This window comes from Neolamprologus multifasciatus, chromosome 14 (genome assembly GCF_963576455.1).
Source record: "Neolamprologus multifasciatus chromosome 14, fNeoMul1.2, whole genome shotgun sequence".
NCBI lineage: Eukaryota > Metazoa > Chordata > Actinopteri > Cichliformes > Cichlidae > Neolamprologus > Neolamprologus multifasciatus.
The window spans coordinates 24,887,847-24,959,935 of NC_140452.1; the positions used below are offsets into that span (position 1 = coordinate 24,887,847).

At 37.9% G+C, this 72,089-nt stretch overlaps 1 protein-coding gene across 1 annotated transcript; it reads right to left on the minus strand.

Moving 5' to 3' along the window:
- Positions 1–207: 207 nt before the first annotated feature.
- smtla (somatolactin alpha) lies at positions 208–6,045 on the minus strand. Its single transcript, XM_085131379.1, has 4 exons — positions 4,996–6,045; positions 3,614–3,727; positions 2,505–2,684; positions 208–2,132 (listed from the first exon to the last, which is right to left on the minus strand). Exons 1-4 carry the CDS (start codon positions 5,128–5,130, stop codon positions 1,938–1,940), a joined length of 624 nt encoding a protein of 207 aa, XP_084987505.1. The 5' UTR covers positions 5,131–6,045; the 3' UTR covers positions 208–1,937.
- Between the last annotated feature and the right edge of the window lie 66,044 nt (positions 6,046–72,089).

A 72,089-nucleotide genomic window follows, 5' to 3' on the forward strand; every position in this document is an offset into this window, starting at 1 on the left:
CTGTCAATGAGAATGTGATGGTCAACTGTGTCAAAAGCTGATGTGAGGTCCAACATGAGTAGAACAGAGCATTTTCCTGCATCATTATTCATCAAGATATTGATGACTCATCAAGACTTGAGACCCTAAGAAGAGCTGTCTCCGTGGAGTGAAATTGACGAAAACCGGGCTGAAACTTATCGTAAGTGCCATGTTTATCTAGAGCTTCCATAAGCTGCTTTGCCACAACCTTTTCTAGAAGCTTAGCGATGAATGAAAAAAAAGGCAGTGAGTTAGTATCTGTTCTGCAATCAAGAACGGAATAAAAAACAAAAAGACTAAATGGAAAAAAGAAAGAGATCATCCAAGATTTTAAGTTAAAAGCGAAGGTAACAGGTAGAGGTAAAATAAAAAAAGGGGAAAAAAAAGTTGGTTCAAGAAAGAAAGGAAAGGATGAGGGCAACAACAAGAGGTTTATCTCCTCTGCTGCCCTCCACTGCTTCTTCTTCAAGGCTACAAGGGATGAGCACTGTCTATTTTGGGCCACACAGCTTTGGCTGGAATTGGTGGCGATCAGGAACGAGACAAAGATTCACAGATGGAAAATGGTATGCCGGCTGCGTTATTAACAGGCTGAAATAAATTTCACCAGTTCTACAGCATCACATGCAACAGTAGCTATTTAAGCCGACAATTAACAAAATGTTTTAAATAAAGAAGGGACCAAATCAATTTGTTTTATGCTCTGTATGATCTATTTTTTTTCCTCCATAAATTCTGACTTGACTTTTCCTCAATGCACACAGATGGAAATATACGAGGTACAAATCTTGAGTACCATTTTATGTGGAGGAAATGGCACGTGCAATGTATTTTTGAGTTTTGTGGTGCAGTTTTACATTTGGACCCAGCTAGAACGAGCACGCTACACTGATGCCTCATGAGTGAATGACTGAGTTTTACATGCTGAAGCGTGGCCATCGGGTTAAGACAGAAAGAGAGGCATAACAGGGAATTGACTGTAAAAACCGATGAGCCACACATCCACGTCTAATGCACTCTCTCAAAAAAATAGCACACAAACGACGACATTAAAAACAATGTTTTTTTTATGCTTTTTGTCTTGCTTTATTGGTTTCTTAAATGAACAGCAGAAAAGCTATGGCAGTACACTATCGGGTTCTTTTGTTCACAAGAGAAAGGTAATCTTTATTCTCTGGATTCATAACGTCTAAGAATATACATTTCAATGTTTTATTCCCAGAACAATAGAAGTGAATAAGGCACATTTTTTTATATATATGTTAGATCCATGTTAAATTATACACATTTAGGCACAGCATAATTCCTGTCTCCTTCAAGAGTGCCAGCTTTCAATTCGACTGTTATTTATTTTGTCTCCGTCTCATCCGCTCTTTTGGCTAATCAAAAATCTCTCTCTCTTTTTTTTAATAGTGATTGCTCTCTGTTTGACTCCCATCTTTGGTGAAAGTGTTTCATTTCTCTAATGCAGAAGTAAAACCAGCTCCATTAAAAAAACGAGAGTTTCACTCAGTACTCTAGGGGCTGTGAGAATAGTCACAACACTGCGAGACCCAGCAAGGAATAGAAACCCCAGTCAGGAACAAAGGAAATGGAAATCAATGGCAGGGTATGCAGATTTTTTTGACAACTCGACACACAAATAATCTTTTGGGAGTTTGCTCTCTCTTTCCTTTGCAAGGTTAAAATACCAACTAAGCAGGGAAAGAATATAAAATGCAGTATGTTGAAGAAAGGGCAAAGCATTACATCTACTTTTGTGTGAAGGTGTTCCAAAACAATCAATAAGGAATGCACGGCATTACAAGCAAGGTTGATTCGCCTAAGGCATGGTCATATCTTGAAGTGCACACTACCAACCTTAAGAATTAATTTAAAGCTAAGCACTGTATTATTTATTAGCTGCAGTTTATATTTTATGCACAGTTGTATTTGTCAGCTTGACGACACTTAAGAAGCTTGAGGAAAGTCTCCATCTTATGAGCATCCTTTTTAAAGCAGCTGAGTAATGTATAGTCTCTCATAACAGATTCCAGCAAATCTGGCAGAGTATCATACTGAAATAGGCCTTGTTCATTGTAGGTTGTGGTAAATGTCCCCTCATCCAACATCTGTATAGCAAGCATATAGAAATAGTCAGAAAAAAGACAAACAAAAGGGTATAAGAAAATTATTGTTTTGAAGATTGCGCTCGTCTAGAGATTGTAGGTGTCATTCCTTCTTAGCTTGGTCATTCTTACTTTGGGACTTCCAGGCACTACTCTGCATGATGTTAATGTGGATTATGCCAGCAGCTTGGCTATGGCATAACGCAATCTTGCACCCTGCTGTTATGTACTGGATTGTCTAAGGGGAATCTTTGCATAGAGCATAGACCTCAGCATATATATCTTTATTTATCTATATATTGATTAATCCCTATAGAAATTCCTCAGGGATTAAACAAATAACCTTGTGTGTGAGTGATATGTGATTTGACCCACCTTCTTAATGAGGGCAACCACCCCTTGCTCCAGACTGACCAGTTTCTCAGAAACCCATTTTGTCTTGTTGACCAGCATTTCAGGAGCATGATCGTAGCGATCCAGTGTTGTCTGCAGGTAGACCAAGGGCTCGATCCATGACTGAACCAACATCAGCACAGAGTGGAGCAACCATTTATCCTGCAGGACAGAAATGCTTTACAGTCTGCCTCAAAGAATATATGTGTGTGTGTGTGTGTGTGTGTGTGTGTGTGTGTGTGTGTGTGTGTGTGTGTGTGTGTGTCTATATATATATAGTACTTCTTTTAAGAAATGGATCATTAACTACAAACCATTCAGCAACAAAAGTAGCCTGAAATGGCATGTGAGCCTCCTTAAATCTCCCTAAGCAGAAGAGAGTCTAAAGTATGTGCAAATGACCACCATACAAATGGCCATTAAATGGCAGAGCAGGCAATATTCCAACAGAAAGAGCAGAGGATAAATTACTCATAAAATGGGAGGTTGCAGTATACGCTGTTTCAAAGATCACATTTACTGTTATGTGATGACATAACTTTTAACCAGCAGTTTCAATATTGCTAAAAATGATCCTGTGAAGAAATTGCTGCTATATACTATGGCCTTTGTTAGTTGAAGGGTGATTATTGCAGAACAGCCAATTCACCCTTCACAGGCCTGCTAAGCAGCTCAGTCTAGTTTCCACCCTACTGACCAAGCTGGTATTTGTCTTAAATAGGTAGCTAGACAGCAGTCAAAACCTCTTGTAGTGCAATTACTGCAAACATCACATAATGTATCAAACTGCAAAAGAAGGGGAGGCTTAACTGAGCTCAAGGATGTGCATGTGCAACAACACTAATAATGCATTAACAACACTCCAAATCCTCCACACGCTCACTCACATATGTGCGAGAAGCAGACAGATTGTTGAATCCATTCAAATCCACAAAAACATGCAAGCGCCTCTATAAGCACGTAATATATATGCATCAATACATAAATGCAAAGGTGTGAACAAGCAAATAAAAGCAGTTTTTACACATTATGATGTTAGCAAAGAAAAAAAAGAAAGAAACAACAGTGGTATTCAGCCATAGTGTGCTTACAGATATCTGTTCAATTTCACTTTTGGAGCTGGGGATCGGTAATGTTTTGGTGATACATGCAAAGCCAGCCTGGTTACTCTGAAGTCGCAAAGGGAGTGGGATGAACATCTCTTCCTGTAGCCCATGCAGAAATGGTGGTAAAAAAGAAAGAAAGAAAGAGAGCTACTGTTTAATTTTCACATTTAAAATGATAGGCATACACACCAGTATTACCTTCTATATTTGCTTTTGAATTCGGTTTCTTTTCAGCCAGTATGACAAAATAGTTACGGCCTAATCCTAACCCCTAAGAACTACTGTCTACAGAAGAAGGGGTAACAGATATTCAACCATTTATATAAAAAGATCAATCAGGAAGGCAATGACAAAATCTTTACCACAAGAGAAAACCCCACAGAGACATTTTGTTCTCTAGCAAACTCTTTCTCTGTAGATCCTGTGCAGCATATTTTTAGAAAAGTCTCATTTCAAAGATCATTTTGACTGTGCAGCAACAAAGTGAAGGATATTTAACAGAGTGCCAAACCTGTGCTTTTACTGTTGCAATATATCATTATCACAGACATATTACCCCATTGTAGGCCTGCTTCTTCAGTTAAATATAGGTTAAATATATCTTTTACTCAGAGGAGAGAGAAGATTGCTCTGAACACTGGCAGGTGTTCAGAGCAATGCAACAAATACTCAGTATCTAAAAGTTTCACAGGTCTGGCATTATCGTCAAACAGCCAACAAAGTTCAAAGCTTCACATTTACCAAATTATCAAAAAATGTAGATTTAAAGGACTAAGATGTTTACTGGTGAGCAATGGCTTTTTACCTCTGACATGCAAATAAATAGTATCATTCCCACCTTGATGTCTTAGTTTTATTGCACTTATCTTCTGTATAAAAAGTAATAGCAAACTTCTTTTCAAATGAAAAAAAAAAAAAAAAAACTTGCATTGCTATCACTGTGGCCTTTGCCTAGGGCTATGTTTTTATAGCACTGCTTTTCAAAGTGCTTATTTTGCATTCATCTCTCTCTCTCTCTCTCTCTCTCTCTCTCTCTCTCTCTCTCTCTATATATATATATATATATATATATATATATATATATATATATATAGAGAGAGAGAGAGAGGGGGGGGGGGCATTTTCTCAGATTACAGTCTCTTTCTAGTGACAAAATAATTCTGCATTAAGTCATCTTAGTGTGAGAAGTGACTTAGAGCAATAACTCATTCTAGGCTCCGCCAATATTCTTTTCAAGCATGTGAATACAGAAGCACTAGTGAACAATCAAAACTAGTTTGGGTTTTTTTTTTGTTTGTTTTGTTTGCTTGGTTTTTTTTTTACATTAAAAAAGTGAAAGAGCAAAGATTTATTTTGGAGTTACTCACAAATAAAGAACATGATTCTTCTGAGACACGGTAGATGAGCTCAGCATGATGGATGACTCTGTCAAGAAGTTTCTCTTGAGAGATGGAGGGGCAGCGAGTAAGGCTGCCCGGCTCTTCTTTACAGTCTAGTGGCATGCTTACAGTAAGAATATAGGGCCAGAGCAGTAGACCCCACACACCTCGCTGGATGACTGAAGACGCATATGGTATATACAGATGGAACAAACGTTAACAGGTAAAAACAAATATGAGCATTTATATATCAAATATGTTATTTATATATATTTTATACATTTCTATCAATGCAATTACAAAGAAAAGCAGAAAAGAAAATTACAAAAAATTGAGGCTTTTTTTGATACATTACCAGTCATGCCCATTCTATCTGTCGTCTTCAAGTTTTTCTTGCTATTGTGTTATGCTGACTTCTTTATAAAGCCTGATCAGGCCATGAATAAAGAAAAAGACATTTGAGTCTTGCGTAGGTTGTTGTAAAAAGATACCGGTCATCCCAAACCAAGACATTTCTTTTCTCATGCATAATACCGAGATGGGACACATTGTATTCCCAAATAGCTTTGTTCTTCATTTGAATGATGGTGGCTTATAGCTCAAGAAAAGCTGATGTCCAGAGTCTTTTTATTTGAATATTTCCTAAATTAAGTGAAAAAAGGCTCTACAACAAACAAGTAAATACAGATACATGTCTGTTGATCAATAATCTGGCAATAAAGACTGATTAGATACATCGAACAAAAGTTGAAAGAGAAGGGAGGTTAAAAAAAATCTTCCTTTTATTATATACAGTGTACGCATTAACCCATTAAATGAGTGCCAGCATAGGTAGGTGTAGAAAACTCCATTGAATGCTACATTTTTCTGTTTTCTTCTACTGCCTGAGACTTTTGCTGCACTACTTACACCTGCCCCTTAAATCACCTCATTTTAACGGTAATCAGATTGTAGGATTACTGGATATGAGTGGCAAACAATTTCTGTAAATAAATTAATCTGTGTATTTTGATTGCATGTGATATAAAATGTTTGAACACATGCGAAATAAAATTATTTATTATTATTCAGTAGATCATAATCATATTTTTAATTTAAAAAATACAGATACAATTAACACTTTAATTAAAGGAGTTTTGGTTTTCCACCACCCAAATCACAGAAATCAAGATGACATTTAAGACACTGTCCTCACATGTTTATTTCCACACAATAGCATGTTTAAGCAAAAGCTCAGGAAGAGGCTCGGGAAGTAACATCTGACGGGTGTTAAGTTACTGAATTCAGCGTCACAGACGTGGTTGCTATTCAAGATACCTGGAGCCTCCTTTTATGTATGTGAGCCTGTTTAATATAAACCTCTGTTCTTTTCTTGTCGCCCTTTGTATACACCTCCTCTTTTTCCTTCCCCATGTTTCCCCACAACATGCTTCCCCGCTTTCTTAAATGCTAGTTGTAACTATTGATAAAAGAAATTTACTACAATCTGTTGGGTACATTAGGTACATTGGGTACAAAAGATTTTAATTTATATGATACTGAATGACAGTTCAACTCATGGCTTTTTGACATCCGGGTACTTTCACTCAGTTTGACATAATTACCCAAAAGGAATTTGTGGCCATTTTGCAGAATAAACATTCACAGATTCACCTTCAATCATTGTAATGAAAAAGCTACATATTCACAAGAGACAAGCATTTTTTGTGCACCTGCACAGATGAATAAAACTGAATCTGGTTATTCATATTACCAAAAAAGTAGTGCTAACATTTTTTGCAACAGCAATAAGCAGTCTTAATTTAATTAGAAAGTAATTTTTATTTAATTCTCAATACTAGAATTTGTTTCTTATATACTGCTTTTCTACTCTATCTGAACGGTTTACACAAATTGCCTCATTCACGTATTCATACAGACACTTTTTTCTATGCTTTTTCTATCTAACATTCTCATGCATTCATACAGTCATACGTCAGATTGCACGAGGATATTAGGTCTGCTCCAGCATGCAGCTGGGTTTCTCCAGCTGCAGTAGGAACCCCGGCTTCATGTGGGATTTCGATAGGATTGATGCCACTGACTGGTCCTCATGTTATCCAGACCTGAATCCAATTGAAAAAGTCCTTATTGTTATGTATCAGTCCATTAGACATGGCCATATAGCACCATAGACTCATTGGTGCTCTTATCCAGGTCTGGGAGGAGATCCATTAGGGCAACATCCACCATCTTATTAGAAACTTGCCCTGAACACATATTGTTTGAACATGAGATACATTTTCATTTTCTTTGATTAACTTAGTGTGTTTTAATTGCTCCATGCACATGATTTTGTTCTTTGTGATTATTACTTCCTTTTTGCATTTTGCATTTATATCAGCATCATTTTTTCCAAGTCCAGCTCTTTCCTATCAAAACCACTCATCGCTTCAACACTAGCGTTTTTAATTTTGAACAATGTAAAATGAACTTGAACTAGCCTCAGCGTACACCAGAATTAATTTAACTTAATCTGTTTAGTTGCTAGTGGCTGGCAGCTTTTGGGTCTTACGAGTCATCATCTAAATGAATTGCTAACTGCTGTAAGCAGGTTTTTCGATTTCAATGCCAGACTAAAGGACACTTGCAGTCCCACAAAATGAAGGGCTTGAATGCTGTTCATCTGGCACCAAGTCACAGATTATTTCATTAACAGCTATCCTGTGCAACTTAAATTTATGTTGATTAAATTTTGACTGCGAATATATTTTATTGGTAGTCCTACATGTCAAATATATCTGAGGATGTGTGTAGTTAGCAATAGTTTGAATAGAGAAGAATAGTTCTTTATTTGGAACTCCCAAGCAAATTAAACTGATGAGTAGGGTATTGTTGCTGCAGCCAAAGTTTGTGTTGTTTGTCATTTAAAATATTCAAGGAGAAAGGTTTAATGAAAACTTAGTTTGTTAAGTGCAAGATAAGAGGAAATGCGGGTTTGCTGTTTACAGAGAGAACTCTGAAGTAGCAGTAAGTGACTGCCCTGCTCCCCTCCTGTTAAGGAGGTAGCTGTCTTATGCCATTTTTTTTTCTTCAATCACACAGTCAATATCACAACACATATTGGAAAGTGATACTTAGCATAAGTTACTTTTTATAAACATGCATGAAAAAACAGATTTTCAGCTCTGTCGGTGACTGTAAACCTCTCAAAGTTGAAAACCTTTGTGGCTGTGTAAAGCCTGTGAAGCCCCATTTCACCTGTGGTAATATTTGTAGTACAAATCACTTGTGGTGATGGCAAGGAGCAGTGGCAAAGGTGTGATCAGCTGTAATTAGCTGAATAGCTTTGACTAGAATTAGCTAGAACTGACCTCACTCCAGCACTGGATGAATCATTCAAGAAAAATAATTTTTGACAGATCAGTGGATCTGCCACCTTTGGTGATCATTATATATTATACGCCTTTGTAAACTCGTCCCCTACTTTTTTATAGTGTGGCAGGACTACTGTTGGGGATTTGTGTTGCAATCAATGGAGATGTGCTTGCCCTAGAGCAATGTTAAGCAATGTTAAATGCAACACTGTTAGATGGGAAAATAGGAAATTAGTTCAAACATAAATGGAAATGCAGCATATAATTCTAATGAGGTTGGCAGTAAAACATGAAGAAATAAGGGGTAGCTTAGGATTTTTGGGCAAACCACTTTATTCTGATCTGATCACCAAGAAATAAATGGTAGAGTGAGCATGGATGTCAACTGTGTGCCAAAAGCACAAAAAATGCCTTCTGCCATGTCCTGACATGGCACTAATACAACTCAGTATCCTGCATTCACTCAAAACTCATAGATCACACAGTTAAAGATTCTTTTGGGCAAAATGTCCACTTGCTCTCCCGGCCAATATTAAGAAGGCAGAGGACTAATCCTATTGACAGAAAAGCCATGGTGAGAAGTATGACGGGTACACTGTCCAAATCCCAACTAGGGGTCCTGCATAGCATTAGCAAAAGAGTTTGAGCAAAACATCCATGTGCCTTGGCAGACACTTCTGAGGAAGGTTGGGAAAAAGGTACAGTTTACTTTTTAGTGATTGTTAGTTAATCACAACAATAAATAGAGAGAACATAGAGACCAAGTCTCGCATACAGGTGATGACAGACTTTTCACATAAACAGTGCAAACAACGACAGCTACAACTACATGAGTACACAGTCAAAACATCTGTCAACAGGAAAGACAGTAGGGAACAGAATGAAAAATTAAATAGTGATATTTAAATCAGCTGACTGCAAAGCTGCAGGCATGGCAGATATTGACAACTGTGTGACTTTCACATACATTTACCAATAATTGTATCTGTGCCCATTTTTTAATATAAATTGATTGGAAGAAATTGGCTTCTAATGACTTACTGTGCCACATGTGTAAATGTGTACATCACTTTTTTTTCTGCATTCTGTGTGAGGTTTTTATCAAAGTTAGTGTTACGTATTGTGAGATTCTGATATCAGTCTAATACACTTGGTCTGTGCCCCTCACTGATGAGGAAAAATCACTCACAGAGGGGACAGTGTCACTTTAGCTTGTTGGTCCAGTGAATCTGACTCAAACAGGTTCTCCTTTACACAGTTCTCACTTATAAAGTGTTCTACAAACACAGCTATTACAGCCAACAGGTGGATTTCCTGTTACAATGAACGACTAGTTACTGCTAAAGAGACAGAGTGAAAGTCGACAGTATTAATTCATGTTTTTTTAAAACACAAAATTCATCAAACTGAAATCACGGCAAAACGTGTGATAGGCACGCTGGTCCACTGTGACATGGACACGCATGCAGAATGATCTGTGGTGAGCATTACAGGGTCCTTATTTACTAGTAACAATTAAGCTAGATATTTACATGTAAATATCTCCCTCTGTTGTTACTGCAAATTACTGCAACTTCAACATGCGTGTCTGTTTCAAAATTTGGGGAGGCAAAGCATGAAATCGACTCTGTGTTTAACGCATTGCTGCAGCCGGGGACAATGCAAAAGTTGACCCTGATAGACTTTTAGTTTCCTTGTTTTCCACTAAATTATCAATTCTGTCACTAGCTAGCTAACATGAACTGATGTAAGTCTATTAGCAGCAACCAACCAACCAACTCAGTGACTTCCTAATCTGTATTAGCACAAGATGGCACTGCACATACTGTTCACAGACAGTGTTAAGTATATGATCATTTTTAAGAACAGGATTCTATGGTGTAAATTTTCCTTTACATGTTTACTGTTTCATGTCCACTTTAAATATGCAGTAATACCAAATTCTCTTCATTTAAAAGTAAAAGTCAAGAAAAACACGATCCTCCCAATGGTGCCAAGAGGGATGATGTTTTGAAAGACTAACCTGATTGTCGTTGTATTTTTAAGAAAAGGTTAAGGAGTCACACTTGGAATGAGAATTGAAGATGCATCTTGGCTGTGCCTTGTGGAGCTTTCACAATTACTTTTATAAAATTGACTGCCAAGAGTGACACAAATTTATCTCACATGTTTAGTAATTAGTTTACTCAATTCAAGAAAATATATGTTTTTCCCCTCTCTGGGGTTTTAAAGAGCAAAAGAGAGGGTCTTTTTTTTTTTTTTTTTATCTTTTAAGCTACCTTGCAAACATCAATAGATTATTTGAGTAGGTGGAATTTAATTAACCTTTATTGTAATTAGATGGCAGGAGGAATTTCTTGAGGCAATTCAAGAAACCTTGTGTACGCTAACCTAACACAGAGATGAAAAACATATCTCTGATGCGTTTGTTTCTGTCTCCCAGCGACTTGTCTCACAGCTGCGCAATTCTGGAACATATCCAGTTCTACACTTTTTTGTCTTTCATCACTTTTTTGCTGTAGTAATAATAATACAAGTTGCTAAGGGGCTCTACTTCATATTTTGAAGAAGCTGTGGAAGATAAATATTTATCCATATCACTGGACATGTTGTTTATATAAAATGTAAGGGCAGGAGTTCAATTAAAGTGTGACAAGGCAAGAGACAAGGTACATTTCGCCATGGTTAGCAGTCCATCTCAGGGTGCACGCATAGCGACAGACAGCCACACTGTCTTAATAAGTCTCTGGATTTGTTAGCTCGATGATTTAAATTGAAATGCAATGTCATCCTGCTTCTGAATGAGATGCTTATCACAGTGCCTCTTTTTTCTGTGAAGATTAGTGTAATCGTAGATTGTGACATACATATCATTGCATTTATTTACATACTTGGTTTGTATTGACTTGTTTATTGTTTTCCTCTTAATGTACCCTGTGGGTATTTGCTCTAGCACTAACACGTCTTAGTTCTTGCACACTTAAACTCCCTTGACAAACCAAGGTTACTGATTCCTCCCCAAACCCCCTATCTATATAGGGCCACATTGCTAAGACACTATGGGCTTCTAGCCATTTTCTGATGCAAGCACTAATCATCCTCTGTACACCCAAAAAATGATTCTTGGCCCTCAATAAAATGAAGCAATAACTGTGAGTAAAATGCAACTGAAATATATAAAATGAAAGGCTTATTATTTAAATAATTATTCAAGAAGAAAACTATGAACTGATGTAAACTGACTGTTTACCAATCAAACTGATTTTATTTGTCTAGATTTTGCCTAAACCTCATCATCGAATTAGTAGGACAAATGTGGTGCAAACAATAAATAAATAAAAAAAAAAATCAAGTACGTTCAGTCATTTGCCACTTGTTGTGTTACTGTGCTTCAGTGTGTTACTTTGGTAGTATAATAATTTTAAAATGTTTTTGTACAGCTTAATATAATTGCTATGACCTTTATATATTTATAGGCTGGAAAATTTGCTACTACTTGGTTTTCCATGACAACGTAGCATAGCTTTGATATATTTAAAGGCCACTGTTTTGTTTTGTTTTTTTTACTAAATATGACTCTGACAAGAAAGCCTAATTTCTGCTGTTCAATACTGAAGAAATATCAGCTGTTACAAATGATGCCAAATTGCAAAACTCCTAACTATGTCTCTAATCAAACCTCTGTAACTTTGCTCTGCTTTACTTTTGCAGCATCAGTCTTTGCACATGATTTTCTTATATGCTATAAAAGACCAGGTCAGGAAAATCATATATTATTATTGTGTGAATATATTATTATATTCATATATTTTAGTTTTTTATCATCAGTTACTTTGACACAATGGCATCTGCTGTGAGGCTTGCACCTCTGATGAAGTCTCACAAGTTTCAGCTTTTTTTTATTCCTAAATAGCTTACACTATGTGCACAGAAAGTTTTTCGTTAAGATATTTTTTCAGCAAATGTGACATTAGTCTTTTTTTGTTGTTGTTTTCACGTCCTGAACTTTCCATTTTTGCCCAGTCTAGTTGTTATTGTTCATGAACACTGACCTTATCTGAGGAGAGTGAGGCCTGCAGTTCTTTAAATCTTGTTCTACATTCTTTTGTGGCTTCCTGGTGTCTGGCCTGATGTCCACATATGTGGTGCCAGGTCTTAGAAGGTTAAATCAGCATGGTTTATGATTTTATGGCTTTTTTCTCACTATTTGCACTCCACGTGTACTGCTAGTCCTTGGATGCACCTATCTATACTACTAGTCAGACACACCTTCCCATTTAATGTTTTTTTGCTTTATTTTTACTGCTTTTTACACTGTAGAAACATAGTGAAAACAACAAATGTATGAAACAAGAATTATGGAATTACAAAAGAAAATAAGAATATTATAAATTACTCTACATATGTCATATACTAGATTCCTAAAAGTAGCCACCCTTTTCTTTGTTCACAAACAAACCCTTAGCCTTCTCTCAATGAGCTTCATGATGTAGTCGCCTGAAGTGGTTTTCATTTGACAGGTGTAGCTTGTCATGATTCATTTGTGGAGTTTCTTGCCTTGATGGGGTTGGGACCATCAGTTTTGCTGTGCAGAAGTCAGGTATGCAGAAAGCTGGACAGCCATATAGCCCTATAGACAACTGTTAGAAATCATATTATGGCAAGAACCAGTCAGCTACGTAAAGAGAAACAACAGTCCAAGATTACTTTAAGAAGTGAAGCTCAGTCTGGTACGATGCAAAAAACTAGAATGGATGGTCTCCCACCATGAAGCATTGGAGGAGGAGGTGTGATGGTTCATTGCTGGTGAAACCTTTGGGGATTTATTCAAAACTGAAAGCGCATTGAACCAGCATGGCTACCACAGCATGGCAACTGCGTCCAAACTTTTGACTGGTTGTACGTATATTGCTATCTTTGTTTTTGGCCCTAAACATACCCTCCCTACCCTTTTTCATTACATCCACAAAGTTTTCCACTTCATATTTTCAAGTGGAATTCAACATATTCTTTGTCTTAACTGTTCCTCTTATTGCTTTAAGCAGACGGGTGACTGTAACTGTATAACCTTTTTTTATTCATTAAATAAACATAAAACTCAGTGTCACTTTCGGTGTCTTTCTGTCCTCTATTTACTTTTACATAGCTATATTCAGTCACTAATTCTCTGGATATTTAGTGTTACCTTCTGTTGCCTCCCCAGTGACAAAGATCCTGATATCGTCTTCGTCTAGTCACAAGGACAGACACACATTTGTCTTTCCTCTACCTTTGGTGCTGTGTCTTCCAATGTTCTTCCTTTTAATTTTGTTCCAGAGTCTAAAAGAAGGTGTACTGTCTATGAGTCCTGCTCCACTGCGCCATTAATTTCATGTTCTGTTTTGCATTTTCATATTGCAGTATGTATTACTGTTTTTCAGTATCTTCTATTATTACACTTACTCAAGTCATGAAAATGAGATTTTAATCTCAGTAGGATTTATCCGAGTAAAAAAGCTCTACACTCAGACATCAGGACTTCATAACATGCTTTACAAATATGTTTCAGTCCTCTTGGTTGCCTACATCTTTGTCCATATGGTAGCACATATGATATGGTTCACAAGGGAGCAATTATATGTAAATTTGTGAAAGGTAGTAACTTAACATTCAACTTGTGATTGCTCATGTCGATTCAAGCTCATTTTAATCCCTGGAGGTAACCACCATGACACCAAATACATCACTCAATGTTTACAGCTGACAGCAAATTAAAGTAACATGACACTAAACTGAGGGTTGTTTTTTTTTTTTTTTTTTTTACTTTTTAGTAATTAAATTTGGTAATAATTAACTCAGTTGTCCTTATTTGTCTGGTTTGATAAATTATTATTATCATCATTTATTTAGCATTAGTATTCATTTAGCAAAACTGCTGGATGATTAACCTTGAGTCTGTTCCAGGGCTATCAGATTTGTTATTGGGCCCAATGAAATGGAGATAACTGAGTAGGTGGGCTTTTCTAATGAGGTCTTTGATATACAAAAAGAGAATCAATTCTTTAGCACAATACAGTTGTTGGATAACTAACAAGATTATTATGTTATTTTATGTGTCTTTATGACATGTACCTGTGCCTGCTGTCATACATGTGGTGTGGTGTGCACATGCTAATGTGTGTATATGAATAATTAATGAATGACAGAAGAAATGTGTGGTCTTTAATAATCTGATGTCATAGCATGTCTTTGGATTGATGTATCTCCAAAAGTTGATTCTGTTCATCTGGACGTAGCGTTTCCAGCGATTGATGTATTTCACAAATAGAGAGAGAAGGAATAGTAATGAACCAATTAAATAACCTGGTCATTTTGGGTAAGCGTTTTAGGCAATAATTTCTTTTTTTTTTCAGCAGCACTGTCTACAAAAAGGACCAACAAGTCCCAGCAAGCTATTTTTACTTACAGTGAAGAGTTGAAGAGTGCACAGCCAGCATACTGAAAATAGATCTGCCGATAAGGCAAAGAAAGTCTTTAATGCTTCAGAATGCAAATGTTCTGGTTTATACCAATTTAGTCTACCGTACGAAATTGCCTGTAAGTGTGTTTGAGTGTGTGCATTTGTGTGCGTCTGTATTTGACTGAGACTTTAGGGACACATAAACAACTTTTGATTAGTAAAAGATGAAATTGCCAAAGTCTCTTCATTTGTGATATTCATATGCACAATTTAGAATTCATCCATAATTTACCTACATTCATAGTTTACGCTTTCCTAATATTGCATGCCGTGATAACTTTAGCTTCTAGGTACAGAGCTAATTTCAATATTTTTTAATTAATTATTTATTTGATGCTTTATTTTTTAAGTTTTGTTTTCTTTCTCTTTTAAACTATATTTTGACATAGTGTGCTTTCTCCCTTGTTAATATTTTGCACCACACCAGTTGCCGTTTGACTTGGGCCAAATGAATCGTTGAAGTTTTTATTCATTTTTCCCACTTTGATTTCTGTGGGTTGACAGAAAACCGTTCCATCATCAGAGGCAAGCCATAGTTACAGTTGACAGTTCTGGGCTGATCCATTACCACTTTGCCCCAGGCTTAATTACCAACTCCCTCCAGTAACACGCAACACTCTGTGTTTCAAATGCAATCTTTCTTTAACTTCTCAGTCTGGTTACAGCAATAGCAACACTTCTGTTCCTCCTGCATTTACACTCCCGCACCCATGGGATCTATGGTGAAGCACACCTGCAAGAATTAAAGAGCAACAATGATGATCACTGGTGATGAATTCATCTCCCAAGTTTGTTATTTCCCAGTGGGATTTGATGCTGCAGAAGCGCGAGCAGCTGCAGCAGCAGAAGTATGACTGCCTTGCAGTGATGCCACGTGTCATTTTTGACAAGTCTCAAGGATAAAGAAAACAGACATAAAGCTTTAAATCAAATTGGTCACACGGCCTTGTCAGTCACTGTGGACAACATATGCAGGCTCACAACCAAGGTGAGGCTTCTCTTATGCGTCTAGGCAGCAAGCGATCTCACTGTGCTCTAAAATGGAAATGAAGCTGTTACACACCCACAGCTATTGAGGAAGGGATTTGTGTGGGCTGAGGTACAACTATACTAGATCGCCACTGTGGGAGAAGCTTTAGCTTTGCCCTTCTTTAAAGTGAGATTTACAAAAAGGAAATGCTTGGGTTGGTTTATTCAAAAGAAGCTCCTGATGGTGGGAAGACAAAAGGTACTTCACACTATTCTCCCCGGGGCACATGTACACCAAAGCTCCACTTCTCTGCTTTTACTCCTTATTCTAAGTACATGTTCCCCCCTAGAGTGCACTGCACTCTCTCCTGCTCCTGCCTCATCTGCTCAATCTTTTACCTTCTCTTTTTTCTATATTTCTCCATCCTCATTACCTTCACTAAATTTCACCCATCTTCTCCCATCCCGCTGTCTCTCATGCTTTACTTGTTCTTCTTCTTCTGTTCCTCCTCATTCCTACTCTCACCTTTAAGTTTCTCTTTTTTACCTCCTGCTTTCTCCTCTCTCTGCTTCCACTCTTCCTCGTTCTCTCTCCTACAGTCTGCAACCACGTGTTGGCTAGCTCAGAGCAAAACCCCCTATTAACAGAAGCCAAGGCCAGATGGTAGCTCAGAGATGGATCATACAAATTCTGATGATTTCTTGGGATTTAAAGACATGGGTTTTTTTTTTAATCTCAAAAATAACTTGCACTTTACTATTTTACCTACAAACCCATTAGGTATAAGCTTTGTGACACACACACATACATATATGTCCTTTGCTTAGTGAGCCAGAAACAATGTAAAGAAAGTGATTTTCTCTTCTTTCAGTTTTTGGACATCTCTTTCATTACAAGATAAATTCCTCCGTCCGCCCTCACTAAAGTCTGTCAAACTGTGATGGGTCTTGTTAACACAGAGACTCAAAATCCCCATAGTGACAGAAAATATTCCCAAAAGGAATGTGTGGCTGTAGATGAGAAATGTAACATGTCTATGGATCCGAAAAGAAGAAAAACAGGTACACCTATGGGGAGAAAAATCCCGCAGTTTGTCTAATGAGGCATAGCCAGACAATATAGTTTGGTCAGTTCAGGAGATGAGCATGAAATTCCCCATTAGATAATGTGAATCTCACATTAAGAGGCCCTCCTGAGGCAAAGTGACTGTAGTAGGGATGACTAACTCAATTAATTTAACTTGCCTCTGGAAGTTTCTTTCTGAATACAGGACTTGTTTAAGGTTTTGTATGTCAAAATGCTCATTTGTCCTGTCTCCATGCATATTTTACTTATTTATGTATTTATTTGTTTTTTTTTGTTCTTTTTCTGTTGGAAACTAAAAATGAGTGCACTGGAGCAAAGATGGTTAAGGCTGACTGACAATGGCTTACCCCCGCTACCAAAACAAGTCATCAACTTCCTGTTTTGTGAATCCACATCTTTGCCTGGTGCACAGCAATGATTGTCAGGTAACATTTAGAAACCCCCGTTCCCTTTCTTTCTATTTGTTTGCCATGGTAAAGATCCACTCTTGCCATTTTTCTTCCTCCATCCTTTTCTTGCTGAAGAAAAACAAGTTCATTGTGATTCAGAATGCAGTTCCATGGCTCAATGGGTTCTGTTTGAAATGAGATTTGAAGGAGTGAGCATGAGAGAGCAAGACAGAGAACCTCCAGCCGCCTTGCGTCTTGATGAATAAAAGATGGAGGCACTAGCATCTTATAAACAACAACAGAGCATAATTAGTTCAGTTTGTTTTATTTTTAGGATCACTTTATGTGACATTTCCTTTGTTTGGCTGCTTTCATCACACACGTCCTGCCTGCTCTACATGTCTACAACTTCTCTCTTTCTCTCTCTTCCTAATCAACAGGGATGATATTTACACTGTATGCAAATGTAAATGATCATGATTCGAATTCTCCACTTCACAGTTTATGGTTGTAATCTACCCCTGTGTATACAGTCAACAGTAAACTTACACCAAGCATAAACCTTTGGGGTGCTTAAAGTATGGAACTTGCCATACACAAAGATGACATAAATGCTTCAGGGGAAAAAATAATAATAACCTCGCTGCTTGGTAGCAGTGTGACTCATATATTAATTGTTGAATAGTTTTTTGCTTCTTTTTGCTTTTGCCATTTTTTCAAGACTTCACAATGTTACATATTGTTCGTCTTAGCTGCTTTTAAAAATTATTAATTTCTTTTCCCTTCCACCAGTAATTGCACCAGTAATTTGGGCACAGATTATTTGTCCTTTTTAAACCTTCAACGGCTATCCAGTGTTGCCTTTAAAAAGTCACATTAATGGGCTATTTGTCAGATCTCTTTCAGCAGACTGCTAATTGGCTTTTAATGTAATATTACCTATCTTCAGCTGTACTCGTGATTGTAGCCAGGATACTTCAAAGTTCTTTTTCCGTGAAGTGTTTACATAATCTTTGTCAGCGTGTGTGCATTTTGATGATTGACAGCTTATTCGACATTATAGAAAGTATAGGGAGACAGCGAAGGTTCATGTGATTAACACTTTGGAACATGAAACAAGTGCTAAAGCTGAAAGATCAGTTTAGAAGTCAGGTCTGCACTGTTGTCCTTTGATGCTTTGTCTGCAGTTTCTCTACATATCATCTACTCTGCTGTTTGTATCCCAGTCTAATGGCATCTATGATATCCCTGGAGCACACTATGAGAAGCTAATGACAGTGCTTTTTTTCTCCCTCCCTTAATTTTATGTCTCCCAAAGGCACTAATAGACAAACACACACATGGTGTGCCTTCTTAATCTTCAACTCGCCTCCATTGTTGATGCTTCAGAGTCAGAGCCCTGTTAAGTCTTTAGCCTCAAGTATCGCCTCAGGGTCTGAGCAGTGGTGAGACCAGGCACAGGGATAGCAGAATCAAAGACTGATTATAGCTAACATATTTGTATTTATACGTGTTTCTCAGTTGTGCGTTTTTGTTTATACTTTTTTGCTGTTCTCACTTTCCATCCTCTTTACAAGTTTTCTCACCTCTTAGTTCCACATTTCTGCTCTTTAAAGACTAAAGAGTGCACTGAGCGGACAGCATTAGCATTTTGAAGCAAACATGCTGATCTGCACCACAATACAAATGCACACAAAGGTGACCAGATTTGCACTCGTCCACATCACAAAGGTTATCATGGATATAAAAATCTTTTATTCGATTTGAGACTCCGGTAAGATAAAAAATAAAAATGCAATTTTTTTTTTTAACCATGTACAAGAAGAGCACTTTAATGCCTTAATCACAGCTTATTCCTGCTGCAAAGATTAAAATACCAATTATCAAGCTCCACTGATGGAGCTAACAGCCTACTTTCCCCCCACTTTTTTTTCTTCTTCTGATGTTGTGATAATTGGATTAGTTTTAAACACAATTCTCAATTCAAATTTAGACTGCTTGAACACTGGAATCAATTAAAGAACACGGCCTTCACTGTTTAACAAGAAAGGCACGCTGCTTGGAGACTGTTGCTACTTTGAGAGAGAAAAATCACAAAAGAGAAACTTCACATGAGCTGCTTACATGTCACATTTTCATTTAAGCAACTCGTCACACTCGAGTTTACTTATTATTACCGTATGTTCATACAGAGGCAATGATGCAGAATTACTACATCACATGCTATATACAACCTGGGTATTTTGTGTAAACAGCCTTAAACATATCTGGAAGACCCTTCACTTTATATAAGGATGAACCAGAAAATCAGGGCTTTCTGAAATGAAGACATAAGCACACTATTACAGATTATGCAGCAGTGGTGCAGTCAGTGAGGGTTAATTGCACGTGAACCTGATGAAATACATAACTGCACAGCTTCACAAACAAGCCAGGGCAGACAATGGGAGGTACTTGCTTTGGGTTCACGGAGGTCACTGCTGATGCATTTGACACTATTTTTTTCTGCCTATGAACAACTTGTAGTAAGGTCCATGAGAGTATTTGATGACACTGATTTTCAGCAGGCTGTGGAGTATTCTAATGGTAAAAGTCTCAAAGGCAAAAAGCAGGTGGCAAAACTTTTAACACTGACTTAGTACAACTAATTTCCACAACATGCTGGCGCAGTACTGTTTCATAACAGGAGAAGCTAAGTCACTGGAAAGCAAAGGGACAATGTTGGAGGGCAGTTGTACATTAGCAGGAAAAGTTGTAAAAAGCACCAAACATCAAAATCAGACTTCTTAAAATGTGTGTGTTTATTCATGTCTAGATTTGGGGTGTTTAAGATTAGGACCATTTGAATCAAAAGTAATGTTTTTATAGTGCAACTAGAGATTAAAGAGGCAGCAACAATATTTTCCTCCCCAGCCTGTTTTTCACTGCTGTAAAGTGAAACAAACCACATCCTTCCTCATCTATGTCATGAACTTTGAGTGGTGACCGAAACAATAAGGTTATGGGTACAAGACGCTGAAAAAGGTTATTTCCAAACGGTGGTGATAGCCTCAGACATTCAGGACATACTCAGAGTAGAGCTTCCACAGCTGAAGTTATTGGCATTTGACCAGGATGCTTCCTGTACACCTCACAGGTGAGGTGTTTCAACATGTCCAACCGGGAGGAGACCCCAGGGCAGACCCACGACACGCTGGAGAGGTTGTGTTTCTTGGCTTGCCTGGGAATACCTCTGTATCCCCGTGGAAAAGCTAGAGGCAGTGGCTGGGGAAAGGGAGGTTTGAGCATCTCTTCTGTCTGCACATTCTGGACGGAGGAAAGTGGTACAAAACAAAATAAAAAAAAAGAGAAAAAAAAGCTTATAATGAGATTAATCTCTGAAAAGAACCTCAAGTGATATCTAAATCATTCTAGGCGTAACACATCAAAAATATGAGGACAACAGAAGTACGCAAATGCTGGTTGGTTTTGTTTCTGACTTGTTTTGTGGCCTGAGGCATAATGCTTACATTACCATCTCCTCAGGGACAAATAAACGCAAAATAGATTCAGAAAGAGTGAAAATGAGTCAAAATTGGGAAGAAAAAAATAAAAAGCAGAAAATAAAAGAAGAGATCAAGATAAATAACGAAAGAGACAATCATTATTAATTACCCATGTTCAAATACTGCTTTGATTGACATTTAGGGTCCAAGATATCCATTTATAATGTGGCCAAGCTTCTGCAAAACTGCCGTGAGTAGACGAGCCCATGGACAGCATGACAACCTTGAAATAGCCAAGGCTTTGTTTGCCTAGCAGAGACCCACCCCTGACTATCTATCTCACCGTTTTCTCCCTCGTCTCTGTTGCTCTCTCTGTCTCACCTGGCGTCAACAAGTGATCTTTGTGGAACCATGGGCCGCTCATAAGGACTAGCCGGAGCGGTACCACCACCAGCCTTTTGAAAGCCTTATTATTACAGCGAGCAAGAAGCACGCCTCACTGACAAAGAAGCCAGAGAGACAAAGGAAAAAGAGTACCGTGGGGTGAGCTGGGGTGGTGGGAGGATACTGAGAAGGAGAGGGCAGAGAATTGGTTGATGTAGGCGATTTATGAGGAGCCGCATGTGTGTGTGTGATTACTGTGTGTGTGCCCCTGTGCAGCATGTGGGGGAGGAGCGGGTTTGCTCAAATTTTGGCAGCTTTCTTGGCATATTGAGCAGACTTGTAAGGATAAGGTGGACTGAGTGGAGGAAGGAATGATGGTGCAGGTGGATAAATGTGCATTGTTTTAGCAAATGAGTAAATGGTAAACCGTCCCCTTTTAAAAGAGTACTACATTGACCTTGCACTCCCCTCCCAGAATCCACGTCATGGCTCTATCTGAACTGGTGAAAGCAAGAAACAGTGTAGATCCTGAATGGGGTGCAGGACTTTTTCCAGAAACAAGCTACCACTGTCAAAACATGTCCTTTAATCTCTTTTCCCCATGCCCAGCCCCCTTCTTCCTCTGAAAATCTAGGACATTCTTTTTCATCATCAGTGTGTTCTCTGGTCTCTGCGGTACGCTGAGCCTTAATGCCAAAATGAATGCCGTAGTTAAGGAGTCTCTTTGTTTTTGCTATAGTGTCTTCGGTTTTGGGCAGTATACAGGGGTAGTTGCCATTTGAATGTGACTCCTTTTGCATCTACTCACAATAAAATAAAATAAAACACAAACTCAGATATATTAAAGATGAAGTGGAGTATGTGTGGTGTTGGCTCCTACAATGACACTGCTGTCATTGCACGGTTGCATTTGCAGCAAAGAGAGGCCAAACACATTTCCGAGTAAAATCAACAATTCAAAGACAGAGATGTTTGCCCGCTCCTTGGCCTGTTTGCGTGTGTGAGAAATGACTCTTTGTTAGAACTCGTTAGAGTAGAATGGACTTCTGGAGTAAGTCTTAAACTGCGAAATGACTCAGGATTTTGTTTTGTTTGCTTTTAAAGAGAAACTGCTCATTAAGGATGTATAAAATATAATTGCTGGAGAAATAAGACATTATCAGCGGCGCACTATTTGTGGTTTGATGATATACCCTGGAGAAATACAATGCACATCAAGCATGTATGATACGATAATGTCTTCTCTTATCATTTCTATTGCTCGTTTCGCTAATGACGGATTCATGCCACAACATTTGGCTTATGAGCCATTATGTTGTTTCCTTAATGCCTTTAAGAGTAATGAATAGCAGTGGCAAAGGTGATACTCCTCCTTCTTTCTCAGCACTTCAAACTTCTCACTGCTTTTCCTGATGGTGATCTTAACGGTAAAGAGAGAACTTTATCTGATTCTACATATTCTAAGATAACACAGGGTAATAGGAACCAACTATCTTTTTTTGGCTCATTAATAGGGAGAAATTCTAATAGGAAGCATCTTTTACCCAATTCACAAACAATGCTTTGTTTCATAGGCTGCCACTAGGTGGTGCTGAAATCATACCCTCCCTAATCCACAACGCCCCATGGGTTTCCTTAAATGAGGCTGCCTCTGTTGCTGTGGAAGGAGTTTGGCAGGCACAAGGAAAGAGTTAGTGTCCCAAGTTTAATTGTGTTTTAAATTAAAGGGAAAAAAAACAGCTATACTAACAGAGGAAACACAATAAAGCTAAAATGGACTCCAGAAATTCCACCTTAAACACTGAACAGCAGAGCAGTTGGCAGCCTACCATTTGGTACAAGCGATAATGTGAAGATAAAGCTTAAAGGGAGCGTTCTGTTCTCTTACCCCGTTTTCAGATTTAGCCTTGTGATCTATTATTCATTCTGCTGATTCTTCTCATTGCAACTGGTTTGCATAAACCCACAGCATCATTAAATGAAAGAAGCTAATTGATTAGTTCTGCTGTAGTACACTTGGTGCTCACTGTGTGTGCAAAATATCACAAACTTGATTTTCTTCTTTTTCTTTTTTTTTGTTGTTATTTACCCCCATTAAAATTGGTTTTGACCATAAATAAGAAGAGACGAACTAAATAAGTGTTGCGAGTCTGGAGACTATTGGTTTATCGACATGACAAAAATGAATCCAGATCAATAGTGAGAGGGTGGACTCATTAGTGTATCTTTTACTGATCCTACACAATATGGTAAAACTAAGCAGAACAAAACTTACAAAAGGAAACATCTTTCAGCTCCCAGCTATGTGGGAGAGAGAAAGACAGATTGTATCTGGCAAGAGGCTATGATCTATATAAAGGAGCTGAGGAAAGGATAGACTGACTCTGCAAAAGCAAACAGATATATTGGTCTCCACAAGAAAACCTCACCTAAGGCTCGAGTATCAGCAGTATTTGCTTCTCTGCTGTTTCCCAGCAGTACCCTCAAAGTTTTACCAAGTCCAAGATTGCCTGGGATGAGGTCTAACACATAGTGGCATTTGACTGCCGTTGGAGAATTAATTAAAGAATGGGACAAGGTTAAAGACACATAATGAAAGTTATTGGCTATGTCACTTCATCACCCCCACAACCCTATTATTTTCCATCGGGTTAGCCGGCCATGAAATAGGGGGTTCATATGATGCAAGGAGGAGTGTGCCACCACACCTTCACCAGCAACACTTCCCACCCTATTCTCCCAGAGGGTTTGCACATGGATGATCAAGGCACTTAGACTAATGTGGATGGTGCAAGGCGATCAGGAGGGACTGAGCATGTTAACCCATCATTTTGCATTATTACAGCACATTTAGGGATCATCTTTTATCAAATGGCTGCTTTCACAACCAACTCTACCCTGTATCCACCTATTAAATCTATAGTCACCTTGGGCTCATCAAAAGGGTCTTTGGCCATAACTTGAGTGCCCTTAGCACACATAGTTGGGCCAATGTAATTGAATTGCCATTCATAATTAAAAGATGAATGGGCATATCTTTTTCAATTTGCTCCTAAGAAACCTGAAAGATTAAAAATGCATCTCTTTTCCAAATTGTTCAGCAAAGGTGAACGAGTGCATATGACTCGTGTTTAAATCAGGACACCTAATTTCAAGGTTTACAGTTACCTCAGATAGTTAACCAAAGTCAATAACCTCTGCAAAGACAGCAATTCTATATCATATCCATCTTCAATTTCACACCTGGAAAATGTAGAGCGTTTAGCCTGAGCATTAACTGATGTTCACCACTTTTGTCTCTCTCTAAAGAAACTAGTGAGTTGTACATGTGCATTGTCAGGTAAATTCTGCATAGGCTCCAGCACTGGGTGTTGCTCTAATCACATTATACTTTTCTTTAATGCACTAATGTAATACATTACTGTGCTAATGTTGGTAATCACATTTCAGTTACTAAGCAAGCACTTATGCCATTACTTGGATTGCTCCTAAATTGCCTGCATGAAGGGTGGATATAAAAACCACCCTTTTTATCCTGCTCCTTTTTCCTAGAGCCTGAGGCACAAAGCCTAAAGGTTTGTTGTTAACTCCTAAGTAAGTGGCAATACATCTCAGACCATGTTGTAAAGTAACCCAAAACTAATATAATGAGTTTACTTGGTGCAGAGAGTAAATACGTAACATAATACATGACTTTTTTTTGAGTAATAGCTACAACACTGACAGCCTGCATGTGTTTTTGCATATTTTCATGCATCATTTTTAGTGCCTCATTTGCCTCCTCTATCCAACCCCAGTCCAGTCAGCCCAGCCCAAACAAGTCTGATACAGTTAGCTTCTCCTTACAAAGCAGACCATTTGTTCATTTTGAAACTAACAATGTTGAGTCTTTTTTCCCCCTGACAGAACACACAATCATAGAATGAAATAATGAGGGACTGCACACACCCTCAACTGAATTAACAAGTCTTATGTGCTGGATATGCATCGACTGGTTTAATTTTGCCTTGTGTTTCACCGTTGCGATTGAAGTTCTGTTTTTATTTTATTTATTTTTTTCTTCAGCTGACATAAACACATCCTTGAGAAGACAAACAGGGAGAAAACAGCCTATCAGCACGCTGCCTGCACATATGAGAACCAAGATGCCCATATCAATACACACAATATAAAACGATCCAAACAAAAGGCAGTTTGTTGTTTGTTTGTTTGTTTTTTACTTTGATGCTACTCCAACATCATGGGAAAGTTGTAATTAAATAATTAATTGACTTCACCAGGAAGACCATCTGAAGTACTGTAAAGAACTGAATTAGATTAAGCTTGTCAGGTGAAAGCTTTCCTAGCAGCAGAGCATATGGAAGGCACATAACAGATTATCACATCGTACTTGTGCAAAACACCTTCAAATGTGCACACACAGATATGCATTTTTTGCAGTTTCCATGTGTTCTGTGCTTCAGTGGCCACCTTTGATGTGAAATTTGTTTGAAAAATGAATACAGACCCTTTTTGTTTTTGAAGAGGTAATGGGCAAAGAATCTGCAACAATGGTAATAGACAAAGAGATCAAAACCGTAAATGAATCATCAAAGAAAACCAGAGCTGTGAAAGCATTTACCATGAAATGACAGTGTGAGCAGTTTATAAAGTTTCAAAACTGTATATATCCTGCTTCTACTCATTCTGTGCTCTGTATTTATTATTATTATTATTATTATTTGTTTTTTTGGTTTGTTTTTTCTTCTGTTTAAGAAGGGCCTCATCCATCACATGGGCATCTCAGACTCCAAATCAATGGCTCATTGACTGCCCCAGCAGCAGACATGGACACACGTCTGTCTCCCTGACAGCTACAAAAAAGAAACAGGAATACAAATTGGGCTTCACTGTCTGATGGAGGGCAAAAGAACAGATCATTGACAATCATGACACAAATCCATCTCTGATTCTTGAAAACCCCTTTTCTATTGTTTGCCCTGGTTCCCCCTAGTCCCTTGCTTAGTGTCCGTCGATGTAGGCATGGAATAGTCATTTTGTTTGGTTGTCTCTGCAGGAGTTCCAACACATGTGCTTTAGAGGACATTTTAACAATGGGGGAAGAATTGAGGCGGAAGCCTGTCAGTGGCTTTGCTGTTTATTGATTGCAAATGTGGTGAGAGCTTAATTGATTCACACTTTGAGATCAACACGATAATCTCTTAGCTTTGGGACTACAGTGTGCTGCGCAGGTAGGAAACAGACATCTGGGAAGGGCATGGAAAAGTGTGTTTGTGGTTGTCGCAATGATGACTGACCATTACGTCCTCACACTCTTGAAGATCCGACAGTCTGCCTGCACTAGATCCAGCCTGAGTGAAAAAGAAAAAACGAATTGCTCATGTTGTAATAACTTACTAATACACACAGCTGTCTTGTACTTTCACATTCTGTTGTACTTGCCAAAGATTTGCTTCTCTCATTTAGGGGAGTTCATTTGCAAGTCTTTATTACTTTATGTATTACATCTATGCTGAACTACTGTAATTCATTATTAGCAGCGTGTCCTAAAAACTCCCTGAAAAGCCTTCAGTTGATCCAAAATGCTGCAGCGAAAATACAGACATTCAGTAGAATGAGAGAGCATATTTCTCTCATATTGGCTTATCTCCACTGACTTCCTGTTAACTTGAATTGAATAATCAAGCCCCATCTTATCTTAAAGACCTTATAGTACTGTACCACCCCAATAAATTACTTCACTCTCAGAGTGCAGACTTACTTGTGGTTCCTAGGGTTATTTAAAAGTAGAATGAGAGGGAGAGCCTTCAGCTTTCAGGCCCCAGGAGAAAGACATCCTTTCTACTTTTAGGATTAGACGTAAAACTTTCCTTTTTGATAAATATGTACAATATAAAGGGCCCCGAGGCAACGATTGTTGTGATTGGGTGCTATATAAATAAAACTGAATTGAATTGAAATTAAGTCTGACAAGTGTCCTGCCCTTAAATTATTTTACTAATCTCTGCCACGCTTGTTAGGTGAACTGATGAAAATATTGGAAATTTGGAAAATATGTCCCCCATAATGTCAGTAAACTGAGGTTATAGACATTATGATATTACCAAAAGGTACTTAATAACCATATATAGATGAACACACTCAAACCTGTTTTCTTTGACCTGTACTTATGGATTGTGCACTTAAATTGTCTCATTAGTGGAAACAACTGTGATTTCTTTTTAAATTCAGATGATCTTACATTAATTAGTCCAAAGTCTCTAATTCATAGGGCTAGAGTTTTTAAAGATCATCTATTGGTCCATTGGTCCTTTCATCACAGCTCTTTCAGTTCTCTCTTATGCATTTCATCCCACACTAAAACAGCCCTTAAAAGAGCCATTTTCATTTCATTAGAAATCTTCTAACAGTTTTTTTCTCTCCCCCATCAAAACCAAAGGGCCAGTTGTTCCTCCATCAATATGACTTCCCAGGGTGAAGCCTTGAATCTGACAGGAGACAGAAGTCACTGATGGGATTGCTGCTAGACCCGCAGGCGGCTAGCCAGGCAGACTAACAAGTAAGTAGATGGACACCTAAAAGAGTTTGTCAAAATGAAGCCGCTTTTTCAGTGGTGTTCTGGGGCTTAAAATGGAAAAGGCAGGATGAAAACAAGGCTACATGGGACCACAGCCATTTCTCTGTGTTCTGTAGATGAAGAAAGGATGCCTGATCAAGCGCAGCAGGGGAAGAAGGCAGGCTAGGAGGCCAGAGGGATTTGTGCTTCTGTTTGTCTGTATGTGTGTGTCTGTGTGTGTGTGCATGCTTATCTTGCCATGTGTGTAAGTCTGGGCATAGAAGTCATATGATTTTCAGAAAACTACAAAAAGGAAAGAAATAAAAAGCTTGCAAGAGGATACATACTACCTATAGGCCAAGCCTGCAGAGTCCAGAAAAGTTTAAACTAGAATGAATACCCTGTAATTAAGCTGCTCATTCTGACTGAAAATAAAATAAAACAATTAGTGCATGATTTATATATAATGTTTGAACCCACTGTGTTGAATGTACGAATCATCCAGTGAAACAGAAAATGTGCCGGGCTTGTTGTTGTGCTTTCTGTGGTTGACATTCTTGTCAACATGTCCGAGCTTTTATAATTAGACTTGAGATTTAATTTGCTGCAGTCCATTAAAAAAAAAAAACATAGAAAAACAAAACACTGTGACAGGAAAGACACCGTAATCAAAAGTACTTTCGACTTTCCTTGAAACTTGGGTTTGACCTGAAAAACTTGAGGGAAATACAATAATCAAAGCAAAATTTCATATACACGTGAATCTTGCCAGTAGCAATGCACATCAATAGTGACTGATCAATATTTTGTCTCCAAGGCCTGAGCTGGTGAAAGTGAGCTGAGTGAAATGCATTCATTATAAAAGCATATTCTTGAAGGCAATCTATTGAATAAAAGCCTCAGTCCTATAGGAGATGTACAAAATTCTCACACATAAAGAGAATTTGTTTTTAGAGAAGAAAGAGTAGATGTAGTGTACTAATGTGCTTCACAGTATAGTTAGTTGGCTAAATAATCTGTTGTGGTGACTTTGTACCTTGCTTTTTTTTTTTTTTTACCACATAGATTTAATATAAATGGCAGAGAACACTGTGAAGACCAATTATGTATTCATCCCAAAAGCTGCAAAATAAATGTGTTCCAGCAACCACAAAAAGGTAAATAAATGAACATTTTAATTTCAGTATGCAAATGTAAGTATGCAAATATTGTGGCATGTTTTTTTTTAGCATGAGCAATGCTAAAACGGTTGATAGAGAAAATATTTAGCTGCATGCCTAATGTGTGGTGCACAGTATGGTCAGGCTCCATCAGCCGCAGTCATTTGGATGAAATCTTTATCAGCTGATGGAGGAATTCAAACAGCAACAACAAGGATAAATTCAGGTGCTGATTAAGAGACCGTGTCATTTGATTTTGCTTTGCTGTTCTATTACGTACATCTTTAATATCATCATATCATGCTCGTTTAATTGCGGGAAGTCTAAACAGTGACTTAGATTAAAATTAAACTACTGGTATCACCCTTTGGCATGGTCGCTACAATTTGTTGGTGGCACAAGGCAATATTGTAAGGACTAGTTAAGCACCAGCTGTGTAACTGATGAGCATGAGCTAATAGTGGGACAGCATTCCTCTCTTACAATGCCATATTTCAATCATTTTCTCTCCATACATATAAAAAAATAAAAAGTCATGTAACCCAAACTCAGGGTGACATGTCAGAATGATGCACCGAACCCGTGAAAAGCATGTGAGATATGCCAAGAATGAGAAATGCACTTAATTCATATGACGTGACAAAACAGATTTTATCCTCAACATCAAGACCTCCTCTTACCCGTCATCTGCTGTTGCCTGATTATGTTTTCGCTTTTCCTCTTCGGTGCAGGTCTCAGCAGTTTTCCAGTCCGGCGCAAGAAAGATGTTACCCTCAGGTGAGACATTGCTGCATTCCACCACTTCCCATGCTTCAGGATTAAGGCATGAATGTCTGTCTTGGCTGCTACAGTACAAGTAGTACAAGAGTTAGCTGCACTCTTACAGCTACTTGACTGCCAAAATGCATAAACCAGCACTAAACTCTAAATAATTAAATAACAAGGTGACATGGCTTAGCAAGAGCACCACATTGCTTGATTAAAACTTTATCACCAGACACTGAAAAGTTTCCAAAACAATTAATTACCGGGGTATTAATGGTGTCGCTATGTAAAACACGATAAAATGGGCGACTTAATTAAAAAACTCATTATACTTTCTTTTTCTGAATTTCAGAGTTTCAAAATGCATATGGCATGGTTCTTCTCTCTCTGTAGCTCTCTCTTCTTTCTTTCTCTTCTCTCCTTTTTTACGCACAAGCTGAGACACACACACTTTCCTTCAGTGCGTATAAATGTGCCACTTCTGTGGGTGAGTGTGAACTTTTGCATTCATTGTCATAATTATATATTTAAATCCCAGCTTTTTTCAGTCTCATTCACCTTTAAAAAAATGAAAAATTAATTTCTGCTTTACTCTGGTGCAGACACTGATCTACAAGTGAAAGCTCCAGAGTCTCGCCTGTGAGGACATGAAGGTGATGAACACCTCAGTGACAGGTGCTCTTTTCTTCTGTACCTCTTCACACACCCTCACTCAAACTTGCCCGGACCCAGTCCTCATCTTTTATGGAGTAACACTACATCAGCATAGTCTCTGAAAGAAGCCTTTCATTGCACCTGACCTCTATCTACCAGGCATATTCGGCCTATGGCTGCACCCCCATTTAAATATCTTTGGCAGCACAATGGCCAAAGTACAGCACAAAAAACCTCTGGCTCCTCACTTAGGGTATCCTGTCATAACAAAAGTCATCTGAGGGACCTCAACCAGACAAAGGGCTCGTGACAATGCTAAACATTTTGACAAATGCTTGAACAGAGATTGCTGGTGGGTCAGAGAACCCCCCCCCCCCCCCCAGAAATAAAAGAAAGCACCACTAAAAGGGCATCTGCATAAAAGGCTGGACAAGCAAGCTTAAAATGGGGAGGTCAGATTGAGGGTAGCCTGCACTGTACACAAACAGGAAGATGATGACTCACACACAGACTCACACACACATTTGTGGACTTGGCATTATCAGTCACGGCCGCTTTCGCATAAATGCAGGCAAAAACACCGGGTTAAAAAGCACAAGTTTTATTCATACTCAAAACAAGCAAACATGAAGTCGAGCAGAAGGATATTTTTTTTCAAAACTCACTCTCAGTCGTGTTGTGAGTTTAAGCAGCTGGGGTCATCTCAGCTACAGCTCTCGAGACGGCGCTCAATAGGTCCAGCCATTAGTGGAAAGAAGAGGTAGCTGTACATCTAGGCTGTGAATTGCTTAGTTTAACTCCTCATGTTTTCTTAGTGGTTGGTTTAGGAACAAAGCATAGGTCGGGTGGCCAGGTAGTAAAAATTTTTTAAAAAAATCTGGAAACGAATGATCCTCTTTCATATCCCTTAGAATTTTAACTAGATGAGCTTAGAGGACTGTGTGTGTGCTGCGTATGTGATATTCATGAGGCTGAGGAACAGAGCAGGAGGGTAATTTTCTGCACTCACTGAGCCAGGCATTCCTCAGGACAAAGAGACTGGGGAGACACATAGATTACAAGGTTGAACAGGAGTGATGAGGGGCCCTGTGTGCACACACACTTGCATAACCACCGTCGCACACACAAACGCACAGATGTACGCATTCGACACCCCCGTTTTCTCCTCTCGCAGCTTCGGCAAATCCGACTCCACCCCACTAGCTCACGGCCGCCTGCTCTCTCAAATCCCTCTCTATTCCCAAATTGCTTGTCAAAAGGACGAAATTAGAAAATAAAACTGTGCGGCTGACAAACAAGATTACATGCTGTTTGCACCTGGCCGTGGCAATTAAAGCTCTGATGACAAGCGAGGATGGCCTCCTAATGTGGTGTCTCAAGGCATATCAGCGTTTTCACAACAAGATTGCACCCCACGTGACTTTGTGGCGGCGCTGCCAAGCCGCACCGCCTGTCATTCTTTGGGCTTTTGTGCTGTCTGTTGTGAGCACGTCTAGGATATGCTACATTGAGATATTCATAATTAAAACTGTGGCAACAGATGCGGCTGTACAAGTGACACTAGATTTAAAAGCTGATTTAGCCAATCCAATAAGAAACGATACCAAAACCAAATGCTCACACACACACACACGCAGAAAAAAACAACAACCTGCGTTTCTGGAGACGCAATTCACATTTAGCAATCCAAACTGCAGATGTGTTTGAATAGCCGGAAAATATTGTTGTAGGCACATATTAGAGCTCAAATATGCACATCAAGTAATTTCTAAGTACACTGTAATTTGATGTGCTGTGTGCACTGTGTAAACGGTGCATTCTGGTGCTTCCACTCCAGCTCCTTATGCTCAGCGGCTCTGACTCAAGGGAATACTCTGAAAGCCCCCTTTTCCTTAAATGGCCCCTTTGAGTGACAGCAGACAGGCAAAACAACAATTGTTTAAATGTACCACTTACATGAGCTGATTGCCTTTTTTCCCTCTTATTTCTGCCAGAATAATAAAACGGACCCTTTGCGTAAACAGACGCCACATCATTATTTCATAAGTTTGCTGAGTTGAACGATGTAAATTATGTACACTTTGCTTTCTTGTGGAAGACAGGCTTTTCCATCTACATCAGTGTATAAGGTGCCTCAATGGGGACAATGTCTTTGCACCATATGCTGCCAAACATATCAAGCCCCAGAAAGAGGATTCAATTTAAGTGCCTGACTTCACAAAAATAATAGCTTCTGGAAAGTGTAAATCTATGGCTATACTCTGTTTGAGGTCCCGTTACTCTTAGATTGCAATTCACCGTATATAGATAAAAGCACTAAAGAAATGCATTCCATTATTTTTAATTGCTCATACACTCTGTTCGCCACTTAGAAACCTTTTGCATTGCTTAAGTTGTGTATTCAAGTCATAAGCACAATACTGAGTTGTTTAAAGGAGCCCTTTTCTTCTTTGACTAGAAATCAAAAAGATAATGCTAGCTTTCCTTGTCCCCTTTTGGCTCCTTGACTGTCTTTTAAGGTCTATCATTGACTGTGACTAGCCTGTAAAGAGCTCAACTCTCCTCATTAGCAGTCACTCTCCTCCTGCTATGCTGGCTCTGTGTGGTACCTATCCCTTTAGTGGTTTCCAGTGTCTCTCTGTCGGTATGTGGAGAAGTATTGGAGAGCTGGGGGCTTCAGAGTGACAGATGGAGCCTGCTTTGTGACCCGTAGAGATTGGCAAGCCCTTCTGTCCCCTCTTGATTGAGTGTCTAACTACCGGTCGCTCGCCTCACGTCAAACAACCCTGCTTTATGTTATCTCAAGCCGCTCCCACTTGGCCTACTTGGTGTGATGGCAGTGTCACATCCTGACAGCCGTTGTCATCTGCAGCTAACAGTGATGCCGCTGAGGCTTGATGAATGGCACTTTTATGAAAGTAGTCAACAGGCACAAGTTTGAATGAAGATATGAGGAGTAAGACAGAAAGGTGTGAACAGAATCTGCAGGTAATTCCTGGTTTGTATTAGTAATGGTGACTGTATGTTGTGGTTGCTACAGTATCTAATTTCTTACACTATGATAACATTTTCTTTATGTTAGGCCATAATGTAAGCTTTTTCATAGACTTACTAGAGTTTTATTGTGTTTTATTTATTGTGGTTATCAGTAGTCCAGTAATTCCAACCATGTTTATGTTGTTTCACAGTGCACAAGGTACACAGCTGCCAAAAAACATACTACTAAGATTGGTGTAGCCCTTGGGTATTCCAGGGTCTTGTATTAAACTTCCCAGGTGGGCTAAATGATGAGGCTCTTCAGCTAAATGGCAAGAGCAGACTCAAAACGAGGTTCTAAGACAGCAGCATTGACAGTGGTGCTAACTGGCCTACCACCCTCATAATTTATCTTTATTTATTCTTTTTATTTTTTAGTTATGTTTTGTAACTGCTGACAAACAAAGTTGCAGGGCAGATGGGAGGGGGGCAACGCTTCCATCTTCAGATAGCTGCCAATAAGCCAGCTAAGCAATAACAACAGCTGGTTATAAGCTAACATTATGCTAGCTAATGCTAGGCTAGAGTGTCCTAAAATCACACATTCGCTCTGTTTCATTACATTCTCACATTGTATGTATGGGAGTTTATTCAATAAGTGTCTGAGTTCAACAATGTTAGAGCCACTTCAAAGAAAGTTTCACAGCATCTAACAGAAGCCAACAGCAGCCAAAACCGTACCAATTACAGCTTTTTATAGCCTCCTCCAGAATAAATAGATGTGGACCCCCAACATATTGACAGCTGACTTAAACAGCAGACTGACAGCCTACACTCACTGTAGTGACCACAATAGCTAGGATTATGTATTTGATTTTTTTTTTTAAACAGAAACCAAATAATTGAATTTTGCTATGTACCATCTAGTCTTTAATGTATTTTTATGTCTGAATCTCTGCTATCTGAATGTATGGTGCTGTGGCACACCAGCTATATTTTTTGTAGTTGTTTCCAGTTTGATTTTGAAATTGTTTATATCCAATATGTTTCCATTATTGTTTTACACCCAGCCTTTGTTTTTCCTGTCACCTTTACGTGTCACCTGGGCCCCAATAGCAAGCCAGTCCTTTCTGTATATATGGTCTGTAGTGACATTTGTTAGTTTCCAGTCATTCTTGCAACATATTTTTCTTTTTTTGGATGACCTCTTGCCAGGTCCTGATTTTTATAGCAGCATGTCTACAGAAATGCATTATTGTATCTGTTCCTGTTCTTGCTTTTGCTTATAGTCTCAAACCCATGGGCAAAGTTCTGCTGTCATTTTTTCATGCATTTATTTATTGTTACGTTTATTGGGTTTCAGTTTCCTTTGTAATCCTTATGTTTCAGTCAGTTCCCTGGGTATCAGTTGTTACAGCTGGTCCAGTAGCGTTGTATAAACATAAAAATGTCAACTGCACTACAGAAGCGGATATTGTTCTGCTATGCTAATAAATACACTTTACCTTTGTTATGGATGCATATACACCAGAGGCTGTTTATGCCCCTGTTGGCAATTTACAACAGTCACGCTACTTTCAGTTGGTTTGAGCTCCACTGACTGACAGTTAAGAACATCTCTCTCTGATGTATGTGTTTCAGGATTATTGCAGTTACAACTAAGTGTAAAAACGACAGCGTTCCAAAGAGACTCTCAAACAGATGTAAAACACATGACAAAAGTTGCACTTTGACCTTAAAGTCCCTGTTCTATTTCATATCCTATTTTTCCCATTCCACTGAGCAAAACAATGAACAACTAAAATCCTAATAGTTTCTGACAGCATTGCATATTTATTTTTATGCAGTGCAAAACATTTACCTCTGAGTTTGTAAATCTTTTGAACATTTTTTTTTTCATTTGATGCACTGCTGAGATGCTAGTTTTCAGCTCCTGCACAACCAGTCACTGAAGTGGAGAGAGTGTCTGGTCTACTCAGGATTGAGAGGCAGCCACAGATGGAGTGTTCTGCCTGGTGGTGAAGATCAACAGACCAAAACAGAGTAATCTAAAGCAGAGCGCGAATGCGTAGTATCCCACCTTCATTTTCTTGGTGTCTTTCCCTTTCCTCTTTATTACACACTAAATACATAAACATTATGTACAAGACTTAAACAGTGCTGAGGATTAAAAACAACCCAGAAACATGATATCTAAATCATGATTCATCCAGCCTATGCCTCTGCCAGCTTGTTGTGTTGCTCTCATTATGATGGTACCGAACATTCTCCTGTCCGCACCATAGTGTGTACCAGAGGAAGACTAAAAAAAATAAATAGAAGTGAGTTCAGTTATACATGGGCCTCTTTTTTCTCAGATAATATTTTGGCATCTCCAAAATAGATGCACTTTGCCTTTCAGCCTTGCTGAAATTATCTGCTGCTCTGTAATTGGCAACAGAGAAAAGAGGAAAAAATAAATCAATATTCACATATGAGTTTCTCAGTCTATTTCAGAGCAGCCTTGACTGATGCAGAAATGACCTTTCTGTGTACACAAAGTTATACAAGGTTGGGATCTTCATGTGCTTTGTTTGTTTGTTTTTGTGCTTAAACAGATAGTCAGGCAAAGCACATAGTGGGAATACTAATTCAGCTAATCAGATACCGAAATAATCAGCTACTTAAAAGAATGTTTTAAAGGTATAAAAAGTTTGTCTGACACAACAAACTAACCCCCCACCCCACCCCACCCCCACCCCACCCCACACACACACACACACACACACTTATACCGTTTTGAGGCCAAAAATAGCAATGTTTTTATACAAAATGCTCCTATTGCATTAAAATCTTGTACTTTTGCAATGCAAAAGCTCTGCGATTGGGGTAGGAGACAGTAGAACTTGTCTAGACAGCTACGATGAACCTGTGCCCTGCAAGACAGTCTGTAAACATTGTTTTATATTCATTCTGTTGTTCTATGACTGTATGTTCAAATATGATGGGAATACAAATGATATATAATATTTTTCAGACTCGAAAAAAGCCTCTATATCCTGTACTCAAGATATTGTGTTCCATTACAACAGTTGTGTTTAATATTTCATAGATAGATAGATAGATAGATAGATAGATAGATAGATAGATAGATAGATAGATAGAATGTCATTCATTTCATATTAGTAGGTTATGTTATGTTGTGTGTGTTATGCACATTGCATCACTTTCTAATGCACCTGGTATTCTTGATCATCATTTGTTCAGTTATTCAAATGGGGATATTGATATGATCTTTTCCTAAAATTAAACAATGTCTTCAGGAAAATTTTAAAAAACACAACAGGTAAAAATTAAACTTTGTCATGACACACAGGAGCATTTACTCTCTGTATCTAACATTGCCGTAGCTGTTGCATCACCATCGCCAAAGGATACCTTGACCATATCTCTTGCCAGTGGTAAAAATCAGAAAGGATATGCAGTTTCACACTTATTAAAAAGGAGGGAGGTAGCTCTGGCTATGAGCCTTGCCAACACTGCCTGACTTTATACTTTCTAATCTGCATCTGAAATAGAACTAATACAACAATATTATCTCTTATACAGCTGGATTTTCAGGATAGTGTGAAACAGGAACTTCCACATGCATATGATAGAAATCACCAGAGGGAGAGATGTGACAAATAATGCTGCAGTTGTAACAGGGTATTCAAACAATAATTTGCTGGAAGAATGACAAACAAAATAGACTCTACTAAAAACCCAACTGAGACACAGTTAAGAATGAGAAAATAAGAATATTAAAAGAAGGGGAACTGAAAGCACAGCAGCAATGCCCAATAATGGGAGAAATCTGCAAAGAGGAAGATTAGCTTCCAGTAGCTTCTTTCTGATAAATCAATCAGGCCTTCCATATCTAAATAGCCCTTTTTTCACACGTTACCTTTGTGGCTGGCAACCTGAATTTCAAAAAACCACACCAGTGAATGCATGCCTACACAGACTGGCATGCATGCGCATTTTATGATGGATGATGAATCATCTTCCAAGTCATCTAAAAAATCACAGCATGGAAATTATTGGCAAACACAAAGTTTGTCAGATTGATGCATTTATGCATAAGGCAGCGGCTATGTGAATAGGATATGAGGAGGATAACTGGTAGACTTAAAAAATAAATGTGAAAGTTTAGATTTTTTTTTTTTTTTTAAATCCGCCTCCTCGGTGGATGAGCATGACAAAAATCTATATCTCTGACACATGATAATAGAAAACACAGGGATACAAAACATGCATAGGTAACATTGAGCCATATTATACAGTGGTAACTACTGTCTCAAAAAAAAAGCCTTAAGATCCCTTTCATTTCTTGAGATATTTATAGCTTAGCGAGGCTATTTGAAAATGGGATACGGCATTTAGATGCAGAAGCGCATAAATATTGTAGTACAGTCTAAAAAATTGAGGGAACAGTAGCATACATTTAAACAGTTCCTGCCATACGTAGGCGAGGGACTTAATCAATAATGCGAGTCACTTTTATCATGCACAAACATCTGCATCTTCAGCTGCCAATCTCTTTTTCTCTGATCTTACCTCCCCCCCCCTCTTTTTTTTTTTTTTTGCAGGATTCTTCAGTATTATATAAATGTCACTCAGAATGTAAGTGTGGACAGCAAATACTGTACACTGTTCATCTTTGGTCCCTGTGCAACCAGTCACTTAATATACAGTCTCTCTTTTATCATTTTATTGCCTGGTAGTTTGTATATATGAACAGAGTTTCAATTTTCCCATTACACCCAGCTTGTGTAAGCCACCATGAAGACAAGTGATTAGTTTTCCTTACCTACCTTTGCATCTCTTGGCATAAATACAAATACAATAAATCTGAATGCAACCTCATGTAGCTCCATCTCTAACAATATGCTGTAAAAATGCAGGCATATATTTCTTCATCTATACTTTCTTGCTAGCTGCTGCTATCTCTGTGTCCATACCTTGCAGTATCAGGTTCTTAAACATCCTGTTGCTTAAGTCTAATATTGTAAAGCTTTAAGACTAACATGATGGATTTAAATCAGATCAAGTAATGCACTTTCTTGTATTTGTTTGCTTTAAATGTATATTGTGCCTACTCATATAAGGAATCAGTCTCATGCATAGCCTGACTGAAAGAACAGTGTGCCATGTATGATGATAACAGATGATGATTATGTTTCATCACTTATGATACACCACTGATGTTAAGTTAAGCTAACGGGACACTGTGAAATGAAATGTGTTCAAGAAGAAATGAAAATCCTATGATACAATTATGATTTTTAATTAGACATCAATATGGCATACAGGCTGATGAGTACCACAGCATGGGATTGTCCATTCAAAACCTAGAGCTATTGCATCTCTCTCAGGAAAATGTCTCTGTCCATGGTGCTGAAGTCATCAGCGCAAAAGCCTTTGCTGACAGAGTTTAACCCTCTCGAGGCAGGCGTTGCCGATTTGCAACAGATAAAAACTAACAACCTGAATACCCCACATACATATTTTATGAGTTTTGTTTACTCAGAAGTACCACTGCAGGACTTGGTTGTGCATTAGCAACAAAAAGTTTAAGTTTGAGTTGCATCACGTAGTCTATCCACACATAATTGTGTCTGATTCCATTTTTACTGCAGGTCACATAGTTCATACTGAAAATCAGAAATCTCGTGTCAAAATAGGTAGAGTAATACAGCACATGCTTACCTCAGGGTATGTAATGTTATAGTCAAAAATGTTATTTATCTGAAACCGCTTTTCAAACAACACACGTTGTCTGTGTGTTTCTCTATCCTGCATCTTTGCATCTTAAGACAAAAAGAAGAGGGTGTGAAAATGAAGGACAGATAAATGAAGACAGTGAGAATATGTCCTGCTGTTCATTCGTTCTCAGTGTCTTCCCAGGTCCAGGAGGAGCTCTGTCACATTTTTGCCTAAGAAGAGCTCCCACAGCTCCCTCTCCTGGGTTTTCAAGCCCATCCTTCTCTTTGAAGACTTTTTTTTTTTTGCAACATCTGCTTTTTTTTTTTTCCATCCCCCAGCCTACTGCTACATTGCCTCCCTGCCTCTTTTCACACTTTGATTGCATGTATCTCTCATCGGAGTCCTCTGGGTAATTGCATCATTCTAATGGTCTTTTTCATGATCCTGCTCTGTGGTAAGTTGACGTTTCATGCAGCTTATTAATTAGAATTAGCGAGAATAGGACAGAAAAGTGAAGAGAAAGTGCTGATCAGTAGTTTAGGTGTAGAAATTGCAATTGTCGTGGTTCAGGGTATTTGGGACCGAGAGGGGATCAGGAAATGAGCTCGAGATCTAAAAAGTTTACATCATTCCTGGCTAACCCCTTTATTTCAAATCCCATGATATTCCCAACATAAATAACCACTCAGTCGTTGCTCATACCAGCAATCAGCCAACTGTAGTAGTGCTCTAATGTTTATTGACAGGCTATCTGAATTGGCTGCAACCATTATCAGCAGCATCCACACACCAACAGGACTTGGCCTGCTAGTGAAGAGAGTAGGTGTCTCCATCCTAATGTCATAGCACACACATGCCCGTAGATACACACACACATACACTCACAAACACACCCACACAAATACACAGTGTGGTAGTGAGGATGTTGGAAGTCTCCTCCTTTAGCTGGAGGGCTTACCTCTCTCTCTCCCTCTCCATCTCCCTCTCTTCTTCCACTCTCAGTCACTCTGAGATGCTGCCACGTCAGTGCAATTTAACAGTTCTTTGATCCATGTCCTGAGAGTGAATGGCAACAAATTAAGCAAATTATCTGAACCACCCACGGGCCTAAGGCAAAGAGAGGGAGGAGGAGGGAGGAGGGACTGGAGGATGCCACAGTTGTCAAAAGGAGGGTCGAGTGTGACTCGTGAGGGGAGGGAGAGGTAAAAGAAAAAAAAATGAAAAGAATGTATTGAACAGTTAATAAATTACCTGAATGAATATATTTTTGAAGGCAGAAACACAGTCACTGATGATCTGACAAATATAAAAGTTGTTAATTAATGCGCTGCCACATTTGGAGTGCTTGCAAAAACATCTGATCAGCTTGTCAGATAAATTAAATTAAAAAAAAAAAACACAAATAATTACATGTATTCTCAAAGCATTTTACAGCAGTTACAGTTTGTTAGAGGTGCATATACTTGTGGAGGTGGAAAAGAAATAAGTTCATCCTATAGGAGTTAAATATTTAGAGCAACTAAGAATATCACATACTTGTTCTGTTGAGGGCAAGTAAGACGGGAAAGAGTGTTACTTAGTATGATTCACTGCTAAACTAACTAAATTCATTATGCATCTAGTCATCACATCAAAAAGTGCAGACAAACTGTTTTTTATGTTTTTTATGTATTCATTTTTTTTGCATTTTCTTAGCTTTACATGCTACATATGCTGACATACTTCATGCTGCAGCAGGTACAGTTACTCCTTACATTGCTTGTAAATTCTGCTTGCCGAGTAAAAATAATGAAGGTGATGTAAATCCAAGGCAATTTTTCATTGACCCAAAATCTTTCTTACCAACGAAGCCAAGTACGCCCCGCAATATGTCAATCATTCCTTGCCATTATTTCTTTTTCCAGTGTGCCCACTCCTGAAATAACTTTCCTCCATAATATTTGCCATTCCAGCCATCATGATTATGTCGCTCTTAGTCTTCAAAACTCAGAGAGTCTCCTGCCCCATATCCACTCAGTCATCAGAATTTTAAGTTAGATGAGATGTCCTGGTCCTCTGCTCAGTTTTCTCAAGTTAACCACAGGAACTGGGGAGACCGAAGCCTCCTCTATTCATAATGTAATTTCACAGCTCATTAGAGTCCACGGACCATTCCCTTCTGATGGTGACAGTGAAACTAGATAACCTTGCAGATCTGGGCCAGTATTTACAAATCATTTGTAGCTTTTTTCTGTCCAAATGTTTATATAAAATGTTATGTCCTTCAAAAAGGCTGGACAATTACTCCTGAAGACTACTTGAATAAATGCATGAAAGAGTAAAGGTGATCATGCCAAATTTTGACTTTCAAGCTCATTAGAATTGTGTTTTGCACAATTCTAATTAGAATTACATGAATGCATTATCAATTCAAACTGTATACAGCACTTAAGCTTATCTGTATTCAAAGCATTTTCTGACTTGATTCTATTTTCTTAATCCTAACTTGGGTGTCTGACCTGTGTTTTCTCAGGTGATGCATGAAAGAGTACAGGTGATCATGCCAAATTTTGACTTTCAAGCTCATTAGAATTGTGTTTTGCACAATTCTAATGAGCTGCTAGTATTTCCCAATAAAAAAGCAAAATATAAAGAAAAGAGGGGTGGCTTAGACTGTTTGCCAAGATTGATGATATCTTGGCAAACAGGTGCTCTGTGCTCTGTGTAGGGTAAAATAAACACCATGGACTAGCCTTAAACATTGTGTTATATAATGTGTTTGTGTTAGCTTTACAGTATTCCTGCCTAATGAAAACACAACACCTTGTTTTTGTCTGGAAGTAAATCTGACAATTCACAATGGTAAACTAATTAATGCTTAATGCCTCACATTATTCTAATGAACCTTAATGAAGCATTTTCCCAGAGCCATTAAGATAAGATTCTAATGGATTCAGCACACAGGTGTGCTAACATTTATCTTCAAATCAATGGATTCTCACTGCCTGAGCTGTAATTAGACTGCCAGACTCTGATAAGGGTCATGCCAAACTAGTGTTGTGTGGACTCAGCAAGTGCCTGTTAGGGAGCAGTGTGTGTGTGTGTGTGTACGTGTGGGTGTCTGCCTCCATGCATGCACTGTATGTCCACTGCTACTTCAGCTAAAGGTGGCTTTGCAACAGGCTTGTTATAAATTATCTGATTAACCTTGTAAGATTGAGAGTAACTCTTGATTTTCGCTCAAGGTGCAACTACTCTCTTTTTATGTTCCACGGCAATGGAAAAGCCCCCGACATGTAGTCTAAAGTAATTTTCTGAGGTTATTGTATGTCAGTAGATAGTTTACTGTATTGTAAGCCTAGTAACAAGAAATGAAAGCTTGATTTAGTCCTTGGTGTAGTGCATCAAGCTGTTATACACTGCTCACATACAGACACACACACACAAAAAAGTGACTAGACTTCTTCAGATCTCCTGAGAAAACACAGGTCAGACACCCGAATTCGGATTAAGAAGATAGAATCAAGTCAGAAAATGCTTTGAATACAGATGAGCTTAAGTGCTGTATACAGTTTGAATTGATAATGGCATTTGCCCTGTTTGACCAAGTGAAATGTAATACAAAGCAGTTAATCTTTTACATACACTTCAGAATGTAATAAGGGCAATGTGAGTGCTCATTTTAAAAAGCAGTTTAAACCATCAGAAAAGATCACATCAATATGTTTACTGCCTATTTAAAACGAATTTAAGGAATTAAATGAAATATTTATACTTGAATCACATGCTAGTCTTCCTTTTTAGAAATGAAATGATGGGAGGCCTCTGGCAGGGTTGATCTTCAAGAGGCCATTTACTTGATGGCAAATGCCTACAAGTGCCAGACTCAGAAATGTGGCTCCAGATTAGTTTGGCTATAAGAATATAATATCAGTGCCCATCTAACTGCCAATTAAATTATACAAGGGATGTCAGCATGCCAGATATGCATGTGAGTTAAAGTAAATACATTCAAAACAAACATTCGCATCCTTTAAAAATTAAAAAAAACATGAAGATGAAGAGCATAGCTTATTGCTATATCCTTATGTCTATACCTGTGACCTGTTTTCTTTTATCTAAAGAAGTAAAATCTGCACTTCTTATCCATTAGTTGGTCAAATGACAATAATTAAAAGACCGCAACACAAACAATGCAATGCCTGCAATACTTTTCCTTTTAAAATTGTATGGCATCCTCAGCGATATAAATGTTGTCAGCAAAGAACGTGAGACATCTCACGCCATAGCCCCACAGACCAAGGGACTGTTTGGCAGTGGTTGATGAAGTTTGATGATAATTGCTGTGAAATTTAAAATGTAATAAATCTGCAGTCCCTAACTGGTTGACAAGAAGTAGCTCGCTGGCTCTTCTTGAAATTAGTCACAAAGGAGTATACAGCACTTTGCCAAAAAACCTCCTTGCAACTGCTTTGATCACTAGCAGTTTACTGCAGTCAATTGTACTTTTGTATGGAAGACCTACACAAACTGCAAACATCAGTGAGTCTGTGAAGAATCTAATGCAAACAGGAATCAGAGACAGTTTTTTTTTTTTACAATGATTGATAATTGACAATGAATGTTCTCCATTTCCATTTTCCATCACACTTTGTCAAGTTTGCATCTGTCTGCATCTTACATGGCAACTATGGGCAATCGTGGCTATCTGCTAGTGACCAGAGCAATCACTAAGATTTTATTGGTGCAGGAATTTCACGTAATGACAAAAAGCAACCACTTGTAGTGGAATAGGCATTTTTCTTTCGCAACCAGAGGTTGCCAAGGAGTCACCAATAGATCGTTAGGCCTCTATAACTGGGGCCTAGGTAAACAGTAAATATATGGATGGTAAAAAATAATAATAATAATAAAAATGAACATGATCAAAGGTTAAAATGGGATTTGACAGGTGGCTGAACCCTAGGATCAGGTATAGTAATGGGGAAAGAGTGGGAAAAATAAACGCTGAGCTACCCCTGTGGCTGTAGCTCTGTGCTGCTACTTCAATATTCAGTGATTTTGTGAATCTAGGGCTCTAACCGAATTTGACAAGATATAAGCAGATATTTCACAAGCTACACAAAATGTGGCTGACTTCCAAACCTTGGCTAGTGTCATGCTACTACAAAAGGTTGAATCAAGTGCATGAATCTAACCAAATCCATATAGTAACTGATAATATATTTAATAATAATTTAAGTCTGTTACCCTTAATGTAACTTTCAGCAACACATCATGTTGTTAAATGATGTATCTGTTTTAAAAGCTCTAAAATGAATAGAAAATTTCAAGTTTATGAAACGCTACATTCTGAACATCATCTGTCATCTTCTTTTTTGTCTCCTAACTACTGTCTTTTCAACTTTCTCCATCTCTGATAATGTCATATTTATTTTGCTTTTTTGCTTGTTTGTTTATTGTTCTCCCTTTGATATGCCATAACTGTAATTTTAGCTAGCAGACACATTTTGTGACAAACTGTGCAGAAACAGTTTTTGTGTTTGGTGATATTTTGAGCTTCTTGAAAAGTTGCACTTGAAATTACCTTGTACCTTAAAAAAATGTTACTCCATTTTGCTCATTTCTCTTCTACGGCACTAGCTAGATGACCGTGACCAACTAAATTTTCATCATTTAGGAATTTTCATCATTTAGGAATGAGACATCATCACAGGAATGAGAAGAAAAAAGGATATATTGAGTGTGTAAGTGGGCCGTGGGATGTCATTATTTTCTTATTACTGAGCAAGTATCTCCATGCTATCACTGGAAGCAGTGCCAGGCTGCAGGACACAAAAAATGAACTCTTTCGACAGTAATATGCATTAACATGCCTATCAGATTTAAATGCTCATTAACTGAAGGTGTTGGAACAATGTTCCACATCATTCTGGCCTCTGGATGTGATGAATATTAGCTGGTATCACCAGTATATTTGATACCTCTTTAATGTATTTAAGAAAAAAAGAAAGAAAAAAGAATAAAGAAAAACTTTAAATGAAGGTGAACCTGTTTGTTCTTTCTAAGCCCATAAACTTTCCTCCTTTATAGTCACATCACCGTACGCAAATTATGGACTCATTGAAATGGGGAGAGAAAAACTGAATCCGAATCAAGTTCTACATAGCTTTAAAATAGCAGCAGTGCTACTTCACTGGGTCACATTTTCAAGGGGCTTAATAAGCAGCAGTGTTCACTCAGAAGTGAAAGTATTGGTACACGCATCACATAGTGATCAAAGTATGTAAATGAGCTTAAAAACATTACAGTAATGTGTAATTTGGGGGTGTGGGTGAGTAGATGTGGGGGATTCAAACCTTCTGTGCACCCTGCTTCACTTCATTCCTGGATGTTAAGGCTTAGTCGAGCATTATGGGAAAGGCAGTAATTACATGTGCCCATAATCAAGGCGTCATAAAATATTCATTCAGAAATGCTGTTGTACTTGAGGCAGCAAGCTCTCCTTTTCGTGCATAGGGTTAACGGGGGTGTTTGCTTTTTCTTGACCGACAATGGCTACAGGTAGAGCAGCTTCGTGCCTGTGAGCATATTTTTGAGTCACAAAGCATTTCTAATTGGTCATGACAGGAGCTTCTGGTTGGCAGACTTGATGTATATAGCCACTGGAATATTTATTGTTTAACATTACCCTACAGTGTGACCTAAATAAAAAATAACTACACTTTTTAGACCAAGTGGAAGGGTCAACCAGAAGAACATAAGTATGATAACAAATTTCCAGACAAAAGAAAGGTAGGAATAACTTGAACACATAAAAAAGGCAAATCGTGAAAGAAAGGAAGGTATAACTTGCACTCTTCACTTATTTTATTGTCATTTTCTTGCTTTATCTTTAGAACTAAAGTCATGCAGCTGAACAGTGTGATTAATTAAATTCCTTAGCATGACTAAAATAGAGAGAACCCTGTTCTTACAAGCAGCAAGGGCCATGTATATCAACACACTGTAAACATTTCACAAGACTGGACTACAAATGTCAGTGTTGGGTGATATATTTTTCAAAGTAAAAAACCTGTTTCTGTCTAAATTTAGTATTGACATTACAGCTGCAATTATATCGTTACTTGTGTTAGAAAGGTACTTCAGTTTTCTGCATGCTGGGTAGATAGGAAAAAAAAAAACATACAAAAACTCGATTTCAGTTTGTGTACTTGAAGAAGAAAATGGTAAACGGCCTGTTTTATACAGCTTTCATTTATAGTGGTAATCAGTGTTGGTCAAGTTACTTGAAAAAAGTAATCAGTTACTAATTACTGATTACTTCCTCCCAAAAGTAATCCCATTACTAACTGATTACTTATTTTCAAAAGTAATTACTTACTTAGTTACTTTATAAAAACATGATTTATCCCCTAAATAGGTAATAAAGCGATAGATCTTTCAGCCCAATTCTACTTTTTCTGCATAATCCATCATATAAAATGTAATCAAATGGAAAAGTCTCTTTTTAAAACTTGTTTTATTTGTTTTAATCTTTTAACTTCATGCATCAAGCAAAAATTTAATTATATGCAACATTCTCTGACTGGAAGAAATTTGTTTAACATTTAAACCTATTTTCTGCACATTCCAGCACATAAAATAAAATAGTTTTTTGTGTTTACACTCACTCTTTCAAATAGAAGTGAAACACAGCAGAAAATAAAAATCAAAGACTCAGTGGTCCTGTTGCTCTATTTTCACCTGTATAGTAGGAGTGGGGTAGGCGGATGTTTGCCCTGGTGCAGGTGTGCCGCAGCGGTCAGTGGAATAATCCGCGAGTTTCTCTGTGAACTTCCCATTCCGTGGTAGTGTACTCGGTGCTTGCTCGGAAGTTTAGGGTTTTTTTTTTTGCTGTTTTCTTCCCACGCAGTGAACAGCCGACGCTAATGTTTTTGTCACTTTTTGTCACTTTTTATGGAATCAAACTCAAAGTAAGGTCAGTACTTCCACGCTTTAAACGCTGCACGCTCATACTCTCTGTTTTACATTGTTGATTTGCACACAGCTGTTGCCACAAACGTCACACTCGCTTACGTCATTGTCATGAGACACTCACGGCTTTAGTAACGCAGTGTGCTTACGGGAAAGTAACGGTAATCTAATTACCGTTTTTGCAATAGTAATCCCTTACTTTACTCGTTACTTGAAAAAGTAATCAGCTTACAGTTACTGCCCATCTCTGGTGGTAACATGGCGACTACATTTACTGAACAAAAGAACAACAGCATGATGTTGAAGTAACAGCATAAAGGTGCAGGAAATGCTAACACACAGCTAGAAGCTGAGTGTATGCTGACCTCTAGTTCAGCAGCCAGAGCCTTATCTTTAACAGTTAACATAGGCAGAGATAAGCAGTCAGGCTTGTATGTTTTTATAACATAATCACTGAAGTCTGTTCAGGCTGACATTCATCTTTGCTTTGTGTTGCCGGCTTTGTGCTCACATTTAAATACTAAAAGAAAATTTCTATGTGCATCCTCATTAGGATGTGAATTTGTATTGTGGTGTGTGAAGTATCCAGAGGTTTATAATTTTAACTGGTAATTGTGAGTCAATGCATTTCAGATCAATTTAACAGAGTAACAAGAAAGTAATGTAATGAATAGTGTAAAAAAATTACTTTCTCCCGGTGAGTAATTAAGTAACATACTGCAATACTTTTAAGAAAAGTAATGAGTAATGTGTACATGACTATTCTTGAGTAACGATCCCAACACTTCACCTAATATAGGGCGACTCACAAACAAACTTCATTTTTAAAGAGAACTTTTAAGTAATTTTTAAAGTTAAGTCTGATAATTATGTTAGTCCTTCTTCAAACTTATTATGTTTAAACAAAAAATTCCTTCACACTCATTGTAGAACCTGCTCTTGAATTTCTAGGAACAGTATGTGAACTAGATATATCACTCTTTTTATGCCACAGAATTAAACAGACTTCTAATAAGATATGAAATCACAGAATCATAAATCCAAAAACATGATGAATACACATTCTTTTAGTTTATTATTGCATGTTTTACATCTCTGTGACAGAGCTACTTTGATCCTATGTTGCTTCTTTAAATAAACTGCTTGTAGTTCAGATCAAAGTCCAATGAGCACATTGTAAGTGAACCTGGTTTATAGCGAAATGGTATATTATATTCCACTGGGGCGTGTGCAAGCTGTTGTATTTATTTTAAAAATTATGGATGAGTTCTATTATCATCAGAGCATAATTCACATTAAGGTTGCAGCATTGGTTAAGGGGTCTATTTATGCAAACAATACGCTGACCGAAACGGCCTGTTGTATACGGCTTTCATTCAAACAAGAACTGCTGCTCTCCAGCAGTACATAACAGATGGTTAGCAGTGGGGTTTTTGTCCATGCAAACAAAATAATGTTATATTCCTGTGTGCATAATTCAAGGGAATCAACCGCATTATGCTAAATTATGTTCAATAATAACAACCCTGGTCAGCTAATGTCAAATCTATTATTCACATTCTGATCTCATCCTCGCTAATTTTAATATTAAGGGTTAGACGGGTTGATGCATAACAAAATATAGCGTGACATCTGGCCTCTGTTTAATTGGTCTTCAAAGATTATTATCATGTAAAAACTGAATTCTAAACATTGACGTTTGAACATGGAAATGTGACATTAGATGGTAGAAAAGGTGGCATTTTGAGCAGACTGAACCTGAATAGGAAGTAAGTTCATTAGGAAAGTCAAAGAAGTGCTCTGTATGAGACATGCTTTTTTGGAGAGCTAAAATCAGCTTAGATAATGTAATGTCAGAAAATCCCTATCATTAGTGGAAATATGGTGATATCCTGTCTAAGCTTCACTTTCCACTATAATCTGACTGACAGAAACAGTGTTATAATGTGACAAAAGTTGTGTTCAAGAGGAGCACCTGAAGTAGGTTCCAATAAAAGTCCTTATCTGCCAAAAACCCCATGGGCTGAAGTATAACTTTATCTTTAATTAAAAATATTGAATATTTTATTTGGTTGACCTGTGACACTGAGAATGATCAAGACAGCAACAACAACTGGGAGGCATAAGCTAATTAGGGTAAGTCTGAGTGTGAAATATCTTTATATATGTGGTGCACATACACTAAGAAAACACATTACAAAATTCCAAACAGCTTGCCTGATGTCAGCACATTGCTTCTGCTTCCTGTAGGCTTTTAAGCAGCACTATGCCTACCCAAAGCAGAAATTGGAAAAAGCTTCTTTTAATTCCCAGGATGCAAAGTGATGGAGCAAGGGGAGTTTTCTAAATGATGAGCTCTTGCAAATTGATGACTAGTGGAGATCACTGACAACTTCAAAGCTGTGCGGATCCAGGTCAGCTGAATTAATGTGTCCTGGTTAAAGATGAACCTGCATTGATGCACATCCACTCAGTCAATGATGCAGTATAATATTAAGAAAAAATACCAAAATAAAAACGATGGTCTTACTCAGAAATAAAACCAGCCAATCATCCACTGATTTCTAACATATAAGAACAACTGCCTCAATTAGGCACCGCTTTGTTTTCTAAATTTGCAAATCCCAGGCCCAACAGTCTTTGATTTCTTGTTTTGCATAGTTGATGCAAATATACAGTATTTGCTGTGATGCTTGTCTGGTTTTGAGTGTCTTGTAATCCATCAAGTAAGCAGTGGACCAAGAGGCATGTAGTTTTCCCCTCCTTTTCCTTTCCAACACAAGTAGTTGGATCGCTGACATTCTCTGACTGATACACAGCGGAAGAAGTTGTTAAGATGGCTGAATAGCAGAAAAGTGCAGTCATGCAATTAGCATGGGGAGGATGTTTCATTCTTTAGCTTTAGAGGAGACAGAACTTTTAAGAGCAGCCTCCCCCCCCCCCCCCCCCCCCCCCCGTCATCTGTCTCTTCCGCCATCAATTTGATCTTTTAAAATAAACACAGCATTCCCATGTGTTGGAATTCTGCATCAGAGATAAATCTGTGAGCCGCACAGACATGTCCTGCTTGGTTTATTCATTTTCATTTACAGCTTGTCAGTGTAATTTTTATGTGGATTTCACTGTCACTTCTACTCAATTAAGTTTTTCTAATTGATATTAGAAAAAATGCTCAAACTCTGTCAATACTGTAGAGTGTTACTATTAACGACTGAAAACTTCATCACTTCACTTTCAGTTTCAATTCAATTTGATTTATATAGCACCAAATTAAAACAGCAGTCACCTTAAGGTGCTTTATATTGTAATGTAAAGACCCTAGAATAATGCAAAGAAAACTCGACCCCCACTGAGCAAGTACTCGGTGAGAGTAGGGAGGAAAAGCTTCCATTTAAAAGGAAGCAGAACCAGCCTCATCAAAGTGCTCTATTGAGATTATACAATACTATGGGGTCCTTAAAGATAAGATTGGGGGGGGGGGGGGTGATTATTCAAGATCAAATATGTGAGGAGATGGATTTTAAATACAATTTTCTCTCTTTCTAGTGCCAGTCGGTACACTCCAACATTTTTCAGGGAGAATTAGTAGATGTTTGTTAGAAATGTTTGTTGCTTGGGAAATTTAAATAGTAAATTATGATATATTAGCCATAAAAATAAATCTAATCGCAGCAATGCTGCAAATATTAGTTTGACTTTTTTTGGAAATTTTCTTATTCACAATTTAGAAGACTCGATAACTGGCTGCTAGTAGGCAATAAGCCAAGATAACAGGACAGATTGCACATGGACATAAAGTATATTCCAAAAAGTATTCACTCACCCATCCAAATAATTGCATTCAGGTGTTCCAACCACTTCAATGGTCACAGGTGTTTAAAATTAAGCATCTAGGCATGCAGACTGCTTCTACAAACATTTGTCAAAGAATGGGTCGCTCTCAGGAGCTCAGTGAATTCCAGTGTGGTACCGTGATAGGATGTCAGCTGTGCAACAAGTCCAGCCGTGAAATTTCCTCACCACTAAATATTCCACAGTCAACTGTTCATGGTATTATAACAAAGTGGGTAATTTAACAAAGAGAGTGGGAATAACAGCAACTCAGCCATGGAAAATCACAGAGCAGGGCCAGCTGATGTTGAGGCGCATAGTGCACAGAGGTCACCAACTTTCTGCAAAGACAGATTAGCTCAAGAGAGCAAACCTCTTAAGAGAGAGCTTCATGGAATGGGTTTCCATGGCCTACCAGCTCCATTCAAGCCTTAGATCATCAAAGCACCAGATGCAATGGTGTAAAGCATGCCAACACTGGACTCTATAGAAGTGGATGAGTCACGCTTCTTCATTTGGTACTCCGATGGATGAATCTGGGTATCACAGTTGCCACAAGAATGGTACTTGTCTGACTGCACTGCGCCAAGCATATAGTATGGTGGAGTGGGCGTTTTTGGTACAGGGTTTTTTCTTAGGAGTAGGGCAGGGACGGTTAGTTCAAGTAAAAGGAACTCTTAATGCTTTAGTATACCGAGGCAATTTCATGCTTCCAACTTTTTGGGAACAATTTGGGGATTGCCCCTTCCTGTTTCAACATGACAGTAAACCAACACACAAAGCAAGGTCCATAATTACATGGATGAGAAAGTTTGGTGTGGAAGAATTTGATTGGCCTACACAGAGTCCTGACCTCAACCTGGTAGAACACCTTTGGAATGAATTAGAGTGGAGACTTCTTCCCAAAAATCCCACTGAACACACTCCTAAACATTGTGGCAGTGGCGGTCCTAGCCTGTTTGGCGCCCTGGGCGAACACCCCCTCTAGCGCCCCCTCCCCTCCCCCCCACACACACACACACATGAAGAGAGAGACAGAGTATGCATTGTATGCAAACGGCTACTAAACAGACATCATAATTCGTCATACAATGAGAACAGGACAAATCAACAATTGACACTGACTAATTAATATTATATCATTGTATATATTGTTTGGAGTTTAGTCTGTTACTGTTACTATTTTTACCATTTCTTCTTGGAGGAACTGTAACTCACATAATTTCCTTAGGGATTAAGAAAGTATCCTGATTCTTAATGTTTTAGGATACATGACCTGCCATTATCCAATGACACATCTGCTTACCTGTATCTTTTGCTCGTTTCTCCTTGTAGGAGTCATAATTAAATGTACTGAATTTTAATGATCACTGGGTTTTCATTTGTTTGGTTGCTATGGTGATGTGTAATGGGAGTCACGTGGGTGCTAGCGGCGACATTAAGAGGGCGTTGTCAGTCTGTCGTAGTGTAGAGCCTGTGATGTTTTAAGAGTTTGAATCGCGAGCCGATCACATTGCTCTGTAAACTTTTCAAGCACTTTAATAAACAAGGGAGCAATTCCACCTCTCGCATTATTGCGTAAAGTTGACAGGCAAATAGGCAGGCTCAGTCCCCGGCTTCTACTCCTCCTCTTCTTTTCTCTTTTTTTAGAGTTTAAAAACGGGTTGTGTGTGAGACTTTAAATCAACAAAATATAAAATATACATTTTAAATTGTTATTGATCCCTTTACTCCTGGTCCTAAAGTGTATATTTATTTTCTTACTCTTCTTATATATATTGTTTGTTTACTTGCACTGCTGTAACTGGAGCCTCGTCGTCTCATCTCTCTATATACTGGACTATATGTAGCGGAGATGACAATAAAGTTTACTTTGACTTCAGCAGCAAGCAGGCGCACCGAGGGCTCTCGTGCTCACTTTTTGCGTATAGAATTTTGAAAAAACATCGGTGCAAATTATAAGTCTGTATTGTAATGTCTGGTGTTTTCGTGTTTGTTGGTTTGTTTGTAATTTATTTTATTTGGCGAGTTGGTAATTTTTGCTGCTCCAGCCAGCCAGAGCATCCCCCGCCGCCCCGCCCTCTCCTCCCTGTGCCGCAAGCAGCAGGCGCACCTCGCAAACGGAGGGCGCCCTTACTCCCAGCAAATGGGCGATAGAAAACCAATGCCATTCCCAATATGCGCTGGGATGATGTCGGGGCAGCATGAGAACAAGCCGTGATGCCGCCCACACCACGATGCCGCCCCGGGCAACTGCCCGTGTCGCCCGTATCTAAAACCGCTACTGCATTGTGGAAAGCCTTTCCAGAGGAGTTACAACTGTTACAAATGCAAAAGGTGAGCTGGCATCATATCAAACACTGTTGATAGAGATGTGTGCAAAGGCAAATGAGTAAATGCCTTTGGAATATAGTGTGAGTATTTTATTTAATACATGTTTTTATATATGTAACTTAAGGTAGTAATTAGTGAACTTAAGATGTGGTGATTCTCTGACTAAAACCACACATTTACATTACAGAAATTAAAATCCTATCAATCTTCTCATTGAACTCTTTACAATTAATCACATCAACAAACTTCCAATTGTCAAATTATTCTTTTAAAGCTCCATGACAGTTACTGGACAGGAAGTGACATGTGAGTAATTTATTTTAAAATACCACTTTCAAAGGAACGTGTGCACAGCTAAATCTATGAACTTTCCTTCAGAGAGACAGCCAGGAGTGTTTCTGGCTAACAAAGATAACAATGCTTTGCATGCGCAGTAACACATCCAAACATACAGGCTGAAAGATATTGCAAACTGGAGAGAAGCACTGTCAGGGAGTTACAGTAGAAATGGCAGTCGTTCAGCTGGGTTGAGTACTGGGACACGGAGAACAAAGGAGGCCTCCGCATTCTGTGCTGGGAGTTTGCACTGTGAAAAGGAAAGGATGGCTAGTGTTTCCTTTCCTTCCATTACCCAAAGGTCTTAATTAGTTTAGGTTAATCATGCACTGCTATAATTGACTACCGTTGTTTCTTCTTTTCATCTATCAATTCACTGCCTGGAACCAACCTGGAGTGGGGCACCTCATTTCACGTAACAACACTGATACACCCCAATTCCCTAATATGATTGTTCTAACGCTCCATTCCTCCTTCTCTCTCTTTCTTTCTTTAATCTCTCATTCACACATTTCTCTTTGTGTCTCACACAGACACCTAATTGCAGACACAACACATATTGTACCAATATTGCTTTGTTTTTTCAGTCTCTTGTTTACAGTTTTAAGCAGGAGGTCCATGACACAAGATGTGAGACTGTGTGATCATTAATCATGAATCAGTCCAGTCTAATTATAATTCACATTTGCTGCAGAAAATTGCAATTTGTTGATGGTTAAAATAGGTAATCTAGTCTCGCACTGTAATTTTTTTTCACTTTGATTATTCTATCATAAAAGCTAAGACATTTTATATACAAAATCAGCAAGAGGGCACCTGTAATCACAAGGTGCACCCAAAAAACATTAATCAGAAATGCTAATTTCTTTCAGTTTTCAGGTGGCATGCTCCTTGTATGGGTTTAATCTAAGCTATTTGTAAAGTTAATGAACATCAGTTTTATGTAGTTTATGACAACTTCAAACTATTCAATACTTGGCTGTTTCAGTATCTACATAGTTTTAAAGAAAAATGTGTAGGAACCTATAAATATTATTCTGTTGTTTATTCACCACAACAATTACATGTGGTATATACAGATCAGAGTTCTGGTATTATACAAAGTGTTGATTAGCTAAAAGTCAGAAACAGGCTATCACAAAGCTGGTGAAAATGTTCACCTGCATGCCAATTTCTAGTGATCCTTATCCCTTTGTTTGTGCTAGTCATTTTAATTGGGATAGTTCAAAATCATCCCAGTCACGTTGCTATAGAACCTGGTGAGGTGGGTCATAAAGCAAGCAGACTGCATTAAGGAGAGTTTTTGCATCATTACATCACTGACATCATTCTTCTCCTGTGGCCAGCTTGCTTTTCCAGCTGTGTAACTGATGACTGGCAGGACATGCATCTTAATGGATTCAGTATTATTCCTATTGTTTTGAGCTGTATTTATTTCTCTGGCTAGCTGACCAGTGCTCTGGCTGACCTCTGTGCAGTTGGCTTCTAGTCTTGTTTTCCACAACGTCATTGAGTTCATGACGTAGGTAGGTTTTAAGCAGGAGGTAGCAACTTGGACATGTGATGATAAAGCTTAGTGGAACACCAGAAGAGGCTAAGGTGATCACGATTAAGGATCTCGAGGAATTGGATATATATAAGTGATAATACTACTGGAGTTGACTGTATGGAAGAGGACCAGAGTCAGGTTGGAATTTGGACATGGGACTGTGATAAGATCGCCGGATTTTCTCTATATGTTGGTAGACAAATGCACAATTGCTAATGTTGTTTCGTTTTTTGTTTTTTTGTTTTTTTGTGAGAATAATAGTCATTTAAAGAATACTCATTTGTAATGAGCGATGATTTAGATTATAAATCATGATTCTTAAGCTAATATTGATCTAGAAGGGAATATGCTTAACACAATTAATGAGACATGTGAATATTATACAGAGGAGCAATTTAGAGATAACGTTGATATAAGTAATATATTTTCTTTAATTCATTTTAATTGTAGAAGCCGTTATAAACATTTTGCTCCGATTAATGATTTTTTGCATAGTTTGAGAGGCAAGTTTAAAGTAATTGCTTTATCTGCAATATGGCTAGATGAGAAAAGGGGCTGTGATTTTTTTATATTGATGGGTATGAGTTATATTACATAAATAGATCTAAAAAGAAGGCAGGAGGGGTGGCACTTTTTGTTAACTGTGATCTGAAATGAAAACAACTTAAAGATATGTCTATGGTTATTGACAACTTAATGGAGACTGTTACAGTAAAATTAGAAATGGAAAGAAGAAGTAATATAATTGTTACGTGTATATATAGAAAACCTGGAACACTGACAGAAAAATGTATAGATGTAGTGGAAGATTTATTAAGTAGGGCTAAGGGAAATAAGACTTTCTGTTTGTGTGGGGATTATAATTTTCTAAAAGACTAATCACATGGCATCAGATTTTTTAGAATTACTACTTGGAAATGGATTATACCCTCTGATTTCAAAGCCGAGTAGAATAACGGATACATCAGCAACATTAATTGATCATATTTTTTATTAATAGTTTAGGGAATAATATTAAAAGTGGCCTCATCATAAATGATATAAGTGATCATTTACCTGTTTTTTTGACTTTAGATTACAATATGAGAAATCGTAAGGAGGAGGAGGAAAAGCAACTGGACAGATGTATAAGGAAAAGAAATGAGGATGCAATAAATAAATTTAGACATGATCTCATAGAAGAGGATTGGAAGGACGTTTATGTAAATGTTGTTAATGTCGCATATGACACGTTTTTAAATACTGATTTGGCCGTGTATGGAAAACATTGTCCACTGGTACCTCTTAAGTTTAAGAAGAAGAAAACTAATTTTAAACCATGGATAACTAAGGGGCTAGTAAATGCATGCAAAAAGAAGAACAAACTATACAGCGATTATATAAAACTCAGAGCAAAGATCGCTGAAATTAAATATAAAGTCTACAAAAATAGGCTAGTATTAATACTGAGGAAGGCCAAGAAAGAATACTATAACAAACTATTTCAAGAAAAGAAAAATAATATAAAGGGTATTTGGAATATTTTCAGAGAGATATTAGGCAATAAGAATGTTGCCTTAGATTTGCCTAAGTATTTTTATAAGGAAAATAAGATTATAAAGGACATGAAGGAAGTGGTAAATGAATTCAATTCCTTTTTTGTAAATATTGGCCCTAATTTGGCGAATCTAATTAGAAAACATGATAAGTTAGAACAAAAGGATGATTGGAAAGGTAAAAGCAGAGTAGTTAAGTCTATATTTTTAGCTGATATCACTGAAAAAGAAATTGCAGCAATTTTAAATAAGACTAAAAATAAGACTACTGATTGCGATGGTTTAGATATGGTTATAGTTTAAAAAAAACCATTGGACTGTATAATTACTCCTCTTTGTTATATTTTCAATCATTCATTCCATACTGGCGTATTTCCTGACAGAATGAAAGTGGCAAAAGTGATACCTCTGTATAAGAAGGGAGATAAACATAGTTTTAATAATTATAGGCCAGTGTCACTTCTGTCACAGTTTTCTAAAGTTCTTGAAAAACTTTTTGTGGAAAGACTTGATAGCTTTATTGAAAAACATCAATTACTAAGTGAAAATCAATATGGTTTTCGGAAAAATAGATCAACGGCATTAGCACTGATGACTACTATTGACGATATTTCATGTGCAACAGATAATAATAAATATACAATAGGAGTATTTATTGACTTTAAAAAAGCTTTTGATACGCTGCAACATTCTATTTTGATTTCTAAGCTAATTTATTCTTCTTCCTGCTCCTTTTCACCCATGGGTGTAGTGTTATATTAATGGGAAGGAGGTTCTGTATGTAGGAAATGAAACACTGTTGAACCATGTGTGAAATAAATAAAGAAATGAATGAAATGAAATGAATGTTATCAGTTCCATCTCAGTACCAGATTTACTAAGACTGGCTATCACAAAAACATACCATTGGTAGTGAAATGTTCTGCAGGAGATACTAACAATGGGCCATCCTATGAACACAGACTGTTCAGTTCAACAGTGACCAATGCAATGTACAAAGAGCAGCACCATTTAGAGGGCCAAATATGAGCAGTGAGTAGTCTGTTTGGTTAGCAGAATTCTTGCACTCACCTATGTCTTTTTTGGAAACAAGATCAAAAACAAATCAGTTAGGCAGCTGAAGGACTTATACATGTTTTTATATAAAGGCAAACTCTTGAGCACATTTTGGGGACTGTGTGTGGGACAATAACACAACAAAAACACAATTTAACGATAGATGAAGGTGATAAATGAATGTCTACAAAACCAGAACTTGCGTGTAATTATGCAATATCAGAATAAGCGGTAACTGACACATCAAAAGCTGTTGATGATTGCAGTGGTGAGTTTGGGATTGCATTTAACAACAAAGTAAAGTTCAGAAAATTGAGGGGGTTGGACATTGGCTCTTTTTACTCTGATTTTCAGTATAGTCCTTGTACCGGACTATTTTGAGAGCTTTTTTTCAAATTTTGATTGTTAAGCCACTGAACCCTGAGCCATGAATCATTTAAACACAAAACAGGCTTTTTATTATAGTAGTATAATGTAGTAGTAGTAGTATTATGTCTACACATAAGAGATGACTTTGCAAAGAATCAATTTAAATGATATTTTTTGGCACTCTGTCACGTACAGCCTGCTTGTTTCTTAAGTTTTAAGATGAATATAAATAAAAATACCAAAGATAACACAGTTTGACAGGCACAAAATATTAGTTTTGCAACAACTAAGTGATTAGTGAAGAGCTATTAGCTGAAAACTTGTCATATGAGAAACACGATCAGAAGGATCTTTATTTGGCCACACAACCAGAAATTTGACTCCTGTTCCCATTGCTCTCTTTATGATAGATAGATAGATAGAAAGCAAAAACAGAAGTTTATTCCACATCCCATGGTGTGCAATGTGGACCTTTAAAAAATTGGAGGAAACTGGAAAAGTGTAAAACAAAATATGTGAAAGGCTTAAAAAAAACTTTCTACAGCAGATGACATGAAAATCACATCTTTAGGAAATGGGGGGCGGTCAAGAAGCTGTTCAGCCTTTATTTTATGATACAGTACTGTATTTCCATATATGCACATTTCTATAAATTGCTGCATCTATCTCCCATTTTTCTTGAGTTGTAGTTCAAGACTTTTGTACAACATTGTAGGTCAAAACAAGGTACAAAAATCAAAACTGAGAAGCCCGAGCATTACCTCCAAAAAAGTAGATGTAACAATGTAGCTAAAGAGTGGGAGAATAATCAGAGCTTACTCTAGGACTATAAGGTTACTGGAGCTTCAGTTGCAGGTGTGTCAGGTGACAATTGCATACACCCCAGGAAGTCACACTTTAGCTGAAAGGTAGGCACAAGGTGAGGGGGAGGATAGAATGCAAGGGAGAGGTGTAAGAGGGAGAGAATATATATTTTTCATAGGGATATACTATCACTAGGGGTAAAAGAGAGAAGGGGGGATGGAATGTTAGTATGAGTCTGTGACACAGGTATAGCTAAGGTCAAGAAAGAGAAATGCCAAAAAATATTCTATATTTAAATTTTCATGATGTCCCTGTTCTGAAGTGAGGTGTAATTCAGAACAAAATTAAGAAAAGGTGTTTGTGGTTTTCTTTTTTCAGTCTTGTTTCACCACATGGTCACGTGTGTGGGGACTGAAATGATTTCAGTGCTTTTACTGGAATTTTCGATGGTTAATCATTATCTGGACAATGTCCATCTCAATGTTAAGCAAAATGTAACTGTTTCTGGGAAATTCTGAGCAAGCTGGGAAATTCCTGTGCTAAACATGCAGCAGGCATGGAGGTATAGGCTAGATATTGGCCACATCTGTAAAATACCAAAACAGAAGAGAATAGAAGTTGTATGCGTTTGTGTGCCATGGAGGGAGACTTCATTCACATTAAGCTAGCTAATGTTAGGCTCATGTGTCCTAAGTCTCACTGTCTCCCTGACAAACTGTTTGATTAATTCCCAGACAAAGTTTATTCACTAAACGTTAGAGTCCAACAAAGTTACACCAACTTCAAAGACAGTTTCACTAAGAGTGGCAAACAACAGCTAACAGAGTCTAACTGCACCAAAAATAGCAATCATACTGACAGTACAGTTTAGCATATTCTTAAAAACTTATATCAGCATCACTGTCATGAGTCAGACGTTAGCTTCTCTGACTCAGGAGGCAAAAGCCGTCTAGACAGACCCTATTTACAGCCTGTTCTAGAGTAAATAATAAACGTGGACACTTCTCAAGCAGCATTGATAGCTGAGGTTAACAGTGGACTGACAGCCTTCAGACCGGTTCCAGATCCGTTCTAAATAGTAGCAAACACACTGACTGACCACAACTGTTATGGAGTAGCAGCACTGAAATAAAATTTGAATGTTTCCGATCTCAATTTGCTAACTAAGCTAGACTTTCTTACAAGAATCAGCTATGATTATAGAGTTGAATTAGGAAGGATAAGAAAGTAATTCAATTGTAAAGTAAAGAGTTCAAGTGACTGCAATCTGCAATCTACTGACATCTAGCAGTGAAAATTTACACACTAGCTTTTAGATGTTTTTTGTGCTTATTCAGAATTTCTTGTGGGCTTTACCAGTGGTTTCCTATATTATTATTCATTTTGTCTAGGACCTTCATTATCAGTGTGTATGCAGGTTTTGAGTCAGTCTTGAGGGAAAGACAAGAATGGGGAATCCCAAATTTGTTGTTGAAGCACATATTTGTTAGTATGTACGTTTTATGATTGAGCTATTCTGCTCAGAAGCATTTACATTCTTTTCTTGAACTTGTGATAGTAGCTTTCCTTTATTAAGTGTGGGGGACCTGCTGCTTCTTAGTTAATGTAGTCACTATTGTTCCTCTGGTCATCCACAGTTCTCACATATTTTGCATTTAACTGTTACAGGAGGAATCAGTTCTGTAATCTGAGTCATGGTCCATGTCCTCATTCTGCAGCTTGCGTCTCATCAGGATTGTCTTAGTTCCTGAATAATTTACTTGAAGCTTGTTAATCCAGATGATGACTGTGTGGTGACTTTAGCTGAGTTTCTCTCACTCAGTTTCAGAGATTGCACAGCATTAGGGGGTGGAGGCCCTGGTTTTGAGCCTGGGGCTGCTTACTGGAGATGTACTTTGCTGTAGCTTGCAGCAAGCTGTAACCTCATACTTTACTAATATGCATTTTGACCATCATAACAAATATTAAGAATACTCCCCGAGTGGAGTTAATCTAATAACCGGTTCAGGCAATTTTACTCTATAACTTAGAACTCGGTTAGCGATGCCGTTGAAATTCCTATTACTAACTTGCAAACATGAACATGAAAACTGTGCAACATAATTTGTCTCTGGTTACTAAATAAACCTACAAGTAAATCAATACAGCTAGGGCTCAGTCTCAGAAATCTTTAATATAACTTTACAAGTTACAAGTTATCACTAAAAAATGTTTTCTGACCCTTTAAGTAAATTCTGCCAACTTTACAGTTAAGACTTAATAGATAATTAGTTTAACCTTGAAAATCCATAATTAATAGAATAAAAGAATATTTCACTAACTTAAATTTCAGCTGCACATCAGGCCACGAGGCAGCATCAGCTTCACAATGCTGGCCCCTGTAGGGTGCAGGTGCATGCTTTTGAAGTTATCTCCAATGCAGTTTTGGTCTGTTTTTACTACAGCTTCAAATCACACTGGGAGTTTTTCAGACGCAGAGGGTTTAGTCTGCACTGATTCTTTTATGCCTAAAATTGACTGAATTCTTTATGCCGTTTGTCTGTCTGACTTCAGCACAGGTTAAAATGACGCCCATAAAAAACAGTCCCATCCCTGTTTTAAGCATTAGTTGAGTGAAAAGCTGCTCCTGGGGCGATTGGAAATGCAAGCATTCTCTGATTCTCTTGTGTGAATTCGATCAGCTCTCACAGCTGCATTGGAATTATAATGAGATACACAATTTTTGACTTTTACCCATAAATGTATATATAAATTTCTGATCAAAAAGATGTCTCTCAGCTTGGTAACACTGCCAGTGCATTACACAAGTTTGACTTTTTCTTTGTTGTTAAATAAAATAAAATACAAATAAAGGTAATATCGGACCCCAGTTCATACAAACTCTGAGTCTGACTGTGTCAACCCTGTTGGGAGGCACGAGATAATAGCTGCTGTCTGTGCACACCGCATATGTGAGAACATAAGTGTCTTTGTCAGCGCCTCCCGCCGTTTCCTTCAGGGCTGAAGGGCATAGATGCAAAACAGAGATTTTCCTTTTGAGTATAAAAAACAAAACAGATGTGTTGTGGCATCAGAGAAGGTTCTACTGCAGCTGTGGATAAAGTAAATTTAGACTCAATCGATTCAAGCAGATTCTCATATTTCCAACAATTCAGGAGAAAGATTAAACAGCTGCAGAGCAGCTGATGTGGTCCCTCTTCTCTTGGCACCTGCACTCTTATCAGCAGCCCACTGCTTTTTCCCTTTTTTTCTATGAAGAAAAATTAAAATTATCACAGAGAAACACTCTGAACATCCTGAGCTCACCTAGAGTTGATATAAAATAAATAAAGGAATTTCACACCAACTGTGCAAAGCAAATGTGTTTGTTTGTTTTTTATTTTTTCCCTCACATGTTAATGGTGTCTGTCCCTCGAGGGGGAGCCGTGCTGTGCAAACCTGTTTCCTGATTGAGGCATATCTTGGTGGGTTTTCATATTCCAGTTTATGGTGCCCTCAAATTGTTCATGTCTAATTTTGGTGTGCCACTTTCTGTGTTTATTCAGGGCTAACAGCAAGTCTTGGATTGGATGACAAACCAAAGAGACAGGCTGACACTGGGCTGTCAGGGTGATGCCAAGCCATCTGCTCCTCTGGTGCCTCCAAGTGGGAGTGAGGTGGGCAGGAGTGGAGAAGAAAAAGAATAAGAATCCTAACACTTACCCTGCAAACTGTCTTTTGGCTCACCCACAGTTCAGACGGTGCAGATATCAGTTGACAAAACATAAAATTATTTTAGAAAATATGAGAAGTGAAGTCTTCGGTTTCCATCGGAAGGCTGCTTAGAATCCTAAAGGACTAAACTTTCACAGAGATATTGTGTTGCTTGTGGAACCCTGAGGAGAATCCCAGATGGCAGCACCTCAGCAGCCTGGAGTAGTCTGGTGTGGAGCGAATAAAGGTCACTCCACAAAAAGATGAAAGAAAAGACGAACAAGCTGATGACACAGATGTACAACAATTATTATTACTCTGAAGGTATGTGTAGCATGTAGATAAAAGATGATAGTAATTCCTCAGTACTCACTGAAAAAAAATGACATCACTTACTACTCATCAAAGTAGTGTGTTACGTGGCCGATTACTCATTTCTCTTGACTGTTTTTACTCACCAGTGCTTTGTCTGGTGCTTCTGAAAGTGCAAATGGCAAATGCTCCACATCTATCCATCCAGATCTAGCTTAGCCTTTGTGATGGTGATACATTTTATTTTTTTCAAACCGTAATCCTGCGCCTTCTTCTTTGTTTGAAATTGTTCCTCATAAAAATTTGGGGTTATGCCACAAATTATGCCATGTTTATGTTTGAGTTAAATGGAAACACTGCTCAAAGTTTGATTGACACGAGAAAGATGTTACGCTTTGAACATTTTTGTATTTCTGTTTTTAATAAGAAAAAAAAATCCTGGTGAGAGTAACAACTGCATTCGTATGCACCTTCTGTTACGCCTTATGTTTGCAAAGAAACAACTATACATCTTCACATCCCAAGTCAGCAGGCACAAACAAGTCTTGTTTAAGAGCAGCAGTGCTGTTGTGTTTCTATTTTGGTTGCCTATTTGTTAATCTGTACAAAGACTTGCAGTTTTATTTCCGTAATGTCCTGAAAGACAGTGTCACTGGCGTGCAAACCCTGGTATCAATTACCTCCATTGCACTTCTACAGCTCCTTTTCCTTTCAGTTCTTTGCCTTTAAGAAGGAACAAACAGTGACTTGCAGGCATATGAAGTTCTAGTTCAGTGATGGAATGGATGACAGGCAATAACAGGTATAAAACAAATGCGGTAGAACAGAACAATAGCAGACAGAGAATGTGAAGATGGGCTTACACAGAGGAACTTTTTCCATTGTTAAATATAATCATCCTCTGTTCTTCATGCACTCTCAAGAGAAATTCCCCTGGGAGTTCATTTACATGAAACTTGGCAGATTTAGCAACTCCTGAGATTCAATGTGTTTTTGAGGTTAATACATCCCACTAAGTGCACTTGGGACTACTTTATTCCTATTGATTGCTATTCAAAAGTGTTCAGAAGGAAACTCTGTGGATATTGAGGTTACAATATTTTTATGCATTATGTGATATTTTAATAATCTTTGTATTAATATCACGTCGACAGTAGTGATTGTCATTCATCTTCTTCGTCAACTCAAATGTCTTTACCATGAAAGTACCTTTTGAAAATGGGATTTCCTCTGTAGATACTTTTCGGTATAAAAGTGAGCACTGAACATTAAGGAATAAATAAAACATGGATTCATGCATGGTGAGATATTTGCAACAAGTATTGCTTTTTTTTTTTTTTGAGGGACTATTTCCACTAAACTCTTTCAAATGCTGTGACTCCCAAACATGTCCTACTTACAGCAGCTTCAGATGTCAGAATAATTAGAAAACATTTGTGAAAGCAAGCCAAAGAAGACCGCAACTGTGTTGTTCGCTGGATTTCCTAGCAACTGAAAAAGATGCCTGTTTTTGTTTTTACATAAGTACTAACTAAACATTTATGAAGGAAATAAGATACACAGAACATAAGTTTACAAATATATATATTTAATATCCAACAAAGTGGAATATTGTCTTTTTTTGCAGTTGTTCTTTTTCAGGAGCAGGTTAAGTCTGTTGTGTTGTGGGTTGCTTATCTGATAAAATGCTGAAATGTCTCGTGTCCAAATGCATTTAAATTGGTGTTCTGACTAGCTTTTAAAGTTTTATTGGGTTTCCTCTCTTTTTAAATTTTTAAATAGAAAAGTAAGGTGGGCATTTGGGCCTCAGTTTGTTCATCATCACTGACCGACACAAAATGTTATGCAAACAACCAAAGGATTAACCCTTCTGACCTCAGGGGTCTTTTGACTTTTCCCGTAGCATCAGAATGACATTTAGGATTTTGAAAAAATTCATATCAATTGTTGCAGCCAATCATGCCACCCTCAGATTGACCTGTAAATGATAGTGATACCCTGACATTTCAAATAGCATCATCATCAGCTTTGCTTAAACTTCTGGTGACCAAAGGACCAGAAAACAATGACATTCACCTGCATTATCTTTCTCTTGAGTACACTGCTAACTCAAACAAATAGTAAAGCAATATATTAAAAAGAGGACCAACATTAAAGCTGCTTCACGTGTTAGCCTTTAGCCACATTGTATTCGCGTTATTGGTGTTATTAAAAAAGAAAAACAGCCAAATCAACCAATAACAAACTAAAAAAGAAACATACAGATAAATAAATGAAATCACTTTTTTGGAAATCCATTGGATAATTTTATAGATATTGCTTGATACACTTTTTTCAGTGTATCAAGACTCAGTTGGTAATCTTGTTGCACATAAAGAGGAGATAAATGAGAGGAAAGCCAAGGTGAACAGAAGGAAGTGTTACCTACAGTTAGGTCCATTGTCCCTTTTATGCAAAATCCCGCATTTTCAGAGGCTCAAAAGTAATTGGACAAGTTCATATAATTTCAAATAGAATGACTGTTTTTAATACTTGAGCGACTTTGCAGTCAAAGTCGTTCAAGTACGACTGTCTTAAGTGCTGAATTCACCCACTTTTTAAGAGACGACCTGCCAGGCCTTTACTGCAGCTGCCTTCAGTTGCTACTTGTTTGTGGGTGTTTCTGCATTCAGCTTTGTCTTATCTAAGAAGCGTGCTCTGTTGGGCTGAGATGAGGTAACTGACCTGGTCATTGAAGAATATCTCATTTCTTTGCCTTGATAAATTCTTGGGTTATTATTGCAGTATGCTATGGGTCCATTATCCATTTTCTCTGTAGAGCAGCATCTGGTCAATTTGCAGCATTTGGCTGAATATGAAAAAAGATTATAGTCATGTATTCAATTCAATTCAATTCAATGTTATTTATATAGCAAAGCATAACAAAAGTTGCCTCAAGGTGCTTTATATTGTAAAGTAAAGACCCTGCAATGATACCGCGTACACTTCAGAATCTTGCTACGTCTGTCAGCAGTCACATGATCAGTACGAAGCAGTGGCCCAGTTCCAGTGGTATTCATACATGCCTGTACCATACAAGTTCATTTTGGTGTCATCTGTCAGTGTACCGACCTCCCTGAGAATGTCTTGACTTGGCTTGGCTGGTTTTAAGTGATTTTCCTTACAAACTTCAGTGGTCTTCCAGGCCTCTTGGTGTTTCTGAGGTGGCCAGTATATATTCATTGATGTTAAGAGTATTCCAGTGTGAGCTTCATCAAGCTCGAAAGATGCAATGAGTTCACAAGACCTAGAGCAAATTTGAAACATGAAGTAGATTTATTTTTCCACTCTAAAAACAAGGTTCAGCCAGCGCCTTCCCATAGAAAGACTTCTATGGGAAAAACCATTTTCGAAACTATTTACAAGCAAGCAAAATGCCTAATAAATATCAGTGAAAACCCATAAAGAAGTAAATGTATCTAAGAAGTAAATCCATACACCCTACTACCTATTACCCACTTAATTTTACCCAGAACCCTGATGCTCCCAGAACAAATAAAAGGCACTTGCACCCCAATTATTTTGCACAAATACTTTGGGAGAATGGAGAACAGGCAGAGGTAAGTTTGTGCACTTGATGGATCATATTTTTCTGCTTTCCTTTATATTAGCATGAATCTTTTTACTGGACAAACATCTAGCAAACAGTAAGTCATACAATACGTTTGTTTCTAATTCACAGGCCACCAGCCAAGTGGAATAATGCTGAGTCACTCTTGTGCCCATGTGACTCAGCTACAGTCTAACATCCAAAGAAACCAAAAATAAATGTCTTTATGCATGCCAGTGTATCAGTTTTGCTCATCAGCACTTTCATGAAACCCCTTGAATTAAAGTTAAAGGTCTGCACTTCAATGTTATCTTGACTCTTAGGTTTAAGAGCCACTGTAGTAGTGTACAGAGGCAAAATTAAAAACATTATGACCTCTATAGTCTATAGACCTATAGACTTAGCTGCATTTAAACTGAATGTTGGTGGTTTACAACACAATCCAGTTATTTTCCATAATCCTAATTTAGCATCTTTCCCTGAAGAGAATGAAATTAAATGGGGCCAGCAATTTCATTGTCGGCGATATGGAGACTTTATTTGCTTTCGCATCACCACTTCAAAGGAGCTAAATAATAAATTCTACATTCAGCAGCCTTTTCAAAACAGTGTTTAAATGCAGCAGTTGCTGTTTATGTACAGGCGAAGGAGTGTGCACTACAGAACAAACTCAATAAGAGGAAAAATAATCTTGTCATTTTCTTGTTTGGTCTTCGATATTTTCAACAAACTGTCAACAAACTTAGCTGCAGTGATGCTATTTTTCTCAAGAAACATTGTTTGTGCGGGATATCATAGAAAAACATGGATCCAGGCTGTTTGTGAATTGTGTACTCATCCTTCTTTCTCTCGCTTTGTCTCTCTCTCTCTCACACACACACACACACACACACACACACACACACACACACACACACAACCCAAATGTGTCCAGATCCAACTTTGCTTTTAAGACTTGTGGCTTGACACAAAGGGGATCTTTCCTTCCCTACACATCATCTGAAAAGAAAGAAAATCAAAAAGACACAAAGAGCCGTCTTGCTATTCAGTGGGGAGAAAACTCATTCTGTCACCGCTGCCATTCTGAATGAGATTACAGTGGGGACCCAAGGCCCATGTTGCCTTTGCATCCCTCTTGCATCTTGTCATTGATGGTTTGTGTGTGTGCATAATGAATGCTCTTCTGGAGGAGGTGTCAACACGTTTGTCTTACTTGTTGTGTCTATATGTAGGTAATGCCAATATGTGCTATCCAGGATATACACATGTACTCTATGATTCAGATTATTTCAAGGCTGCATAAATTTTCAAGGATGACCTATGCTGGTTAGCATCTATAATTGTACAGTGATTTTCTCTGAGTATTAGCACTGATCGTTTTCATTTCGTCCACAGAATTCGAAAAAGCAAACTATAATATTATGCACAATCAAAACTGAATGAACGTTACAGAAAAAAGAAACCAAGGACTCAAAAAGTTGTTTAGCTCTTTTCCTCTTTTGCTGTCAGATGACGTAAGATCTCCTGTTACCGTGATGCTATTGTATGGCTTAACCAATAGAAAGTAAGTGAAATTGTGATGCTATACAGGACTTAAAAATTCTTGCTGACATTTCAGGTTTTTGTTACTGACCTGAAGTAGAAGTAGCAGAATATTTATATGTGATGATACTCACACAATATAGAATCTTCTAATGCATTATCCATGCACATACCCAGTAAGGCTTGACCAGCACTTTGCAGGATGTAATGTGACCTTCATTCACAAAACCAAACCAAATTTTAGAATGAAATATAGAAGACAGTTTCTGCAGTCAAAATGACCAGGCATTTTGATTGATGTTGCTCTCCAAAGAGGCTAATGAATTAATGCTTTGTGATTAACATAGTTAGAAGAAGTCGTGAGCATGTGAAGTTAGACACTAGACTTCTATTCTGTTTTCTAGAACCTTAAAACTAATCTTTTCGGTAAACCGAAACAACTTGTTTCTATTTTCCTAATCCTTTGTATTTTGTATTTATTACAGTGCCACAGAACAGCCGGTTTCTTGTCTGATACAAAGAACATGGACTTTCCTTTGATCACAACAAAGGGTTTTTTTTTTTTTCAATACAGCCTCATTATACATATGTTGTTGTATATTCAAACATTTCCTTCTGCTTTTAAAGCTTCATCATACTAAAGCCTTTGATAACATGTGAACAGAATATCTGTTTATTTTCTCACTTTACATCCATCATAAAAAGTTCATTCAAATGGGATTCTTAACTTTTCAGAGTAGAGTATATAATATTAATGCAATGCCAGTGTCGAGGTAAGGCAGATGAGGATTTTTTCATATATTTCTTTTTCATTATTATCAAATATGATCATATATCAAGTAATATCATAAAATTTTAGATGCATGTTTTATGGAAATTTGTCAAAGAAAAGATTCAACTGGAAATCTTTGAAATAGCAAGATGAAAAAAATGGAACACAATTAAATTAGAATAAGTAAGTAAAGAATAAGGAGTAAGTAAAACTGCATGCATTACTTATGGTATTTACATATCTGCTCTAAATAATCAAAAGAGAAAAAAAACACCATTTTGAACTCTAATTTTGGTTACTGATCAGCAGAAACTGAAAAAAAAGAATATTTATGATATTTATGCACCTGATCACATAGCTTTTGTTGAACTGTGGACTTTTCAGTTTATTTACTGTCTGTTGTCACAGGTTGCACACACTTTTCCTATTTGCATTTTCTCATGCAAAAGCAATTATGCTGGATAACAGAATAAAGCCAGCAATTCAGAAAGGCTCTGCTGTGTTAAGACTAATAAGAGATGTGACAACAACCTCCAAAATGTGATCAAAACAGAAAAGATCTGATGTTGCTTGTGGGTGGAAATGTGTCTGCCATTATTGTCTTCACATCATTTTAATGTTTTCACTCATGGGAAGAAAGTATAGTTGAGATATAATATAGCTACAAAAGTTTTTTAAACCTAACAACAGCTACAAAAGTGCTCGAGAACACCAGAACTTTCAAGTCCACCAATTGGCACCATGTTCCCTTCGTATATGAGAGCTGTTTCAGACTAAGAACCTGTGACAGACATGAAGGAATCTGGATACACTGTGACCAATGTTATGCTCCCTACAACATCATCCAGCACGGCCAGTTTAGCAGTGGAATCCATGATGGTCTCCGGCAGCATTCTCAGTGCTGGGCTGTGCTCACTAAATGACATCTCGACCTCATGCCACACTCATTGAGTCTGTTGAGTATCTGTCACTATGTGTATATATATATATATATTAGGGGTGCAACGATACACAAAATTCACGGTTCGGTTCGATACTTTGGTGTCACGGTTCGATATTTTTTCGATACAAAAAAAAATGTTCATGCCTTTTTATTAATTTGTCATTTATTAAATTTTCACGGCACATTCTGCACCACATCTCTGTGCGTTCATCATTTGTTTGAAGCCAGCTCACCTCCTGCAACCACTTTTCCAAGAATACGCGCTTCTTTTGTGGTTCGGTCTCCTTCTGACATTTCTTTGGAGGTGGAGGAACACCAAAGTAATAGCTTAAAGGAGCTTGCTTCTTCGCCATCTTTAAGAGTTCTAAACAAATGTCTGTCCTCCTCCAGAAAATCTTATGTATGCAAACACGCATTGCAACTTCTTATCTTGTGCGCGTTTTTTATTTTGACAGCGAATGCGCACCTGCGGACCATTTATGTGCAGCCCTGGTTATTTAGCTTGTCATATTGCAGCCACAGAAATTCTTTTGTCCATGAAACCATAAAGCTGCACTTTCTGTTTGCCTTATAGTCTGATTTGTCATAACTTTTCCGTTTTGTGGTAAGCTTTTCTTTGGCTGTCACTTCTTCACCCTGACCTGTCTTATTTGGCTCAGCAGAACTAAAATATATATCCTGCTGCTTTTACACACGCACTCACGTAACGCTCAGCGATTCTCTGCGCGATCAACTTCTCACATGTTTAAGCTTGCTGTGGGAGATTTCACTTGTCATGTTTGCATAGTAAGCTAACGATTGATAAGATGATATCAGAAGAATTGGTGCGCAAATTATCATCACTCACCAATCAGTGCTGTCGCTCTCTATACACAGTTCGCGATTGCAAAGTGAAAGCAAAAGACAAGCGCAAATTGAAACGTGATTTCAATATGTCACATATTGACAGTGGCTCACCGATGCCAATGACATAATTACCCAGCTACATTTCCGAAAGAATGCAAAAGCATTGACATATATTTTTCCTTCCTACGAAAGGCCAAGGGGCAGGGCAGGGCAGCCCGACTGGAAAAATCGCTAGCTAGCGATTTTGCGAGCCCTGTATCTGATTGAGGAATCACTCATCTTTGGAAAAGAGAGTTTATTACAGAGGAATGGCTCTTTCCAAAATAAAAACTATACTATAGCTTCTTCTGGGCTATAATCTCAGCAGCATATTAAACATATCAGGTCTCCATAAGGAGAGTCATGTGCTATATATATATATATATATATATATATATATATATATATATATATATATATATTAGAGATGGACCGATCCGATATTAGGTATCGGTATCGGTCCGATACTGACCCAAATTCCTGGATCGGATATCGGCGAGAAATAAAAAATGTAATCGATCCATTAAATATCAAAAAAGCACCTCACAAAACTTGCTACAAGGCGTAACCCGGCTCATAACCGTGGCACTTGCAGCAGTGTGCATCACGTGATAGAGCGGCTGTGTGCTACCAAACCAGCATTTCATCTCCGAGGACGTTTTCCCAGAGAGAAGTAAAGCGAGTGTGTAAGTTCATCTCTGAATGTTTGTAAAGCATTCCCGCGTTAAGATTAACAACCAATATATGGAGCGACTGCCTCTCTCTCTCTCTCTCTCTCTCCTGCTGCTACTTCAAACGTGAAACTGATCAATGATCAGCTGATAGGCTTTTCTGTCGCGAGTCCGTCTCTCTTGTTTGTTTTTGGCCCACTTTGCGCGAGGAAAGTGAGGAAAAGAGGAAACCAGCGGCTAAACAACAGCAGCACTATTAAGCTTGATAAGCTGTTGTTAGAATTTATTTAATATTACTTTCTACACCAGGATCTTTTTCTATGCAGCTGACGGCTGGTAACTGTGCAGGAGCGGATCTAGCAAAGTTTAGCCAGGGGGGCCGATAGGGCATGAACAGGGAAAAGGGGGCACAAAGACATGCTTTTCTTTCTTATTCTCATTTAAAATGTCCAGCTTTTAATAAATAATTATCTGACTCTTACACCCAAAGTTTTAATCTGATGTAAAAAATATATATAAGTCCATTACTGTATATAGTAACTGTTAATTCTAATATACCCTAGTAAGCTATAGTACTTTTTTCCTTTGGGAAGGTACCATCTGTGCAGTCTGCAATTTTGTTGAAGAAAGATGTTGAATCTATTTAATTATTCTTGAAAAATAATTTATTTCTGTGCATTTTCCTCCCTGCATCAAATTAAATTTGATTACATCGATTAAGCATCATGAGGTGGGGGGTGTGGGTGGTTCCCTATTTTTTTTTGCTGGGAGTTTGCAACCCTATTAGTTAGGTTGCTTAATATTTCTGCTAAGTACTCTTTAAAATACCAGAATAGGAAGGACGGAGCAGGTTTAAGTTTATTAGATTGGTATTGCTGAACTATGAAATATTTTGGGC

What these genes read in the sequence shown, in the direction of transcription:
- smtla (XM_085131379.1), bottom strand. Translation starts at nt 5,130, where the DNA reads ATGCCACTAGACTGTAAAGAAGAGCCGGGCAGCCTTACTCGCTGCCCC. An exon ending in AAGAATCATGTTCTTTATTT is followed by an intron (nt 3,728 to 4,995) that starts GTGAGTAACTCC and finishes CATGGGCTACAG; the next exon opens with GAAGAGATGTTCATCCCACT. An exon ending in TGGTTGCCCTCATTAAGAAG is followed by an intron (nt 2,133 to 2,504) that starts GTGGGTCAAATC and finishes CTTGCTATACAG; the next exon opens with ATGTTGGATGAGGGGACATT.